Source organism: Porites lutea, chromosome 8 (genome assembly GCF_958299795.1).
Source record: "Porites lutea chromosome 8, jaPorLute2.1, whole genome shotgun sequence".
NCBI lineage: Eukaryota > Metazoa > Cnidaria > Anthozoa > Scleractinia > Poritidae > Porites > Porites lutea.
Window position 1 is genome coordinate 27,289,322 of NC_133208.1, and position 70,411 is coordinate 27,359,732.

The following is a 70,411-nucleotide window of genomic DNA, read 5'->3' on the forward strand; positions in this document are numbered from 1 at the left end:
TTGCTGAGAGGAGAAAACGACTCGAAGCAATCGGATGAAATTCAGGCTAATGATTGATTGTATATTAACCGGTTTTACGAAAAAAAAAAATGGAATTTAGGACGGTTTTTTTTTAATACAAAGTCTAACCAACTCCCACAGAGTTTGGGCTGCCTATAACACTGGATGACTGGATGACTGGATGCGGTCTCTGGAAAAACTAGTTACCAGTCTACCGGCATTCGAGCCCACACTCATACAGTTGGGGCCCGCGGATTCCCAACAAAACTAAACGTGGCCTTGTGGAAAACATGGCTGCAAAAGAAATCGCGGTTATTTTTGTTATTGTATCCACTATTTCTCCAAGCCTTAGCGACAATGTGATTTCACTCACAGATGTGGATTTCGACGACAGGGTGTTCAGCTCGTCCACGCATTTTGTAATGTTCTATGGACCTTGGTAAGTGGCATGGAAGGTGGAATATTGATACCTAGCTCTTGAAACATTAATCTGATGCGATCTACGACACACACCTGAAGTAGTTCTGTCCTGGGACAAATTCAACATTAAACTTGTGACACTTGTAAATTACAAGTGCAGCATTTTTTAGCCACGCTTTTAAAATTGCTCTCCTTAAAGTTTTTCAGGTGTATAAATAAGCCCCTGGCTTACTGATTTTTGAGAATTTAGCCTTCAAGTTTTTTTGCTATTAAAGTTCAATATCTTGAAAATCTTTAGTTTATCGGATTTGGATTTTGCTCTCGTATACCAGCACAGAAACCCTGGAATGAACAACACCTATTGGAACTCAAGTCACTGGCTGTGATGTTTTCATCTAGCTTGTCACCTTTTTCTTGGTGAAATAATGCCTGACAGAGCCCTAATAAGGTTCATTGCGGAAGGGGTGCTGCTGAAAAAATTAGGTCCTGCTGTTTTGCAGTATAGTTTTAAACTATTATCCAACCTCGTTTCCAGGGTTCTTTCCTACTCTCACCTCCTCTCACCCCCTCTCACCTCCTCTAAGGAGAAGGAGGGGGTGGGGGGGGGGGGGCTGTCCCTTCTGTCTGAATGTAAAATATGGTCGTTTCACATTTTGAGGAGTAGTCCATGTCCTTGTCAGTGTTTTACTTGTCTTAAGGTCACTTGTTGCCATTTCATCTAGTCTCTAGCCTGTGGGGAGCGGACACTTTTTTTGGCTCTTGTTTCACCTGCCAAAAAAATTGCAGAAAAAACATCTGCTCCCCGCAGGCTGTCTAGTCTTATGTTGCTGTTTCAAGGCCATGTTGCTTGTGGGTATTTTACCCTAACAGGGTTCTCATCCCTACTCATCCCTCCCTTGCTCTGTAGGGACAAGTAAGAGAGAACACTAGAAAGAGGTTGACTATTAGCTCATTTCAGCCAAAAAATGTGTTATATTTGCACACCCAATTTCAGACCAGTCTCTCACAAGTGATAGCTCCCTGTTCATAGCCATTGGCATCTGAGTCGCCTTCAGTTGACTATCTATTTGGATAAGAAAAATTCACTTGGGGGGACAGAAATCATCCCTAACACTCCCTCTGACTGCACTTCTCTTCTTAACAATAGGAGACTTAGGGCCTATCTGCATTAGCAAAAAAGCTGTTTAGTTAGACAAATTGTTTTGTCATCACCAATGCTTAACAAATGTGAATTGTTTGTCTCAATTTTACAAATTTTGTCTCAGACAGCAAATCTTCAAAGGCACCGTGGACAAAATTTATCCTGTTTAAAACTGAACAAAATTGAGTAAATAAACAAGAATTGTTTTTCTTGTCAATCATTTGTTGTAAAGCCGTTATTTTTTCCATTAACAAATAAAGTCCCATCAAATCAAATGGCCCGATAAGAGTAAATAGTTTCCTGTGCAGATAAATTTCTTCGAAACAAAAATTGGCACCATATACTTTTTCGGTTTAGATGTTCCAAAGACCATTCTGATTTTGTCTGCTAGTGTGGAAAGGCCCTTGGAGACAACTGGGGATGAGTCAGCCTTTGCATACAGAGCCCCCTGCCTGCTGGTGGGTCACGGTGTCCTGTCAGTAGGAAATAGTTTTGGTTATTAACTTATTGAGGCAAAACATTTTGATGATGACCTCATGGAGTTATTCTGTTTTTCCTTTGTTTTGTGCACAAAATGTAGGTGTGAGCACTGTAAAAATTTCATGCCAACATGGAATTCGTTAGCCGACCACTATGGGAAAATTCGACATAACGAGCTTGTAACAATAGCTAAGGTACAGTGTACTTGAAGTTAAATACAGAACCTTTTGGTGACTTCTGTAAAACTCGGAAAACTGTGAATACCACAAATGTTTCTGGAATGTTATTGTGTTGCAAGGAAAAAGTCAATCAAGGGTAAGAAAACCAAACGTCAAACAGCAACCTTAATTTAGTTTGTGGTTTTGTGGCTTGCATGCATGTTCTGATCTTTGTTGTGATTGGTCAAAACACAATCATTTCTGAAATATTTCAGCTGGTTTTCACAGCTTTTTGAGTGTAACAGAAATCGTTTAAAAGTCCTGGTAACAAGTTGCTCTAAGTATTTAAACAGAATAACCAGCTCCTAGTTGTATAATTTTGTGGTTCAATTTTATCCTTGGCTCAAATTCTAATTTAGTTAGTTTTTGGGTAGGGTAATGTGTTAATAGTTACTTTGAAAAAGAGTACAAAGTATTTATTTTATTTACAAGTAGACATTGAACCACAACATGTACGTCAGTTATTGTATTGAAATCCATTGGTACGTTTTTTCCTCAGGTGGATTGTACAAAAGAGACTCCTCTCTGTGCAAAACAAAATATTCGAGCATATCCAACGTAAGTTGTAAGCAATACTTAATATAACTCTACAGAAAGCTCTGCTAGACAAATATGTACAAAATGCAAGGCTGTGCTCTAAGGAAAATTGAAGGGAGCCCAGTGCTCTGAAACTGTAAAATCTAGGGTGCCCAGCATATGATTTGTTTGAAAAATCTGAGATTTTCTAGTCGCCCGAGGGCAAAAGTTAGGTGCCAGGGGCCACCAAGCTCTGCTAGAGCACAGCCCCGAAATGTTAAAGCCCTTTCAAGGAAAACCCTAGGCTGGCCCATATAATGTAAAGAGTCTTTGAGTATTATTGGCTGTTTTATTTCTTTTCAAAGGTTAAAGCTGTATTATGATCAAGGTGAAATCAAGAGATATAATGGCAAAAGACGTATGAATGATCTTAAAGCTTTTGTTGACAAATTTGCTGGGACATCTGAGGTACACTGTGCATATCCGTACTCATATAATTGCAGGGGCAGATCCAGGAGTTTTTGATGAGGTGAAATGATACCAATTGGACATCAAACTATACGATAATTTATTTTAAAACATGGTGATTTAGGAAGGACAAAGGCTGTCCAGGGACGAAGGTGACCCACGTATTTCTTTATTTGTTTGGGGCCCGACATATTTCCGTTTGCTTTTCCCTGTTCTAAAGGGGGCTTGCTAGCCACCCAATCCACCTCCCCTGGATCCGCTCCTGAATTGTATTGGTAGACATCCTCTTGCCCTGGAGAAACGGCTTGTTTTCCCTCAGAATAACATATCTCATCATGATCTTTTTTATCTACATCTGTACCAGAAGGAGACTGAGTCAGCAGACACAGCTGAAGCAGACAATGGCCTGTACACACTGACTTCAGAGAACTTTGACAAACATGTGGAAATTGGACTACATTTTATAAAGTTCTATGCACCTTGGTTTGTACAGTCAAGAATAAAGAATACTTTAGCTTTGCTTTCCTCTTTGCTTTGCTCTCTTTTTGCATCAATTCAGTGTTTTTTTTTTTCTTGACTGTCTTTTTTATCAGGTGTAGCCACTGTCGCAAGCTTGCACCCACATGGAAGGCATTGGCTGAATATCACAAAGACAATATGGACATCACAATTGCTAAGGTGCAGTAAAATACCGCAGTTATCTCTATTTATTTATTTTATTTATATGGTATAATTCACAAAGGTTTCCCATTACTATGAATGTGCAAAAACAAAAGTAAATAATAAAGTAAAATGATGTATAAAATCAATGAAGGAGATTAAAAAAATTAGTAACAGCAGATTTAAATGCGTCCACGGAAGGCTGATCTAATAAAAAGGAAGGTAAAGTGTTCTGTTACGAAACAGGGATAAGAAGGCGGGGAATTGCTCTGCTAGAAAGTTTTTTGGTGTTTTTTTTTTCCTATGAAAGTATCCTGGAATCAGGCATATAATACCGGAATATCTTTGGCCCCTGGCTCTCAGTGACCGGTCACCTCATGTTTTATTTTGGTATAAAACCCACTTTTGCCATCTGCTTTCTTGGTTTATTATTTTTGATTTCTTACTTCAACTTTTTACATAATCACCCATAATTATAGCCAGGTCGCTAGATATTCTACCAATTTCTTCTTTTTATCACCGTAAGAAATACAAAGGAGCAACCTTGAGGGAGAAGGCATAGTTTGGAGGGTAATTAATTACAGCTGTATATGATTGGTTAATCGTATTTTATTTTCCCTTTACTTCTAGGTAATTTGGTTTCCAGTCTTATCCAACAGAGTATCGTGACACGCACACGAAATAATTACTGTGGGCTGGCCAATACTAACGAGCGCAGACATTCAAATGAACTAGCCTGAATTTCATCCGATTATTTCGAGTCGTTATTGCTCCCTCAGTAACGTCGTTGTTGAGAGGAGAAAACGACTCGAAGCAATCGGATGAATTTCAGGCTACAAATGAACCAGTCAAATTCAAGATAGATAGCCCTCGCCAAGCGCGGGAAAACGCTTATCAGCAAGTTATGTTTTTTTTGGATAAATTCTTATTAACTGAGAAAGGGGCGTAGGAGTAGCAACGCAAACTGTGCGCACGTTTAACCGCTTTTTTTAAATTTATTTTTTTTGTGTATTCTTCTTTCTTACAGATTGATTGCACAACTGAAGGGAAAAAGTGCACAGAACATAAGATTCATGCGTTTCCTTCACTTAAACTGTTTAAAGATGGCAGAGAGGTTAGTAGTGGGGTGACAATTTTAACCTGACTAAGCGTGCTCTAGACTGTAGCTTTCTATCAAAAATAGCGAGAACGTACTTTCTTTCAACAGAAATATCCTTGCTTTGTATGTCACATGTTCACACCAATAGCATTGCACCACGTTGCGATGTAATAAACCACACATATTCCACTATCTTTTGATTCGCTCTGACGAAGGGCTAGTACTCGAACGTAAGCTTTTGTACATTATCCTATTGATTCACCTGAATACTCCATTTTTCTAACTAAAATGCTCGATCTCCCTTTAAAAAGTTTCTATAATGCTCGAATAATGCTCGTCATAAAAACGATGTAAGGTCTGTAAAGTACAAGCGCGATATTTTTATTTTAGGTGGACAGCTATGAAGGATCGCGTTCGCTTGACGACCTTAAGAACTACCTGACTTTGAAGATCTCTGAACACAGCTTGTTAAGCAGTGCAACGACGGAGAACAGCGAAACAGCTGAGGAGATACCTTCTGATGAACTAGACTTGCAGGTATACAGGCAGACGTGTCTAAGGCTATGTTCACACTGTAATAATATGCACGAAAAAATTACTCAATTCTGATTGGCTGAGAAATGAGTGCAGTTCTTCTGTAACACGAGTGCAAACTTGTAACACGAGTGCAAAACTTGTAACACGAGTACAAATTACAAATGGTTTCTGATTGGCTGAAAACACAAAAGAAACCACTAAGAACCAATCAGATTAGAGCTGTTTTAAAAACAAAATTCAAGAAAATGGCCATGGTTTTCAGCAGACGACGACGGGATTTATTTTTGCAGCAAAACAACAATAGAAAAGTTAAAAAAAAAAAAATCAAAAACCCGAACACAGTAAAAAGTACGTTTTTCTGGCTAAATGTATTGAAAATGCGTTGCTAAGAGAAAAATACTGTCAACAAAATCGAGGAAAATGAGCAAGAGAAACAAAAAAACAAGCTACTTATAACAGACTACGCTAAAGTAAAAAGATAAAGAACAAAAACGGTTGCGACCACACGCAAACCATGACAGCTACACTCTAAGACTATGTTCACACTGTAATCGATACTCTTGCGCCAGCACGAAAACTATACCGGATACTGTTTCTGTTCACACAAAAGAGCGATGATTTCGGCGCGATTTCTGTTACGGAACGAAGCTGCGCCGCGCCCCGTCGATCTCAAAAGTGGAGCGTCACATATTGGATAAGTTGTGTGCCACACTTAGGTGTCGTGTGAAAAGGTATTCGGACATAGCCGACCGGAAGTGATTAAGTGGGAGAGAGGACTGGAATCCACTGAGACGGAAGTAAATATTCAGGTTGAAGATTTGGATCTGGGACACCAAATCCTCACGGCCAACTGCTCCGGCTTAACCTTTTAAACCCTAAGAATGATCAGCATCAACTTTCTCCTTGTAATATCAATGCTTTGTAAAACAGAGTGGTCGTGAGAATTAAGGACACGACCACACAAGATGTATCTGATTGATATTTTATCAACTTCTCCCCACTACTTCTATGGTCAATGAACAGGGGCAACAAACGAGAATTTAATTTTGATCTTAGGGTTTAAAGGGTTAAATGCGATGTGTTTGAACGATCTATTCCAGTTCCGGGCTGTTGCTGTGTGTTAGTTGCGGTATGGTGTGGACATAGCCTAACTTAAAAACTTTTATAATTTCAATCATTAATAACCTTACCATTTAAGAAAGTCTTTGGCTCATCAAGCTCTGAGTTTATAGCGGAGAAAATGAATAATCTTAGCCGTCGGCGGGATTCGAATCCAGAACCTCCCATATTTCGGTCAGTCGCTCGAACCACTGAGCCCACTATAGGATCGTAGACTATGTAGTTTGTTCATATATGACGCACGTCCTGTCTAACTTCGTATGCTGTTAAGATCATCTGTGTCGAATGCGTCCTTCATGCTCCGCGAATATGCGAGACTTTTCATTAAGTTCATGTTTTATTTCAGATCAAACCATTTCAGCTCACCGACAGTAATTTTGATTCTATGATCAGTTTTGGCACAATATTTGTCAAGTTTTACGCACCTTGGTAAGTCTGCTTTACCAGTGTTAACCCTGTTTTGCTCGCTACTTCCTTTAAAGCACGTGTTCCCCATCTTTCAATCGAATTTAAAAAAAATTCACCGAATTTAGACCTTTTAGCGTAAATTAGTACCACGTTAATTGTAAATTGAGATGCTTACCAGATCGCCACACATTTTTGGTCTTGTTGTCATGGTTACAGGTGCCGTCACTGCCGAGAACTTGCACCTGTTTGGGACCAGCTTGCTAACAAATGCGCAGATAGTTCATCTGGACCAAGAATTGCAAAGGTTTGTAATTAATTGTTAGAACGGAACTTTGAGAAGAGTATAAAGGCTGCTAGCTACATGAATACAAAGGAATCTAAACTCGCGCTGAGGGCACAGGAAAACGGAGATTTTTTTCTCCGGTTAAGTATCCGGTGAAAATTGTCAACGAAAACGCATCCTTTTACAAATGCTATCTCCAGAGTGGAGATTTTTGAAAACGCTGTTTTCCTGTAGACTTAATAGGGAGCTTTGTCAACGACGACGGCGACGGCAGCGAAAACGTCACTGTTTAACAGACTTCGCTGTTGGTCGCGATTTTTTCGACTGGCGTAAGACAAGGCTCAGTCGAATGTAGGTGAATTTCCCTGGAATTTAATTGTTGGGGACCGCCACCAAGTTTAGCGGGAGAAAGGGAAATTAATTTGCAGTCTTGTGTTTACGTCCACCATAAAACGTCACTTGAGGGAATTTCACGTCGCAGTCGTACAGTGACGGCAAAGAAATGTGCAAAAAAGTGTGCTGCACGTGCAAAGTTGTTGTTTTGCTGATATAAACCTATTTTTTTGCCGTTCTCGTTCCCATCGCCATCGTCGTGCTAAAGCTCCCTCGTGAATGGATGAAAACGGAAGCGTTTGAGAAAAATAACGTCACGGACAGAGAGACTATTATATGGGCATGTACCCATAAGGTGATTGCTGTCAGTCACTATGGTGTTTTCGTGTGGGCGGGCAAAAGCGGATCAAAAACGCCGCGTGTACACGCGGATTTATTTTTTTGAAAACTGAGAAAAAATCTCTGTTTTCAAGCAAAAACGGACATGTCTGAGCAGGGCCTCAAATTCATTTTGAATCATAAATCATATGCTCACATTAGAAACGTCAAAAAGCCAGCTTTTGAATATCTCTTACCTGTGCCAGGCTCTTAGATAGTAGGGAGGTCGCCTAGCTGGCGGAATTTGCGGGAAAGTGCTGTTGTTTTTTGGTGGTGAAGCCGTGAGAAGTTTGGGGGAAAAGCCAAGAAAGTACCCCGTACATAACGATCCGGTCAGTTACGCAGGCTAAAGCCAAGCAAAAAAAGGACGCGCGTGATCCAGGGAAGGAGAGCGGTGTTGTGTCTTCCCTGTGCGTTTTGCGCTTTAGTTTTCACCATCTCTGTACATTACTGTCTTGGGGCCTGGAAGAGGCAAGATTCTCTCATGGTAGAAAACTTACTCTATCAGTTCAGTTGATAAAACCGTGTTTAGTAATTGTTCCTCAATCCCGATGTTCATGTGAAAAGGAGCGTAAAAACACTTAACTTCTTTACATTGAAAATGGCAAGCGACAGATGGGATGCTTAATTAACAGCGGGTTCTCAAACAACGATCGCATAGTCAGAAATGTTATCCTGGTCTTCGCTGCACTCAGCCGTCGGCAAGAGAGTCTCTCTCGCCTTGCCACCCGTTGGGGGTGGGGCGAAGTGACGGATGACATTTCAGACTAACGATCATACAACGTGGGAGGTAATAGAGCGTTTTCACAATGACGTCACGGCAGCCATATTGGTGTGCCAAAACAATGAAACGGCGGCCATGTTGGTGTTCCAAACAAATCCTGTGGGAGTTGAACTCTTTTCTTTTCTTTCATAGATGCTGGTCACGTGAGTGAAAACGCTCTATAAATGCCGTGGTCACACCATCATCTCTTCTGCTTGCCATAAACGTGATGCTTAAAACGTTAAAAACGTAAAATTTCGCAGAAATTAATACCCCCTTTTTCCAGGTTGATTGCACGACGGAGGAGGAGCTTTGTAGCAGTATGGGAGTACGTTACTTTCTTGTTTTTTGGTCGGCTAGGAATATACAGTATTTAGCGTAATACTTCGGCGCAAATCGGCTGATTTTTTTAATATGACGTCTCGTCTGTACCTTTTTTAAAATCGGGAAAAACGTTCACAATCCCCCCAGCCATTTTTGCAGACTCAAAAGAAGCGTTGCTCATCAATTTCCATTGTCGAGTAAGGCGTATTAAGTAAATTTTTGAGGAGACTTCAAGTGTTGTTAGCACACATAAGCTAATATTACTGCGCGCGCGCGTGCGAAACCCTGCGCGGGTTTTGCGTAACGTAATATTATGATGGGCTTCTCAACTAACTTTTATTCTACTTTTTTCTCTTTCAGATAAAAGGTTATCCTACACTGATTCTGTTTAGCAAAGGAGTTCAGAAGCAAGAATACAAGGGGCCCAGAGATTTAGACAGTTTGTATAACTTTGCTATGCAGCATCACGATGAATTGTAATTTTTATGCTTTGTAACCAATAAGCCTGCGGTTCCTTGGTATTAATAATTTATAACGCGAAAGTTTCTATGTAGATATAATCAAATGCGCGATTAACCTTTCATAAAACAGATCAAGCATTCATATTATATTAAAATCTTAGCAACCAATCATATTCGAGACCCATTGTAAGGACGTTTCGTTTGCGCGGATTTTCTTGCCTTTCTGTTCTGATAGGTTTTTGATGGGAAATGATCTTTAGCCAGTAGGAGTTATCGTAAGCGTGTGTCACATTTGTTTCGTCGGGTCCTGCCGTATTTTCTCGTTATTTTACTTTGATGAAGGCCCGAGTTCCAGCCCCTTACCATTTTAAGTACCATTGTAAACTCCTCCATACATCTTTTTTTTGTGTGTTATACAAGCAGTCAGAATACGCTGGGTACAGATCTGAATTGCCGTGCAAGAAAGCGCTGCGAATGAACGAACACATTGTCCAAAATTTTCCATAATCATATTTATTGTTCTTATAGTGAAGTTCTCTGATTATCCTAATCAGGTTTTGTCTATGAAGTTTAAAATGTATAAGAAAATGGTAAAATACAAAGAAAGATAAGTTATTTCAAATAACATGACCTATAGTTATCGTGGTCATCGTTACCCAAAGAAAGTTACAGCCTCAGTGGCTAAGAAACGTGGTGTTAAACAAAACTGCAGCATTTCTTTATGGTTTCAACTAAACTTCTGTTTTCACCATGAATTACGAAGAGTAGATTGAGCGATTTCTTTGTTAATTAGTTCTTAGGTGGAATTTGGTCCTCCTTTCTATAGATCGTTTTCATATGACGTCATGGCGGCCATTTTGGAAACGAGAAGGAAGCTGGGTCGAGTTAACTTTCGCAAAGACTTCTGGGACTGTTAATACTAACAGGGATAAAATTGGCCAATAGCTGACCGGCGTGTTCCCGGTAACCATCCCACAAACCATTGCAGGGCGCCTTTCGGCTCCGGTTGCATTTTCGTTTCTTAAGTGGCCAATTTGTGTGCAAAACTGAACTGTGAATCGGCGACCAAAAAAATTTCCTTTGTTGCATAGCCACCGATCACATGAATGAAAACGATCTTTTATTTTGCTCTGTAAGTTGGCAGCTTTATAGTTGAGAAGGCGCATGAAACGTACAAAGGAGTGTTCCAGGGTGTAGTTTATTTAAAAAAATATATAGTATTTAGTCAACAAAGTAAAACAAAAACTCTTTTCTTCAAAACCTTGTCTTTAGAGTCAGTCAGCTTACCTACAACCGTCCCTCGCAACAGATTCTCTCCAGGTCTTACTAATCGCAACCAACTGTCAACTGCTGTGAATAAAAAAAAAAAAAACGTAAGTTCCCCATATACCTTCACCCAATAAGTCCACCTAAAAACTAACAGCGAAGGAAACTTAATTGCAGAATCCTTTAGTTTTGCTCTTTGATTGAACCAATCAGGTAACAGCAAAACCCAAGTATACTCTCTACACAAGCGCTTGCCTTGTGATGTGATTGGTTAATTTAATTGCACGCAACGGGATTGGCCACAGCAATTGCTTTGGTTTGGTATTACGTCATTTCTGAAAAACGGCTCGAAAAGAAATGCGACGAAAAAGTATTTACAGACAAGCTGCTTTTGTGCTTTTTGTTCCGTTTAAGGAATTATCGTGTTGATTAATTCTCCTGCAAACATCACGGAGTTTTAGCAAACTAAACCAATTTTTTTATCTTTGAATTTAATTATTTTAAATTTTCCACGTAAAACTTTGCCATCGATATCACTCGAATGAAAACGATCAAATTTATGCTAGAACCTAAACAACTGACAACGGCCACGGTGTCTTCCTTTGACTTGTAAAGTAAAATCCCGCTTACCTTAACCCTCGGGACCTCCCGACGATGACTCGAACCACAATGTTCCTTTTCTCAGTTCAACATTACTTGGGCTATTACTTTTAAACATCTGCGCCCCGCGGTTGAGTATTTACCTTTTCTTCTTACCCCTGGGAAAATTCCATACTATTGCATCTACCCCTGACAAATTCCACCACTTTTATAACGTACCCCTGAGGAATTCCACCTGGTCTCAGCCCGGGCGTTGCGCATATTAAATGCAATAGCCCAATTTTACCCATAGAATTTCGAACCTCTCCAAAATTCCAGCCAATATCCCTTTTCCCAAGAGGTTAAAGGAGAATGGGATTCCCCTGTGCTGTTGCATCGATGTTCAAAAAACTGTAAAAGTTCGCACAGTACAGCACAGCACAGTGTTGGCTCTAAGATTTCTGGGATCGATTGAGCGACCAATAAAAGCTGTGACTGGTTAATAATATACAGTTGCCTGTGAAACCAATCGACCGGTCACCAGTAACTACTGTTAATTAAAGAATCTTCCTTAGGAGCTGAGATAAATTCTTCAAAACCATGTTTTCTGATGAAGAACTAGAACTGCGCAAACGATACGAATCTGAAATAGTGGGTTTCGAGGCTTCATCGGAACCTGACTAATAGGAATCCATTTCAGTCACAGCACTTCCTAAATTTTCCAAAGGGAAGGCAAAACCTTTACTAAGAGCGCCGCAAACCTCGGCCTGATCGCAGGCTAAAGTTTTACGCATTACGCAAAGCAAGGTGACAGGGCTATTTAATTTTGTCATTTGAGTAGAGACTCTGTAATTCAGCCGCAATTAGTGACGCAGCGTCCCCTGCCGATGTCAGATCGCGACGTCTCTTAATTTTGTCCTTTGGTCATCACTCATGGAATATAATATGAACTAGCTATAACTTTCAGTTTGAATAGTTAGTGCTGGCGTCAGAGCTGGAAGAAAATAGGAGAATACAGTTTGAAAATAGACAAGGTGATGAAGATAATAATGTCCCCTGGGAATTAGGGTAAGCCTTTTTGAAGGAAAAATATGTTATGTCCTTGTACAGTCGAACCCACGGCCCTGTATTAGGCAGCCAGTTTTCAAAGTCCCGATTTTTCGCTCATAGAAACGCTGTATTTGTTACCTGTATTAGGCGGCCACCTCTATCAAGCGGCCGCCGCCACCCTATAGCAGTCCTATGTTTGTCTTTCTTTGTTAGACTGCCCGCTGCATACCAATGTATTTCTAAGAAAACGAGGAAGTATAGATAAATGAAACAGTTTAAAGCAACATTTAATTTACACTAGGGGAAGTGAGCCTAGGGTGATGTGTGCGTTGCTTGCTGTACCCAATCCTTTCGAAATAGAGACAATGCAGAATAATGCCTAGTCCATTCTTAACTTACTTTACACTTTCAGTTTCATACCACGGAAGATTTGGCCCCAACTGAAGTATCTCGCAAATGTTATCGCTAGCGCTCCTATCCGGGTACCCGGTCGTGATGGTCACGTGGTTAATTCTGGCCCACCCATTTTAGCGAAAGACTTGTTTGCTGAAGTCGACTCTTTTAGCTTTGTTATTTCCTCACTGGATTTTAAGGCCTTCTGTCGCCTCCCATCCTTTCCAAAAATACATTTTCAGGTAAGTAATTTCCTGATATAAGAAGGGCTGTTTTCAATACCGTGTTAATGACGAGTTTCACGGCGTTGAAGCCTGACCATTCGCGATAACTTCTGTTTACTAGTGCAAGATGGAGAGTGAGTTTAAGTTTCAGTGTAAACAAAGTTAGAAGGCATTAGAGAATCACTAGTCAAGCAAACTGAATGTTATCCTTTATTGTCGACAGCAGGTAACAGTATCAGGAGAGTTGTGGAGTACATAACTGCCTAGAAATTCCGTACGGGTACATAATTGCGAACTCTTACTCAAACACAGATCTAAACTTAAGGGGAGTTATTTCCCACCGATCTTTCAAAAGTAGTACTCAAATCCCTTTCTCGACGTCTATGCATCGGCAATATTACTAGCTTTACCACTCTGTTCGAGCTAAAGAGCGTCTAATTGCAATTGTTAACTTTTCTAAATTACTTGTGGTGCACATAATTAGCTGAATGTGACATTTCGAATGATCCAGCTCTGTTACAAACACTATGTAACGCATTCATTTCTTTCTGATTTACGAATCGTCCTTTAAAAGAGGGTAAGATAAGGGACCATCTATGATAGCTGCCATGTATATCCTGTAGACAAAACCCATTCTCAGGTTAAACCAGAATTTCTTTAGTCTCCAGTGAGCAAATAGGGCTAGAAAACGAAGGAAATTCTGGATCAAATTTTAGTTTCAATACGGTTTACTCTAGAAACGGAGTTTACCTGTATGCCCTGACAACGGCCATTAATTGCTCTGAATAATATTCTGCTATCGATAATTTGTACATTGTCTTTGGGAAAGCATCTTGGTACGTCGGTCGGGATTGGGGAACGTCTGGTGTATCCCTCTAATATAATTGACAAGTTTTTAGGAAGAAGAACTAATCAAAACGAATTCAGGTTTCCGCACGACTTTTCTTCTCTGCACATCATTCGACAGGTTAAAGTCGATTAAACGAACTGGAACTCATGAAATTTTTCTACATAAACCCTAAAGATGCAAGGAAATTCATTTTCAAGCAGGTAGGTACAAATGAGGACCGGATCAACTAATTTACGTACTTACAAGACAATAATACCCACTGTATTCAGTATCTCTAAATGAGTTGATCCGATCCGAATTTTGTACCAGCCATTGTTATATAAACCGGCATCACGCGGAGGATTATTGGTCCCACTCTGTTTCTATTTCTCAGATTTGAAATGAAGCTGTCGTCACTGTTTGTCTTGTTGTCCGCCTTTGCTGTGCAGGGGGCATGGGCTGCCCGGAGGTGTCACGTGAATTACGGCCCCTCTGGAGTTACTGAGTGCGTCCAGTTATCAGGATATTACGGCTACCAATGGGCAACCTGCCTCACTAATACATACATCCAGCAAAAAAGTAATAAGAAGCATATTTGTCGAAATATCTATGCAACATATTGCTGGTACCAGTGCATGGTTGAGGTGTATAGCAAAAATTTTGGAACAGTGACAGATGACTGCTCATGTGAACCTAGCAATACGACTCCCAAACCATACACTGGTATTCCTACAACATCACTGCCTCCAGAGTGCTACAGCCCGCCCGGAGATTCTTGTGATTGGTACCGAAACTGCTTGGAAAAGAAGTACCCATGCGAAGATACCAGCAATGCGTACGCTATCAAATACGCTGAGAAGTTTTGTAGATTATACGATGACCGATATTCCATATTCAATTCGGAGGGACGGAAATGGGTGGATGCTGTTCGTAAGTGTCTTCAAGTGTCCTTAGTACCTATACTGCGTCCTTGGTATAAGCTGTCGTGTAAAGACATACGACAGAGGGCTTTTGCTTCACACACTCCATGCTACCTAAATCCAGATAAGGACGCACCATCCATCTGTGATCTGGGCTACAAAGATTTCCTTCAGATCTTCCTGACAATTAAAAGGTCTTTCATTCAGCTGGACACTTTGTGGGAATCATTGAAAGGAATGTGGAACGTAGGAACCGGATGTGCCGCTTCCTATGTCAAAGAGGCACTCACAAAGGCAGTGATCAAAATGAGCAAAATCGAGGTGAAGAACCTCCCAAATCGCGCCAAGCGATCGTTGTCCGATCCTCTTCCAGAAGCTGATGCTCGGAGTCGCTTCGCAGATCAAGTAGGTTCAGCTATCGCGAAAGCGTTGAGGTGGAATACTGATGTGATGGACTGGCTGGCCTACCCTGAGAATGTCACACATGCCGACGATCCAGATATTGCGAATATCATCATTGTGTTAGCCGACATAAAAGCCCTAGGCATCGTGAGCACTTCTATGCCAGGCATCGACTTTAACCAGACTATCGAAGAATTTGCGTCAGCTGTTGCAAAAGGAACTCTACCATTGCAGGTAGATGGGCACAACGTGTGGGTAAAATCCTTGGCTTCTTGTTCCGACAAATCCTGCAACAGCACCCGGGTACTGGCCGTTTCAGACCAACCTCCCAAATGGAACAAGAAATCTGCTCATTCCGCCTATAGTAACCTCGGGCCGTATGGATTCACAGCCACACTGGTAATCAGTTTTCTGAATAAACTGTTGTTTTAGGTTGATACTATACTACATTTAATAGTGATCACTAATCTGGTGTGTGAAATAGGAGGCTGTGTAAAACAGTTCCATTGTATGGGACACTTTGCAACGGCATTCAGACTAATGCAACATAAAGACTATTAAGGTTTCATTATGTTAGCTTTGATGTATTAAGCGATAATTTTGTTTTCTTATTTTAACTGTGCAGAAGCGCTTAACAGATCTATAACTAGTTGCAAGGAATTTCTCAGAAAAAGTAGAAATTATGGTAAAATTTCCCGATATCGAAACCTAATTATAGTGAAAGGTGCACTCTGATTTCGTGTTATTGGGATAAACTAAGCTAAACTTTCTTTTTACTGCTACTAATAGATTCACTATTTATGTATTTAGCTATTAATCGATGATGTGTAACCATTTCATTTATATGCACAAATAAAATGACCTGTAACGCATGACAGAATGTGTGTCCACCAGAGGCGAAATGAGGACGAAATTGAAGACGGCTCGTCCTCGGGATAAAAACCTGCGAACCTCAGCTCTAGTGACGTAAGACAATTACATGTGATGAAATGAAGCCAGTGAGCAGTCAAGAAAATAGAGCCAAGGAAAATAATAGTTAGAAAACAAAGAGAAACTTCACAGATTTTTAAACTGGGGATGACCCGAAAAGACGCTTTCGTAAGTTTTTGCAAAGTGTGGAAGGGGTGGGAAGAGGACGCGACGCCGGAGGCAAGGTTAGAGGATGTGTTCAAAACTGAGACAAACCTAGTAGCTCAAATACAAAAACAACAACAACAAAAATAACCGTTATTTGCATGACTATAATTACTTACAGTATTGCAAAAGGTACGTAAAATAAGACAACGAAAAGAGAAAGAAATAATCGCAATAATGATATTAAAAACAGATAATCAAGTGCTTGATCATGACATTATTCTTACATGACAGGACACTGTCACGAAAATTATTCATTAACGAGATATAATCAATCGTTAATTAAGAAAACTACTTCTGAGTTCATCGGTTTAATCACCAGGTCAGAGAAAGTTATGAATATAACTCTGTATTTGAGCGAAAAATTCATTTCTTAGTTTGAAATATTTTGGGCAATATCATCTTCGATTTCTTTGGAATGACAAACTGGACATGATCTTTTGTCATGAGGAGTTTGGTTATATCTTCCAGTCTCGATCACAAGTTTATGATTGCTTGCGCGTAATTTTACCAAAGGCATAGACTAAGCTAAATTGCGGAGCTGAGACGCTTCCTTAGATTTTAATAAAAAGTCTTGATTAGCCTGTAAATTAAACAGAAACACATTTGACTTCAAGGGACTTCTAGAAAGCTAAGGTATTTAGTCGTTCCGTATCGCATATAGGTATTCCTAAGCTCTTACTTTTTCACAAGGGTTCCTATTGATACGTTTTGAAGATGTAATTTTTCACCAGCCGATTCATATAGCTATCAAATTAGAACTTAAAGATCCTAAAATGCTTAGTTCTTAACCGCATTCTTTGGTCTAAAAGGTTTTGTATGTGAGACGACAACATACTCGTCAGTTGGAATGGCATCAGTTTCATTGTGTACGAAAAATCTGCAAAAGAAAAATCGCAAATGGTAAACATTACTATGATTGTTTATCCATGAAGAAGACATTTGCATAGCCACTGATCACGTGAGTGAAAACGATCTATAATTTTGCTTTGTTATTTGGCAGCTTTAAAGTTCAGAAGGCGTATCGAACATACAAAGTAGTGTTCAGGGAGTGGTTTATTTAAGAAAATATCACAGTATTTAGTCAACAAAACAAAACAAAAACACTTGTATTCAAAACCTTGTCTTTATTTTCTCAGTCAGATTACTTACAACCGTCCCTCGCAACATATTCTCTCCAGGTCTTACTAATCAGCAAACCAACTGTCAACTGCTGTGTATAGAAAAAAAACCTAAGTTCCCCATATACCTTCACCTGATAAGTCAACTTAAAAACTAACAACGAAGAATAATACAAATATACCTATTCCTCCTATCTCAACGTACAACAAAAAAACCTTAAGCCCACTAGCGATACCCTAGTAAAAGCTCAATGGTATAGGACTAACAAAAAAAGATGCCCCTTTCATACTGGTGAATAAATTTGTTTACAATAAGATTGCGGAAAAAGGCTAGTCTTATGCACTGAGACAACACGAATGACTCAGACCGGGTCTTGCCGGAAATCATAAAAATTGTTCCTAATGATAGTTAATATATTTCTGTAAGCATAAACTACTGGACCCAATGCTGCACCTTTATTGAAGGACAATATAAAATTTTGAATTGTCGATTGCTTTAGTTTTGCTCTGTGATTGGCTGAGGATTTTCGTGTCACCTTCTGGACCAATCGGGAAACAACAAAACCAAAGTGTACTTTCTTCACATGCGCTTGCCTCGGGATCTGATTGGGTAATTAAATAGCCCACGTTCGATATATTAAAATTCTAACATGACTCCGAGGCTTTCTGGTAAGTCTCTTCTGGGAATTGCGAGACAGTAGAGTCGTGAAAAATTTGCAATTTGGACCCTAAGACTTCGAATTCGTATAGGTAATAGCATGATTTGTAGTGAGATTTGGCATAAATACCACGAGTTATATTTCAAAATTGTTATACGTAATTTTGAAATATCACGAGTGGTATTTATGTCAAATACCACGTACAAATCCTGCTATTATTTGTTTATACTACTATCCGCAAAAGGTTTGTAATTTTCACGTGTAGGTATTTCAAATTAAGCTGAAATACCACTGCTCTAAGCCAATCAAATTGCAGAAATTTCTCCTGTAGTAGTATAAATGGTAGAATTTTGGATATATCGAACGTGGGCTATTGCATGCACCGTGATTGGCCACAGCAATTGCTTTGGTTTGGTGTTGCGTCACTCAACAAAAACGGCTCTAAAAACAAACGAAGAAGTATTTACAGACAAGTTGATTTAGTGCCATTTGTTCTGTTCAACTCTTTGAGCCCCCATACCAACTAACAAATTCTCCACACTTATCTCTATACTTACTTTGAGGAGTTAATTGAGAGAATTAGTTAGTGATCATTTTTAAATTCTCATAACCTTTTTTTAAATGACATATTGATATCGTCAGGAGAAAATTGCTGTTGGTCACTTTCAGGGCTTAAGGGGTTGAGGAATTACCCTACTAACTACTTCATAGTTAATTAACAATTATTCCTCGATTCCGAATGGGCTCTGGGTCAATAGCCCATGAAGGCCTCATGGGCTATTGACTTCGAGGCCATGAGGGCGTGGGGAATAACTGTTTTAGTGAAATCCAACTAGTTGGTCAAAAATATCGAGACAAAACAACTTAAGCTAGTTAAAGTTAGACTTTAATCCCTTTTTGCCGCCAAAAATCCGGCGCTTTTCGCTACTAGTGGGCTATAACATTTAGCCTAGTTGTAGTTCAACCAATCAGAATGCAGCATTGACAATAGACCACTAGTTGGATTTTACTAACGTTAGTACTCAATTTGCAATCCAAGACATAACTGGTACTCGACCAAATATCAAGTCTTTAAATTTAAATATTTCAAATATTCCATGTAAAACTATGCCATCGATATCATTCAGATATGAAAGCGATCAAATTTATACCAGAACCTTAAGATCTGACAACGGCAACGGTGACCTCCTTTGCCTTCCTTTCCCCAGTCTAACACTACAATAGGCTATTGAATTTAATAGCTGAGATCGTTATACGTTTCTGGGAAACTGCCCACCTACCCCGCCCCTAAGCCAACATTAATACTTACTTTTCACTTAGGCAAAAATGTTGACTTAGGGGAGGGGTAGGTGGGCAATTTCCCAGAGACGTTAAATTATGATCCAATAGCTGCACCCCCGGGATGAGTATTTACCTTTTTTTCTTACCCGTGGGAACTTCCATCATGTTGCATTTACCCCTGACGGGTCCCAAAACCTTTATAACTTACCCCTGCGGAATTCCACCTGGTCTCAACCCGGATGTTGTGCATACTAATTAAATGCGATAGCCTTATTTTCCCCCTAGTATTTCGAACCTTTAGATAATTCGAACAAATACCTCTTTTCCCAGGAGCGTTAAGAAAAGTGGGATTTCACTGTGCTGCTGTATCGGCTTAAAAAAATGGAAAAATTCCCACACTACCAAAGGAATTTGCCTTTCCGGAAGTAAATCGGGAGAGACTAAGCCACAAAGTTGGCACTAAGATTTCTGGGATCGATAGGGCGACAAATAACTGAAAAGATGTGGCCGGTTAATATACATGTGCCTATGGAAACCACTAACTAGTCAATTGAATCGCAGTCTTCCTGAAGAGCTGCGACTGACATAACGCTTGCAAATTATGTTTTCCGATGAAGACCTGGACCTGCGCAAAAGATATGTTGCATATATGAGTCTGAAATATTGGGTGGACAAGGTACGGGAGACTTAATTTTCAAAAATCCATTGAAAAAATTTCCTGATTTTTCTAATAGGAAGGGGAAACCTTTTACCAAGTGCGCCGCAAAACGTCGGTCAGATAAAGCAAGTTTAATTCTTGCGCAAAGCAGGGTGACAGGGCCATCTGTAATTGAGCTGCAAATTAGTAATACCGTCTCCCCTGCCGAGCTCAGATCGCGAGGTCTTTTGTTTCCTGGCCCTCTCATCACCCGCAGAATAAAATGGGAATAGTCAATTGATCATACTAGGAAAGATTTCTGTTAATGAGTTGTGATCTGGTAGAAAAATAAAATAAGACTTAGTACAAAGTACAGACACCCAAGAGGTCCTGTCAGGGGAGGTGTACCGAGTTCCCTCCGTCTTATGTGAATATTTCATCATCGTCGTCGTAAATGGAGAGAAATCGCAGGAAGATTGTTATGATTTCATTTAACGTGGTTTAGTTGCTCTTTGGTGCCATGTAGATTGTCGAATTTCGCCCTGGCAGGACCTTAATGAAATCTTGTACTGTTTGCACGGGTCTAATCTCAGACGTGGGTGTCTCGATGCGCCAGTTATTGATGAGGGGAATCGAGACACCCCCAGCTGAAGACTGAGCCTAGTCTAACCTGCGATTCAGTCAAATCTAGTAAATCATTGTTCAGAGCTAATTAGATCCCCACTATTCGTTCTGGTCGAAACTGACCGGCAGAGACCTTTTACTCAGACGAACTCACAGGCAGGACATTTTGCTAATTTGTTAAAGACTAAGAACAAAAACTTTAAAAGATATCCGGACATGATTTCCAATCCCTGTTCCAGTAGGTTCCAGTGAAAAGCCAGTCCATCTGACCGGTGTAAGGATTCATGTCCTCTTTAAACCATCTAGAATGAAACAAGTACACTGCTGAATGATGATAAAGCAGGTTTACATGCGCAGTACAAGCATTGCTGGTTGGCACATGAATTCAAGGAAGCTTTGCAGGAAGTCTGGAGCAACGAAGCTCTTGGAAACCCTTGTTTTGATAGGAGAATTGCATGTGCAAGAAGACTGCGTACGAATCCGTATGTTATGGGACAAAAAAAACAAGACCCACAGTGTCAGAAAGAGTACACCGAGCTCTTGTACCATTTGATTTTCTGCTAAGAATTACGGAATTTTCCGCCAGATGGCCCCACAATGCCCAAGCATCAAAGTACCGAGTTTAAAACAAATTTTACCACGTAAAAGAACTGCTGCCGAGGTTTCAGTTGAAAGGTAAGACCTTAAATCGACGCCGGCAACAGAAGAGTTTAAGAAAAAAAGGAACGAACTATTACCTTGGGATCCAGTGCTCATTTTTCTTTTGTCTTTCTCTTTTAGCCGCACGTTGCTTTTCTTCGACTCGAATTTTTTCTTGAGTAGCTTTATCTGTGGATATAAAATAACAATCAATATGGAAAACGCTTATCCAGGATTAGCAGCAACAATTTTTTTTCTTTTCAAGCTACTCTTCAACTACGTTACGAGCCCGCCATATCCACTTTCCGAAGTTCCCAAACGTTATTTTCTTTACAACTCCCCACTCCAGAAACTATATATGGGGGAATGGGTACAAGCTTCCGGCACAACGATTTCTGGGGCCGTTAGAGTGAATAAGCCTTACTTACTAGTAATAACCAAAGGTTAGGGAAGCGGGCGACAACGATCGAAGGTAAAAACGCCTTTGCCCTAACGCTGTGCTTTGCGTAAGTTTTACATGACAGATGGTCAAAAAGCGAGTGATCGGTTTACGAGGGTAGAAAGTCCAAACGCGTGTGATCAAATTGCGTTCTGTGCATTCCATTCATTCTTAGTTAAAGTCCAAACGAATGCTGGCTACATACATGCGACGCATGTGTAATAACAACCTGGAGATTAGCATTAAGGGCTCCTCTTGTCGCCCGCAATCAGTGATTGGTTAATAGTTGCCTGGGATACCATCGACCAATCATAACTAACGCTTGTCCACCCCAACGATCCTGGAAACCACTGCACTCAAAGCTTGTACTCATTCTCCCTAAAGTTTCTGACGAAGTTTACTAACCTGTGAGAAGAGGTTTCTTGAAGGAATGGCTATTAGCATGTGTGGTGTCGTTCGTGTCGCTGTTATTCGCGTAAATGGTTTGTTTTTTTGCGAATGGCATTGACGCGAACGACTTAAAACCACGCCGGAATGAAACCTCTGTTAGAAGGGTACAATTTTTATCCCTGCAACAACTTACCTAAGTCACCATTTTCTAGTGCTCGACAGTCGGGTCTGAGCCTTGAATCCGTGGGTGGTAACTATGAAAAAAGATTGAAACGAAAACGTTTAATAATAATAAAAGTAATAAGAAAAAATATGCATTCAGTCAAAGCACTCTTTACAAGTCATTTTATTTCATAAGCTCCTGTTCATTTCGATTAAAAAAAATTCATTTCCATTAAAAACAATTCATTTCGATTAAAAATGAAATAAAAATATTAAAAAGATCCTAAAATACTAATAGCATTTAAGCAGCAGTCATCAATGAAATCCCCTTGTGGAATTTTGTGGAAGGGTGACCTTGAACCTCTTACGCATGTGTGTACGGACCTTAAAAACTCAAAAGAAAGCAACGTTCTAATCCAAGTAATAGCAATGTGATAAGGTTCCTCATTCTTTTCTGATAATAATAATAATAATAGTAATAATAATAATAATAATCATCATCATCATCATCATAACGTTTAAAACACTATTCAGTAAATACTCCTTCAAGAGACCCTTCTTACCCAGCACCTTTGAAAAGGGAAAAATTAGGATATAATTCGATTCCTTTTCCTGTAGTTTTACTTGCATGATGCACAAGTACAACAGTACCCTGCGAGTCAGCTCTCAATGTGGAGGAATATCGCGAAAAGTCACAGACAAGCGGCACGCGAAAGAAGGCAAGAAAGTGCGAGGCGCCATTACGGCGACGCGCGTTTTCTTGCAGCTCTCCTTTCCATGTGATTTCGAACTTCAGAATAAAGCTAAGGAAAATGCATACGGGCGGAAATACCCTTTTGCTGATTGAAGTAAGTTGTCTGTCCGTTCTCATAGATTAACGTATGCCTTACCAAGGGCTGTTGGTCTTCATGAAGTTCATTCAGCTGCATGGCGTAGGTAGTGAAATTATACATCTAAACGAAATAAAATATGGCACGTGACCCTCAGACGTACAGGCAAAGGCATACTGGAGAGATTAAGATTCACGTTTACCATAAACGGTAAACGTCAGACTCAAACTGAGAATTTCTCAGAATAGAAAATAAGCAGATAAAAACAGTCCCGAACGATTCCTGTGGTTGAAACTGGCATAAAACTACTTATTTTTGCGTAGAAGCAATAAAGAGTAAGCGGAAAATATGGGGAAAACTTGGTCACGAGGTACAAATTCACGTCTGCCGTTTGGCGTAAACGTGAATCTTAATGTCTCAACGATCACTTCTCTAAACTGACGGAAAGTAAAATGGGCCCCTTATTAGGGGGACCTTCGTCTACTGACAAGTCTAACACGTACTACTACGCCATCTACACAACTCCGTCTATTGTTAGAAACAGTAGTCCCATTTACTACGAGGCACGACCTGAAATCTCCAATATCACTTAGGTGCACAAGGAGCCTAGTTCGAGTTCTATTCCCCCAGGCCTCCCCTCTGGTTTCTTTTCCACACCACTCCCACTGCCTCGTGTTTTCAGCTTGTCTCCCATGACACCTCCAGAGAGAGGTTACACGGTCCACGTTAAAACTGCTGCAACTCTTTTAACGGTCAAAACCACTCCCCACCCCTCTCTTCACAAAATGGTGTTTCTATCTACACACCCCCTCCTCCCCGCTAACCTGTTTACTATGGGGTGGCCTCTCTTGAAAGCTCCAGAGATCCGTGGGAGTGGAAGTATCCACAGTAACACTGCCGTCACTGCTTCCACTACTAAAACTATTAAGAGAAACTGCGGATGAGTTACTGCTCCCTTCACTCGTGTCTGATCGCCGCCGTTTGCTTTCTCTCTTGGAATCTTTCCTTGTGAATTTATCCACGGTGAAACATTGGATGTCCTTCGTCCAGTCTCCTCTCAAGATGAATCGCTTTCGCTTGCTGTGGTAAAGAGAGAAGAGTCAGAGTTTTTATGATACTGTAGGTAGGTGTTTCGCACAAGAGCGGCAGGAAGTCATACCCTCTCAAGCATGAGACGCAGTGTTTCATTAACGGTTTTAAAGACCGTTTAGGCTAAAATTTACCAGCCAGGTCCCCTCTATACAAGAACCTGTTAAACCTAAAATTGGAAACAGGTTCTTATATTAAAAACCTATAAAAAAAATTCTGTACACTTGGGTCAACATCCAGGAACGTCTTTGGAGACGTGGGTGCTTTATCACTCCAACTGAAATGTATTGGTTTGCAGATTTTATACAAGAAATAAGCTACAAGTACTCTTAGGTACTTCGTAAACTTTTCCTTCAGAAAATAAGAACCTATTTAAGAACCTAAATAGCCTAAAAGTGGGCAAATTACCATTAATATAAGAATCTGTTCAGGCTGATTTGGAAAAATGCAGGTTCTTACTCGCAGGTTGTTACAGTGTTTCAAAAAATTGATAAGAAAACAGATCCGTTCTCCAAGCTGACCCTTTTATGTCGCCTTTTGGCAACCTAAAATTATAGGGAGCTGGGGTGCATCTCAAAAATCTTAATACTTCACAGAGAGTATCATTTGACCGTCTTTTGCCCAAATATCATCAAGTTGAACAAGCATTTAAACTTACTCGGCAGAAAAGATGGAACCTTCTACTTTGTTGAGTTCTCTTCCAAACCAGCCACCCGGCTTGAAATGTAGCACGCTGTAATCTCCTGTTGTGTGATTTGTTATCTCTATTTGACCATACTGAAGTGGAAGAGAAGCAAGACACTTTAGAGAAAGGAACAGTTCCCCTGAAAGTTTGCTGGGAACAAATCGCTGAGGTTGTCTGAAACTCACTACGAGACAATCAACCTCTGTAAGGCGGATGTTTTTCAAATGGGTGTGCCAGAGGTCACGGGGGATACAGTGGAGTTCAAACCTCCCGCCTCCCGCCCTTATCCTTGGCTTCCTCTCTTTATCCCTTTTTTGACTGCCAAATATTAACTATTACTGTTGCGAAATTCCCCTCATTTCTCCCGCTTCCCGACCTTTTAGACTCTTATCTCCTGCTATTTTCCCCTTCCGACCCCTAACCCTCCCGTCCCCTATTATACGGGGCTCCCCCACCACCCCCCCCCCCGCACCAATATCACTTACTTGCTCGATCCAGAGTTGTCCAACAATTATGTTATGTACACAGCTATTCACATTGTTCCACGTGTAGACCTCATTGTGTCTAAGGGACAAAAGAATAAAAAAGTTGTCGCAGCCGTCTAAAATCTCTTCGTCACATGGCAATTTTCTGGATCAACTGCTGGAATAAGCGAGGACTTGAGGACTCACAACAGTTACTGTAATTGTTAGGACTGAATTGACAATAGTAGTATTGGATTACGTCCTTGAAATACGTACTGAAGTAAGTTAGTGTTTTTGCATTTAGTTGATAATGAAAGGTAATGAACTTGAACTCTGGATAGCTTCTTTAACAACATGCCCCAGGTGTCCGCTGAATAGGGGTTCGTTATAAAGGGGAATATCAGACGTTCGCTTCGGGGCCCAGCATAGTGTCCGCTTAACAGAGGGTGTCCGCTTAATTGGGGGTCCGCTTAATAGAGGTTTCACTGTAGTTGTAAAAATCAGTAAGCGACTAGGAAAGGGAAAAGTTGGTCACGTGGTACAAACTCACGTTTGCCGTTTGCCGTAGGCGCGACTCTAAATCTCTCAATTTTCTTTACTTCTTTTCGTTACCTAGAATTTTAAACAAGAAGTATTCTCTTCTTCTTTAAAAACACCTCAAAGCCAACATCCCTGCATACGTTTGTGGCTGTTCAATCAAACACTCATACTTACTTTGGAAACTTGAGCGTAATCATTCCCTTGGGTTGAATCTCGACTCCTTTTCCCCAGAATTTCAACTTAGGTTGAACAGTGACGTGAAACACAAATCCATCGGCCTCCACTTGTATGGCACTCACCGGAGGGTGATGACTGACCTAAAGTGAAAGAAACTACTGTAATGCTGCAACGTTTCCGTTGAAAAAACAGTTGTATAGGATTAATCATGCCCCCTCCGGACAAAGATACATGCATTTAAATTTACTTAAATTTATAACCTCCCTCTTGACGTAAAATGTTCCCAGTTTTTGGCCCAAAGGGTTGAAAAGGTCGATTTTATCATATTTTGATAGTTTTAAATTCCAGCACTATCGAACCTCTACAAACAGTTGGAATTAATTCTATGGGTGCTTCATTTATCTTAGGCAAACGAATTTTACAACAAGTTAAAGGTTCGTTCTGAATCAGAAAAAAAACCTAACTGAGCGAAAATTTATCTTATGGCAGAATAAAACACATGGACTTGAGAGTTATCTGATTGTTAAAAAGGATTTCACCAACCTGTTCTGCAATTAGCTTGAAACCCAAATCTTCCCTAAAAAAAGCAACAACAACAATATAATGATTCATGGGTCGACAGGTCAGAATTTTAGGAGAAATAGGAAAATAAAAGGCAAATTTCTCAATACTCACCGAACTAGTTCATAGGTCTCCCCAAGCAGTGGATTAAAAGGTTTTCCTACTCTATCTAGATTAGACGCAGTGGCTGATATAGCAAATGCACAGACGTACTAAAAAAATAATAAAAAAATAATGTGAGAAAATTCACTACTTTCCTTTGGTACTGTCTATTTAGCTTGCTCCCAATGTATCGGTCTTCACAGCTCACTTGGTTAGGGCACTGCAGCGCTAACGCAAAGGCCATGGGTTCGAACCCCGTTGAAGTCTGGAATTTTGGGGGGGGCGGGGGCGGGGGGGATTTGCTTTTGCTTAAATTGCAATTACCACTGCGACGATCATATCTTCACTTAAAATTCACTAAGTTTTTTTTTCTTAACAAAATTACGTGCTAACAAGTAAGAACCAATTACCTGCATGCGAAGAAGCTGATCATCTAGACTGGCTGCAGTATGGAGCAGGTAGACATACTCCATGTACTCTGCCACGCGCTGAAGAAACGTTAACGGCTCATTGAAAATAACTGAAAGTTAAAGAACGGTGGGCTTTAAGTACGCGGCCACATACATGTATGGTACAGCTCACATTTTTTTGCAAATTAAATTATAAATGGCATCCAAAAAAATTCATCCACTCAGGAAAGCCGAAATATTTGACACATCAGCTAGTGGTGAAACGATTAATAGAATTCTCGATTAATCGCGATTATGACCGTTCCGTTCAATTCACGATTCTTTGCTTCTACGTTTCGATTTTTGCACACCTTTTCCAGAGTGCCCTTGGTGAGTTATTATATTGTAAAATCGGAATCCAGAACGTTTTAAATTGTGAATTGAAGATGGACGAGCAAATACGATAGCATTTCGTGCGCCATTTTGTGTTGCCCGGTAAAAATGCTGTCCTTAAAACACCCCTTGAGAATTTCCAAATAAGACAAACTATGTGCGACACGCTCTTTGTCAGGTTCTCAAACATGGCGACGAACCAAGCGACTGTGAATCCTCCTGTCCCTGCTACTATTCTCAAATTGAGGGTTTAGGGTTGCATGTTGTTTACATTATGCGTTATGTTATAAGAATTAAGAAACATTTACAAAATCGAATCGAAATAATCGAAATCGAAAGGCAATAATCGAAATCGCAAGGAATATGAATCGTTACACCCCTAACATCAGCATGCCCGAAAGATATCATAAGTAACACAACGTACAGATAGGATCTCGGGTTTCTTTCAACTGAGGACTGGAGTGAAACAATGAAACCATGTATTTTTGTATCAGTTCACGAAGCGGCGGAATATTGTACTACCGACAGAACTGTTAATACTCACCTGGCATTGCAATTCTAGACAAATCCTGGAAAAAGGAAAAAAAACAAAGTGAACTATTAAAATAATGGCAAAGTACTTCTTACAGAGGTCAGGCGAGGAGGGTAAGATTCAAGGCTCTGTATATATCATCCACCCCCATCACCCCTCCCCCCTCCCCCAGGCGCGGCTCCGCGCACAGTAATTTTCAAGGAGTTATACTAACTCCTCTATAGTGGGGCTAATTTAACTCCTTACAGTGGAGTTATTTTTTGGGGAGTTATTTTAACTCCATAAAGGAGTTTAAATAACTCTTTTTCAGAAGTAAAAGTGACCCCAGATATTGAGGAAATAAAATAACCCCAAAAAAGGAGTTATCTTGTACCTAAAATTTTTACTTCACTTTCAGAGTTAAATTAACTCCACAAAGAGTAAAAACAACCCGTGTAACGCCATTTCGGAGTTACTTTAACTCCACACTGGGAGTAAAAAGAACTCTTTTTCAGGAGTAAAAATGACCACAAATTCGGAGTTAAATTAGGAGTTAAAGTAACCCCAAAAGGGGTTATCCTGTACCTAAAATTTTTACTTTATTTTTGGAGTTATAATAACTCCCTAAAAATTACGGTGCGTTTCTATGATTGAGACGTGCAAGTGAAGCCTTGACGCGACCATATCAATGACTGCCTCTCGGGTCTCGCTTTAAGTCTCCTGGAGCGACTGGGGATTGAGCTCTTCTTATAGAGATATTTCAAGAAACAGATCTAACTATTAACTGATCATTTCAAAATCGAAAGCGACCATAGCCTTTTGACGGTGTTCAACAGAACTAGGCAGGAAGAAAAGCGTTCTAAATTTAGGTGCTCTTTTTTTAAGGACAAAAAAGGTCATGTTTAAGATTATACTGCTTGAACGCTGCTGCGCATGGAATATAGCGCTAAAATACCTTTCCTATACATTGACGCAGGACTGTCCAGACACTAAACTCGTTTCTTGAAAGCATAGCCACAGGAAGAGCAGTTCTAGGAAGAAAAAGAAGAGGATCAACTCAAACCTACAATCATCGTCAACAGTATTGGGAAGGCTGCTACTTTTTACCTCTTTTTTTCTTGTTTCCCTCGCCCCTAGCTCAATGTTGAGTAAAACTTGAGTGTTTGTGCCGGTAATTTTCCTGTTATATCCCAACATTGAATAGCGGAGACAAGGGTAATTAGCAAAAGAGAAAACAGTCTGTTTTGAAAGTTAAAATGGACTACTATTAACAACCTTTCCAACAACTTTTATCCGAAATTGTAGCATAATATGAGAACTCCAACCTTTCCTTTAAAATCTCGGATTGGCAGGAAAAGGGGTGGAAAAAAAAAACATGGTAATGTTGTGGCTAAAAACTCCTACCTGTAGCGCACTATTCCCTGCGCTTGCTTCTCTGCTGCTTGTTTCCTATACTGCGCTGCAGTCTGTTCCATATCACTAGAAGCCGACTTGACTTTCAACAAACTACCGGTATCACAATCCAGTAAAGTTCTAACGTCCGATTTTGAAGCAATATCAGTATCCGACGTGCTACGCATTAAAGAAAGTCTGTTTAAGTTCCCTAATTGTCCACCAGATTTCGCTCTTTTCATACTAATACTAGGCTCCGCAACGGCTTCCAAATGATTCCTATGAGTTTCGTCATTGGCCACGATGGGTGCAGCCTCGCACGGCACGTAGTCGTCACCGTCATCGCTGTCATCGTCCGAGAGCAAGTCGACGTCTAGAGGAGCGCATCCGATGTCGGACCTGGCATCGAAGAACTCCTCGTTGCAGTCGCTTGTCAGTGTAATGCGACTTCCGTGGATATACTAGGGGGAAAAACATAATTATTAGTGCAATAGATAAGTTAAGGCGCAGTCAAGACCCTTAGGCCATCTGATTCATTAGCCTGGAACAACTACATGCAGCAGTGCAAATAAAGGTTATCAATAACCGACTCAAACTGGCGAGTAGGCAGTGAGCAGTGAATCTACGAACACAAGTCAATTGTTGAACCAACGAAATAATATTAGTACAGAGAATATATGGCAATACAATGTATTTGCGATTCCGTCGTGTACAATGCGCACTGCGTCATGGAATGAGTCCGACCACGTTTTTGTTTTGTCCAATCAATACGGCGACTTAAACCGTCGGCCCATGCCGTTTCAAGAAAGAGCTACAGTACCAATCCACCATGTCTACCGGCAATGTCTCGCTGGTGCAAATTTATACACCGGACTAGAGAGAAACAAAATCAAGCAAACTGTTTTTGACTCAATGATACCGTAAATTGAAAGACAACATTTTTCTTCAAACTGTTTAAATCTATCGCACTTTTTGCCGCCCTTTTCGCAGAATCAGAACCGCAGTGTCAAGACAGTCCTTACATAATTTTCAATAACAGAAAGGCGAGTAATTTTTCGAGGGATCGCGAAGGGGAGCCTGAATGTCGGGAGACAGTCGGTTAGATGATACTCAAGCGCGCAATAAAATAATTAAGGACTGTGTAATGTCGTTAGGGTTCGAACATTTGACTTTTAAGAAGGTGGGGGGGGGGGGGGTATGGATGATTTGGTCTGGGTAAGAACTCAGCAGCAAAAGGAATGAGTAAAATCGAGCACTTATGAAAATGCAAAAAGGGTCAATTAACAGTCATACCGTATCTCCCTTTATATGAATGTACCAAAAGGCTAATCTTCTCAAAACACTAATTATAATAGGCCACTTCCTAAGTGCACAACCTTTCTTGTGAAAATGAGTTTTATTTGCATGAGAATGAAAAATCATTTCCTTATCAAAGGCTGAGCACTTAACCTCGTTTTGATACAGAGGCCAGGGGGAACTCGGAAATGGCCGATTGTGAGATTCTTTGAGTTTTGGGGAATCTCTCTTTTACCTCGTGAGCTCCAATGGAACACTCTAAGGCGTGGTGCTCTGTGGCAAGCACATGTAGTGCATCTTCAAGAACTCGCCGCTTCTCCACCTCTTCTTCAAATCTAAGATCTCGCACCTGAAAACAAAAGCGGAACAGAATTTGCAAACTGAAACACTTTTTTGCAGAACCTGCGCATGGTTTACGTGAAGCATGCTTCTGTTTAACGTACAGGACGTCAGCTGAGATACTTATAGTAATACCAAAAGCAAGTATCACGAGGGTTACGTTTGCTTTCTCGCTCTGTTTCCCTTCGGAGCGTTTTGTTCTAAAGACAAATAACTTAGTAAAATGCTTCAGAATTTAGTGACAAAGGCAATAGAAACGGAAACAGAAGGGGTTACAAGAGAAGTTTTGGAGAAGGAAAAAAAGTAAAAAAAAAAAGAAAAAGAAATATAAAGGAAATCTCGTGCCTTACAAGATGGGTATTCAAAGGCCAATAAAAATAGAGGTTTCTGAGAGCTTCGCGGCTCAAAGAATCTATAATTCAAGAAATGAAGTTTTTTCAGATTCAACTTACCTCTTCCTGCTGCGAGAGAAGATCTAAGCAGTGAGTGAGCGCGTTACACATGTTCCTTGCAGTGGCTACTACCTCGTTCAGTTTTTCACTGATCTTCAGTAAACTCCCTGTAGCAAAACCACGCAATATGATGACTACGAAAATGATTAAGATGACTGAAGTGCATCTCCTGTATATTTTGGAAAGTAATTCATTTTCTTTGAATTAACATAGCTACAAGACGCCTGTCGTTGACTGTACATGTCACGCACTACTTATTCAAGAAGTCAAAAAAGCAAAAACCAGGTCAGCGAGTGGAAGCTGAGGCTGCCTTGTGTTCTTTGTAAAGTTCAGTGGACTCATTCCCTAGATCTGCCAATGATATCACGAGAATCAGCAGGGCGCGAAAAAAGTTTGAATTCCAGCTTGTCTAGCTTTATCCTATGGGCAAGTAGCCTGTTCGAAGCTCCGAGATAGTATCTGAGAGCCTGAACAACGTTGGAACAGGCTATTGGGAAAGCATCTCTCACATTTTGCCTCCACAGGGCCACTACCTACTAGCTTTAGTTAATGATTTTGTTACCAGATGATCTACCCGGACGCTCACCCGTTGGACAAATGAGGTGAAAAAGTTACTTGCCAAAAAAGAAAATCTCCTTGCCCTGAACGACCGGACAGCACTTCTTTCGAGGCCCGGACTGGGAGTGTATACTGGTTGAACGAGCACAAAAACATCTTACCCTTGGTGTTGGACTGCGTGGAAGATGAGCTTGAAAAATCAGCGATTACATGGGTAACTCCACTGACTTGCTGGTCTAAAAGCTGCTGATGGGCCCGAGCGCTCTGGAATGCAAGCAAATAGCAACATTACTTCTCACACAAAAAAGAGAAGAGGAGAAATAAGAGCAAAGAGGATCCTTGCAATGAAAGACACGACTAATACAGTTGCGAAAGAAAAGCCTGAAAAAATTCAACCATCTGCAGTTGCTTTTGAGAGAAGAGAGGTGACGACATCACAAAAATGTGTGCAATTGTGCAATTATGGGATTCGTTGGCATACCGTAAAATTCCAAAAATAAGCCCCTCCATGTATAAGCCCCTCCAAATATACGCCCCCCAAACCGGTAACGAAAAAACCCCCCGTTAAATCGCTCCTCCAAATATAAGCCTCTCCCGATCACAAAATCATAAAAACCTCTAACATTTGATAACTTGTTTCCGTCACTACAACGTTTTCGCTAAACTCGTAGTAGAATGACAATGGCTTTCACGTTTTCTTTCCAACTTCACGAGCGCGCGCTACTTAGTATTGAGAAAATGTCGTTCTAGTAGTCGTACGCGTCTTAGAATCTACAAGTCTTTACTATTACACACCACTGGCCACCCTTCATAATTTTACTATAATAAGGACTCACCTTGAGGGAGTCACGCATGTTTCCTAGTGGAATAACATCTTGTTCGTTATCATCAATCAACAGTGTTGGCTGAGTCGTGTAAAATGTACTGTAGGCACAGTGTTCATGAAGAGAGTTCAACCAACGCTGAAAAAAAAATGATTACACAAGTCACACACTTTCACGAATGCCTTTCCTTTGGCTTGTTAAACTACAGGCGTGAGAAATAAACTTGGGCTCTGCGAACTAAGTTTTCAACAATGAGACAAATGCCACGTGGAAGGCTTTCACGGCTGTAAGCAAACATTTTAACAACAAAAAAAAGTCAAAAGTGGATAAAAAGATTATTGGTAGCTTTCAGTAAAAGATAAACTTAAAATTAAAACACTGCGACAGAAAACAGTTACATGACGTGACATGCTTTGCATTGTTATCAAACAACCACATAGATTAAATTGAAAAATTCCAAACAATTTTTTCTTGAGTCACGCTTCATATAGCCTACAAATGTAGCCGCCTTTCCTTGCTCTTAACCCACCGCAGCGATGAAAGATAGATGTATTAGAAGGCTAAGCTACATGGATATAATGAACCTGCTACAGACCTGTCTCTGCACTTGTGGAGCCTTTTCACTGGTGGGGATACTCCAGATGTGAACAGTGTTGTCTGAATAATGGATTTTAATTTTGTGTCTTTCATCTCTAGGAACCTTAAACCAAAACACGATGTAATGTTAAGACAGGAACTTTTCTCAGCCTACAATGCAAGTATATCTCTCGAGCAGCAAAGAATGGTTATTTATGTTCACAATCACATTGCTGTGGTTGCCATCTACGAGGAGGACAAGGAAGAGTAGCAATAGAAACCCTTGGGGTAAAAATAAAGCACCTTATTTGAGTGTCAATGTATTTAGCACAAAAGTACTAATTGGGGACACTATTTCTTACGTCTCCTACTGGAGACGGGATCGTCATTTTACATGGTCATCCGAGCCACGTGAAGGTCTACCAGTTTGCAGGGCAAAGGCAGTACCTTCATTTCTCAGTTATTTTAAGACCCTGGGTATTGGTCTGGCCCCAGGAAACAAACCCGCAGCCTCCCGCTCTGCAGTCAAGCACTCTACTGACGCTGAGCTAATCGTGCCACAGGTAGCTTTAGGACCTTCCCCATTTGACTTGCTCCAACTCCTTAATATTTTTTGGGAATTCAACATGACGATTACACTAGCACACTCATCAATCCACCCAAACAAATGCCTGCAATGCACACGAGTAGAATATGTTTTTACCTTTGTGGGATTTGGCAGCACCCAACACCAGGGCTGTCGCTAAGATTTCAAGTTGCTGGGTATAAGAAATGAGCAGGTGGGGAATTGAACAGAGCTAGGAAGTTTTTTTTGGTTTTATTTTCCTTTTGTTTCCTATGAAAGTAGCCAGGGGTTATACTCATAACCAGGAGATCTTAGAGCACTTGACCTTTATGGTACATCACTGCCCTTTACTGCTAACAGTTTCAGTTATTTTTAAGGTTTGAAAATAGAAAATGGGAATTTGGTGGTGAGTGCACCGCAAAACAACAGCTTGAGTGTGCAACAGGTTCTTGGATCATTATTAGAGCATAGAGTTATGAATGTATAACAATGCAGTAAAACAATCACAAAGATGGGTGAACTCACTAAGAATTTACAGCGGTCAAGGTATTTATACCCCTGCCTCTTGATACTAGCAGCAGCATCAGCTCTGAAAAACAAATGAAAAAAATAAGGTACAAAAATAGCATATAATATGACATAGAGAAACAGGAACAAGACAGCATATTCATTATAAATACCTTTTGTTAAAATAGCTAAGAACACCTCTTTCTAACACCACCCAAAATTTCTTCCAACCAAAAAACCGTGAGCGCTAAATAGAAAATAAAAAGAAATGGTCAGTACTACATTGTATGTCTATTAAAGAGCAGGTTTTTTTTGTTAAGGTTAAGAGCACTAGTTTGCCTTGTTAACTACTTGATGAAGAGTAACCCCCAAAAACCAATAAGCATCCCTGAATAACTGACACACACAAGACAAATAAATAATTAAAGGTAAATTATTATAACTTGCACTTGATTCACTTTTTGTCTCGCAATGATCCTCCCCTAGAAACTGCTGTAGCATGCTTAAACAATACATTATATGCCGTAATGGTAGTCTCCACTTTCTTTCTGGATTGCAGTTCCCTTTGCTGAGATAATTATAAACTTGTTCTGTCAAGTCATAACCTATGCAAAAATATATTCATCATTGTTTTAAAACCCAAGTTTCTCAGGAAAATATTACCTTGAGTAGAAGGCCCTCATGCCTGGTTACAACTTTGTGAAGTTTCTTTGAGAAAAACCAAAGAGAAAGAAAACCATGAGACATTTTTAGCAAAGTTTATACCAATACTGAGACATGGACCAAGTATACATGATTGTATTCATGTTCTTTTCATTGATGCTCTTTGCTTGAATTATGAATAAAAAGGGAAAACAAAAAACAGAGTAACCTGTAGTGGTTGAACATCCAAAAGTTGTTTCATTTTCTTGTTGGCAGATAGGTCCAATGCTGTTTGTCCTAACAGTGCAAAACAATGCAATCTATTACTAACCGTAATTAAAAACTACAATAGGTGTACATATCATAAACTAAACAAGAAAAGAATGTGCATGAAATAAATTTTAGTTGGAAAGAAAAATACAACAACAACAAAAGATTTATCATTGTGTACAGCTAGGTCAGCTCATTAAAGATAATTAAGTGCCAAGCAATGCAAGTGCAAAATGCAAGGATAACATTTGCATATGAATTCACTACTGTTTTTTAGCATATGGAGTGAAGTAAGAGAAATACATTGGCTGTTCTACAGTGTATCAGCACAATTTTATACAGCCTTTATATATCATTAATACCACTGCCATTATCACCATGCCATTTACTACTTCACCTTTATCATTGTCACTATCTTTAGAAAATTCTTGAAGGAATTTAATAATGTCAAGTGTTATTGTTTTGAAAAAATTTAATAATCAAAATGTTGAGCTTACCACTACTGTTTTTGATAGTTGTATCTGCTCCATGTTGTAAAAGAGTAACTGCAATTACTTTGTGTCCCCTAAATTAAAGAGAAAAAAAAAAACAGAAATAAAGTACTGCACTGAGAGCTGTTATTAAAGGCTGGCCATTTTAGGGTGGCTACAAAGTACATGACCTCCAGCTACTTTCTTAGGAAAATACTGTAGAAGAAAAATGAAACCAAAGAAATCCCTAGCTGTTTGATTCACCACCTACTTGTTGTATTTACTCAGCATAACTTGAAATCATAGTGACAACTTTGAGTACTGAGGGATCTGGCACAGTTTGTTCGCTATAACAAGGTTTTGTGATATTATTTCACCATTACTGAGGCGAAAAAAATCATTTATTACACCAAGGAGTTTGTTATCTGGAGGTATGTCATATTGAGGCTCTACTGTATTTTGCTACTATATGCATACATGTATGACATAATCTGAACCCTAAGAAGAGGGCCTACCCATAATCACATCTCATTTCTTACTAGAATGAAGCCTAGAGGATATTAAATAATGTCTTCTATCCTCATACACAGTCTGTAATCTTATGTTTTCATGGGGCTGCTTACCGATAGGCTGCACAGTGGAGTGGAGTGTTTCCTACCATGTCTTGACAGTTGATGTTAGGAGGGTGAACACTATCTACCTGCAAGGACAAAAGTAAGGCAAGGCAAATTGGCCATTTGTGTACATGTATGTGCATACCCTGTGCCACCATGATGACATTAACAGTATTTTTACAAAATGAAATTTAAACTTGTACAAAATACATAATTATTGTCATTGAATGAAACAGGAGGAAAATAGCTAATATAAAAAACTGACCAGTTTTTTAAGCTCGCTGTTGTCACCTTCCCTGGCAGCTGTGAGCAAACGTTCTTCTAACCTGAGCTGAAGGCTTCTTTCAGCAGCTGACAAAACAAAAGCACCATTAAAGACACTGGACTGTGAAATCTCCATGATAATTTCTTACAAATAACATATCACAGGCAAAAATAACAGATTCCCATTTTTGGATATTTTAGGGTATTTAAAGAATACCCCACAAAAATCCCAAATTTGGAAGAGTGAGACAAGTCCCAACCAGGGAACTTGGTTGGAATTCCCTCGTTGGGTCTTGTCTCACTTTGGTTAATTTGGGATTTTTGTGGGTATTCCTTAAATAACCTAAAATATCCAATACTGGGAATCTGTTATTTTTTCCTGTGTATACACATTGATTTAGCATGCTGTCGTGATATAAATTTAACAGAATTAAGATAAATCACTATCCAGGGGATAAGTATTAGGGAAACCAATAATTTGTACTATCCAGCATCATGATGATAGTCATAGAGATTTATCCGGTGGATAGCGCAATCCACCTTTTCAACAACTAGGGCCAGGTTTCTAGTCCAGATTCTCTACCACTGAGGTATAGGAGACTTGTGGGATCTAAGGCCACTAAACTAGGATTCTTCTGAGCTGGCTGTGTCACTTACAGGTAAAAAAAACATCATTATCATGCACAGTATTATCTGAGCACCAAACAGGTTTACATTTATCAAATAACAAAAACCTACCTTTGATGAGTTGTTTAACCTCTGTACTATTTGTAACTTGACTTGGCTTCCTCCCTTCCCCATTTATGATTGTCACATCAGCATTGTATTGAATAAGCAGCGTGACAACATCCTAAAAAAGTTGAGTTGGTAAAGACTCATTTCCTACTTAATAAGAGGCTATATATGCCATGCCAAATTCCATATTTTGCATTGCATCTGCATTGAGATTTTTAAGTTCTGAGTCATTTTTTTCTCATACTGTGAACTCATTGAAGGTTGATATCAAATGATTCTATCAAAGGGAAAGCAAGGCATAGTTTTTGGTCATTTTTCGGCAACACAGGAATAGAGAATTTGTAACAACAATTACAACAACAAAAATAACAAAAACAAATCACAGAACGTCTATACAGTCATGAATGATTGCAAAATGTGAAGTAAGTGTACCTTATTTGGAGAATAGTTTTATTTAAATTTTTTGTTCTACAATGTGCTATAGTCCAAAAAAATGGGGAAACTACATAATTCATAGCATACATTACATTATAATTTAAAGAATTCTTTATCAAAAACTTTAGATTTCAGAATAGAATGTTACATAGATTATTTCTCAATTCATCTCTTTTTTTCACCTAGTTCCCTCCACACAGTAATAAAACTTATCATCATCATCATTATCATCATCAAACACTTACAGCTCTTCCAGTGAAAGCGGCACGGTGTAATGGAGTATCTCCCATTCCATTCCTGGAATTCACATCCGCTCCATTCTAAAAATAGCATAATTAAAAAAGAGTATAAAATAAAGCTTTCAATTGAGGCTTCTTGTCAATGGCTGATGTTCTGGAAAACCAGGATATTCATATATACAGATAACCAAACTCTGTAACACTGTCTCGAGCTACCAGTTATTTGTAAGGAGCAAACAGAAAATTGAAATTGAATTGAATTGAATTGAAACAGATAACAAATAAATTAGTATGAAAAAAAAATGAATGAAGTCTTCCCCTGAATTTCATTCTCACTATTCGCTTCTCTCATCGTGACAAAGTGGAAGCTGTCTGAAACAGGCTGATAATAATAATAAAAAATATTTTGGAGGTACCATTAAGTCCAGGGAGACAGCTGGATTGTTTATTAACTCAATTAATGAGCTTCCTTGGCTTGTTCCTAGCTTCAATCATCCCATAAGTGAATCAACTCAGTTAGCTTAACCTGTTTACTGACTACATGGTATGATAATTATGTGTACTTATAATTTATGCACACTGACAATGAGCACCTTAGACAATACACAGAAAGCTTAGCTCTAAAGGCACAAAAGGGGAAAAGCTACTTTTCTTGTCTTTTTTATCTTTTTTTGGAAATCTTCTGGATTGGTTCAGAAAATGACAAATTTTTTACATACTTAAGGTAATGCTCTAGCAGCAACCGGTAGTCTCTGGCGCTTAACCCAATATCAACATACAAATTCTCCAAACTGATCTCCATACATTTCCTTAACGAATCAGTTGAGAAAATTTAATTACAGATCAAGGTATTTTCTCTTTGGTGATCATTTGTTTATTCTCATAACTGTATCTCTTGACAATTAATGGACATTGTTAGGAGAAAATTGATGTTAGTCACTATCGGGACTTAAAGGGTTAATGTTTGCTCCCGGGTGATTAGGAAAACTTAGTTTTTTCTTAGAAAGCATATGCTGAGCACCCTGGATTTCACAGGTTCAGAGCACTTCTGGGGCTCCTTTCAGTTTCTCTTAGAGCACAGCCTTGATATTGTCTAGTAAATGACACACCTCCAATAAGACCTGTACAACATTCTTGTGACCAAAATAAGCTGCCAGATGAAGAGGAGTCCATCCTTGGTTGGATTTGGATTTCCCTAGAGACAAAACAGAGAATCTCACTGTTTCACCTTTCCAACTTTCCCTCAACCTTCACATACAATGAACTTGATTCTTTCTCCAATGATTGGCTAATTTTTCCTTCAATCCATTTTTCTAGCACGCTGAGCATAAGAAGTTACTTTGCACAACAAAAAAAATCAGCTTGTTCTGGACAACCAGATGGGCCTTTTTTTCAGTCCCATTTCTCTCCTTTTCCTTTGTTCCTGCTAAATTTTATTCCCTATATCTTCTAGTTTAAACTATGCAATTTGAAATTCTTTAATTTTCTATCATTAATAGTTGATTCAGTGTTCCGTATTCCCTTTCTTTTCCAGTGATTCTGTTTCCAGATTCCAGATTTGGTGTTATCGTGCTGCCGTTCTCTCCAGGTTTCACCACTTTCTTTGTCAGTTGCAACATTCTATTTAAAGGTTTCCATTAATTTTTCTCCTCTTTTCTGATCTTTTCACTTGTGGATCACAACCTTTTAACAGACATTCATCTTTTTCCTAGTTTCTTAACACCCCTAGTTCCTGCCTGGTACACACCCCTGCAGCTATATTTCAGACTTTGGTTTCTTGGTTTTAAAAATTTTCTGCCTTAGAATACTCCCCTCACCCTTTTTCGGTACTCTCTCTAAGTACACACCCCTTTGCTTCTGGTACACATGTTTTTCTCTCCTTGGAGACACCTCCCTCCCCTCTTCTTCCCCTATTCATGTCTCTTTCATTCCATTTGCCACCTTCCTTCCTCATGTGGTTCCTACCTTTTCTACCTCATAAACAAGTGATAAAATCAATACCTTTGCAGTTTACATCAATTCTTTTGGAATTACTCTTGGATGTCTTAGTTTGTAACAGGTTCTAGAAAACAGAAAGAAGGTAAAAAAAAGGCATTCATTTGACGCTGCTGTCAGTTGAAGGTGGCATGGAAGATGGCACAAGCCTTTGCCTGTAAACTCAGTGACACATGCCTTTAAAACTTGGCCATTATAAACACTGACTTTTTTTTTATAATTTTATTCCAACTGGGATTTTTTGGCAATTTCAAGCTTTTCTGATCCACAATGAGAATTAGAGGTTAAGTAGTGAGACCATGAGATGATAACCTGAGCTGTGAGATGGTGAGAGTTTGCAGAATGCTGAATGCCGAATGCAGAATGCAGAATGATGCTGAAGTTTAGTGATTAGGGTTAGGAAACTGAGTGAATCAAGTTTCAGGTCCATTTTCCTAGTATAATGTCACCTTAAATGGAACCTGATTTACTCAATTTAATGTTTAACCCTAATCACCGAACTTTAGAGACATTCGCCATTTGGCGGCCACTCTGCATTCTGCAAAATACCCCTGCCGGATCTCACCATCTGTCAATGTGTTTGATGAACCAAAAACTGAATTTAGATGCACATATACTAAAATAAAACAATACACAAGAGAATTCTACTTAATTATATATAACTTCTACTCAAAAACTCGCTTTCACATCCAAAAGAGTTTATAAAATAATTATAAAGATAACTACGTTTGTATTATTTTTTTATGTCATCATTGTAGTCCAAAACTTCTTTAACAAAGCTTTTTTTTTAATAAGAGCATGCAATAAATCGACAACAGCACAATACTATTATGCTAATTTGTGCCAAAGACCTATATAAATACCGACTTACGGAGGATCAGTCCTCAGTTGTAAGTTGATTTGTAAAAGAATCGGGCTCATTATTTACAAGATATAAATTCAATGAGCTTGTAAGGAAGTGACTGATGTTATAAGTTTTAACGCTATTGTTTTTTTCTCTCTACAAGCTGATCGAAAGCAACGAAAAATTCGGGCAAGCATGAGGGAAATCTTCAAGTCAGAACAGTGATTAACTCGTGATCTTCTCGTTCTCTCTTACCATAGGAACAACGTTTTTTTTTTTGCTTTTAAAATGAATGGTTTTATTTGGGAAACAATCCACAAAGAGAATGATAGAAAGGCATTCATAGTTTCCGGTAAAACAAAGGTACATGTACGTGTGCTTATATTTTGCAGACATTTCACTGACGCTGAAGAAAAACATTAAGACAGTTGTAATTGTTATTAGCGTAGAAAATATGAGGCGTTGTAAATGGCATTGTTGTGATAAATCTTTAAAATAACTACGCGTTTTCAAATCCCTGGGAGGTCTGGCCTGTGATTTCTTAGCAAAAACAAAAACATAGTATTGTTTGCTACTTACAACCACTGTGTCGATGTCTCCCCTTCGAGAAGACTGCAAAAGTTTCTCTTCATATTCCTCCCTCTTGTTCGAGCTAGACATACCTCTTTTCACTCACAGAATAATTCTTTTATCGTCATCTTTCCATAACTGTTGTTTTAAGCGAAAATTTGCTTTTAAAGGCCGCAAATGTACACAATTTTTCTCTCATTCTCCGCTTCAAAACTGCCCCGTAAGCTTGCAGAGGGTTCTAGTGCCCAAGCCCTTTCTGTGCTATAGCCCAGTCCTTGACGGACGAACACAAAACGTGATCCAATATGGCGTCGTTGCGATTATCTGTGGTTTCAAGACGGCTGATTTCGTCTCCCTTTTTGCAGCTAAGGACGATGACAGTTGGAGAAAAAGGAAGCGGAGTCGGAAAGGTGAGAATCTTATTTTCTTTTGGTGTATTTTTTGTGTGTGTTTAATTTGGATGTTACATAAACTAGTACTTAAAATGTCTATGTATCTCAACGCAAACTTGTTGTCAGTACACGTCTTTCCAGGAGGAACGTTTTTTTTCTTCAAAAACTTCTTTATTGACTTAAAAGTAACTTTATTTAGTCACTTGCGGACATTTTCTTTTGTTCGAACGGAAACTGGCGGTGGATTAGGCTCAATATTGTACAAAAATCACCTTTCGTCTACGAAATATTGAAATACAGGTTTCTATCTATCTGCATGTTTCAAAGAATTGCTTTAATACCCTTTAACATTTCCCTTTGGTCTAAAAGGTACTGTGATATACGTGTGTTTTTTGCCGTAATTACATAATGAAAATGATAATGAACAAAGGAGGTAATTGTAGTAGTAACGTTGTGTTGCGTGAAAGAGCCTGTCATGTGTGGGCGGCGGTATTGCAATGGTCATTCCGACCACCTAATATCCGCACCCCCCACTGATGACAAACTGTGAGTCATGATAAGAAAATAAAGATCAAAGTGGCACAATCCCCATCTGAGTTTAGGCAAAAGAAAAGATGATGTCTTGAAGTCATAGAGAGTACCAACATAGCTATACCATTGGAAATTGACTGGTGAAGATCTCTCCCACCCCTCAGGATTGCCCCAACCTTCAGTTGCTAGGAGAGGAGGTGTATTTTATAGGTATTGAATGGAATGGTCCAATCTCAAAGATATAAGGTTAATGTTGTATTAACATGGGGTTTACGGTCAAGTTGCCGGAAAGTAATCTCGTGCGAAGTTAGAAACGATGAGTTACAGTAATTTGCCTAAAATTTTATCATGCTCAACAGCATCCCAGTGTCTTTATTGCTCTTGTTTTGTGTCATCAAATCGTAAAGAACAGGATAATAATATTATTTATTTATTGCTCTTGTTTCGTTTCATCATTGCCAATATATAATTTATTCAGACGAATCGGTCACCATTAATGGTACCTAACCCTGACCCCAAACAATACTGAAACAATTGAAAGAATGACATGTCTTTGTTTTCTGCGACCAATCAAAAGAGACCTAACGAGCAGCTCCTACAGAACTGGACGAATCAGACGTGGATACATCATGTTAAAAGAACTTATTCCCAGAAATGCGTGATTTTAGTGCTTATCCACTTGCTTTACGTTTCTAATTAAATAAAAAGTACATAAAAGACCTTTTTTAAATGCTAGCAGTTCTAAGCGCGACAAAACTAACAGGGGATGTGTAAAATAATAGACAATTTGCTGAAGTATGGAGAGTTGACTGTATGCTTGACGCTTTTTTATTTGCATGCGTCCCTGTTTAGTTGAGAGAAAGTCTAGGAATATAACAATGTAAATTATTTTCACTGCTAAGCATGGTAGACCATCAAACATCACAAAAATGAATCGAGTCTGATGTCTAAATCAAGTATTGATTTATCCTATATTAACTTGGTCAACCTAAATAGATATAGAGTTCAGTACATGTAGAGTTTGACATTAAGAGTCGGCCTCATTTATATTCACCAGGCTCAAAATTCGCCATGTGTAGTGTTTAGTGGTTTTTTACTTTTTTCAGGGTGGTGGTGGAGGAGGAGATATCAGGTAGGTAAACTAAACTCCTTAAACGTTAGTTATGATCAACAGGCTACACTCCAATTCATTATACTTACTGGTGTACTATATACAGGGCATAGAGGTTTGAGAGGAAAAAGTCCTTTTTTTTTTATTTTGCTAATAATATTATTATTGTTAGTTATTATTCAGTATAAAACTTTACAGTAGCATAAAATAACCAGAACTAGCTTACAGCTTATGGCATAAAGATATGTTTCCAAACATAGACAAAGTTGCAAATAACTTGATGAACTTTCAAAAACTGAAAGACTGAACAGTTTTTAGTCACCCCAGTTAGGAACTTTTCTTTAGTTGTGTTTGTCTGGGCCTTTTTATGTTTTTGCTGGGTTATTTAAGTGTTTCTCCTCTGTTTTAATCCATTCTCTCGTGGGAAGAAGTTTGCCAACTATTGCATTTTGGAGCAAGTAGAGCTGTTTTCTGTCCTCTGTTGTGTATTTGCCCCGGGGTGGGGGGGGGGGGGGGGGGGGGCGGTACTCTTAATTTTCAAATGGTGGGAATGATTGAAAGGTTAAAAAAATCAAAACCCCAAAAAATCCCTGGACCAAAAATAAACCGCCCAAAAATTTGAAGTCAAATTTTCAAGCCTTCGAAATTTCCAGATAGCATTAAAAAATGATGCAACACAAAAAATAAGTTAGAATTTGAATGTTTGTGTTTGCAGGCCCGATTTGCCGGCACTACCAACAATCTTCACATTGGTTTGAATACCCAATAATTTCCCTACTTAAGCCAAGCCACCAAAAAAATACTTACCAAATTTTCCTACCCAAAAAAAATTCTGGAGTAAAGAAACATAGTACATGATATATTAAAACAATCTTAAAGAATGCTCAAAACTTCTGAGATTTCTCGCCCCAATGATCAACTCAGGTAAATAGTTCCATTCTTTAACAATGATTCATATTAATTATTCTTACAAAAATGAGTATTCATAACAGTTATAGTTACATTGTACATGTAGCTCCTTGTTCTTTTAAAAGCTAACCATGTTTTAAACATTTTGTGACAATAGTATTAAAATAAATTATTATTATTATCATCAGGAGTGCTGGAGGAGCATTTGGGAAAATGGAGCATGCCCATGAGGAACAGTACTTCAGAAAATTGGTAGGACTGATCATTAAAATAATATTTAACCTTAAAGTTTTCTTTTTTTTTCATAACATCGTATTAAAGAGAGGATTAGTTTGTTAGCATGGGCTTGTTGTCAGTTATTCATAATTTACAGGTGTGCATGTGTACCTTGTCACCTGAGATGGAAACAGAATACTTGGCACATACATGTATGTCTTATTCTGGGAAACCAGACAATTTTAGGTTGGTCTGTAAACACCATCTGGATGTCTGGATACAAGAAAATGCTGCATCTTGTGTTTAAAATTATTACTCAAAAGAAGCATATATATTATTCCAAAATGGTGGCAATAAAAAAATAATGACTTTTCTTTTATTCCTTTATATTAATTAGTTCCCTTTGCCTAAATAGTATCTTCAGAATTCAAAAGAGCATGTACAGTTAACTTCCGCTTATACATAATTTGTAAGAACCTCTTATGGGCCCATCTGCCGGTAAATAAAAAAAATACATCAGGTTATAACTCCCCCGTCCTTCCCCTCTCCAGTTTATATTATTGAAGTGAATTCGGTTTTTTATGACGGTTTGAATTTGAAAAAAAGCAAGTAAAATTTAAAAAATTTTTTGATCAGCACTACTATTTAGCTTGTTTTGCCCCCCAACCTCCCCTCCCCCTTTATACACCATCCTAAAACCCCTTACAAAGCTGTTTTAGCCAAGGACTTACAATCGGAAGATTAAAGTCTCATAAAACGAGGTGTAAGGGGTAATCAGTTTCTTGTGGACCAAGGCTGTGCTCTAAGAAAAAGTCGAAGGGAGCCCAGTGCTTTGAACCTGCGAATTCCAGGGTGCCCAGCTTACTGGATTTCGATGCAAAACTAAGATTTCCTAGTCGCCCAAGAGCAAAAGTAAGGCATCAGGGGTCAATGGGCACTGCTAGAGTACAGCCCTGTGGACAAATGAGTAACTAAATACACTGGAAATTATGAGGTGTATGGCTTGGTAGAATCTATTTCTTAAAATACACAAGCACGAGGAATTAATTGAGGTAAAAACGGTCAAGAAAATGACAGGTATAAGTTAATTCTCACACATCACTGGTAACCATGCCAAGCTGATGCCACAGCCTGACCTTTAACCCAAATTCAGAAAAATGTACACATACACTGTAACATACCCCTAGAAAGGTGGAACACTAACAAGATTATGTTAGGGTGGGTGGGTCAGTAATGGCGGACGAAACAAAAGCAACTGTCTGCCTTTTGGTCACATGACCCATACCCAGTCTCCTAGTGGTGTGTGACAAAAACATTTTCCAGTTATTTCGTTACACTTAGCCAGTGGAAAATTCCCCTGTTATTCACAGGAACAAGAGAAGCTGAAGGAGATGAAAGAGCATCTGGAGGAGTCCATGTCTTACCACGAAAAGGAGATCAAACACCATGAAGATGCCATCCGTCGCCACCGTAAGGCAATGGACAAGCATCAGAAGGGAATAGAAAAACTGAGTGATGCGGAATCATCCGATGATGAGAAAAAATAATTTGAAGAGTTTTTGTGTGTTTTGCGTTGCATTGGGTCACCTTTCTTCGTGGGGATGCTCGTAAAATTCAACTGTATGATCGTGAATGCAAGTGCAAATTTTTTTTTTTCACTGCTGCTTTCTACTGGTTGTTATCATGTCTTAGGATTTTGATGAAAATAAAATGTTATCATCTGACCTGTTTTGTAGACACTTTCCTGTTAAAGCTTCGTTATAACGCTCCAGTACCACCCCGCTGGGTCAAAAATACGTATATAATATTTTCATTGCAAAATCAGCCCAAGTACCACCACAAAGGTCAAAGCAAACCAGCCCAAGTAGCGGCCTGATGGGTCAAAAATACGTATTTAATGTCGTAGTTCCTTTAGCTAGGCTTCACAATAAAGTGTAATAAAATAAGACAACAAACATATGGCGTAAAGGGGGGAAAACCTCTCCGCGATCGGTGTGGTGAACGACTTCCACAGCGTGACCATAAAGCCTTACTTATCTCCCCGGCGCTAATTTACGCGCGCCGGATCGGAAAAGTTCAGGTAGGTCCGAAAGAAACAAACTTGATACTGCCTTACACTCCACGGCACTACGAGCTGAAACCTCCGGCCAGCATCGTGCAAGTTAATGGAACGGTGTAGGCAAATATTTTGTTCTAGGAACTTTCATAATATTTTCATTGCACAACCAGCCAAAGTACCACCCTACAGGTCAAAGCAAACCAGCCCAAGTAGCAGCCTGATGGGTCAAAAATAAGCATATTTTCATTGCCAAACCAACCCAGTTACCACCTCGACGGACAAAAATACACTTATTTTCATTTCCAAACCAGGACAAGTACGCCCACCCCCCGGCCGGGCGGGTAAAAAATAACCAATTTTTCTATTGACAAACAACCACGAAATGGCCATTGTCCTCTAATCACTCTGTAGTGAAACGAGAACAAATTATTTTCATTCTAATGTACAACAACGCAGACAAGATCAGGAATACGCATCTCGTTTAAAAACTATAAACCAGTTAGGCGGAGGGCAGCTTAACAAAGAGAATAATTAAATGACTTAAAATTACAAATAAGTCACCTTACACAAATACAAATAAGTCACTCATTATTCATATTAGAAAACGGACTAAATATAATGAATTACAACTGCAAAACTGTACACTGAAAAGAGATAGGTGAAAAAATTAGACGTGAATTATGAAAAAGAAAAATGCCATCGAGATAATATATTAACAAAAATAAGTACAAACTAAAGAATATCAAGAGAAAAAAAGCGGAAGCGAACAAAAAGCTGCCAAAGAAAAATAGAGCGAAACGTACAAGTGCAAAAAGATATGCCGTCGAGTGACCTTGCGCTAAAACGTACTCCTTATATACGATAACACAAATGACAGCATGCAAAAGCATGCTATGATGTAACATGCAACCACCTCGTGAATTCCCAAACGCGGGAAAATACATTTTCCAAGTTCCAAACCTTTACTATCAGCCGGACGTCACACTCGGCCTCATTTTGAAAAAGAGGCGAGACAAAATGGGAATGGCTTTTTATGTGGGGTTGTACTAGCCTCCTCTGCCGCAGGCGACTCCTGTTACACTAACCGTGAGGAGTCTGAGGACGAGAAGAGGAGAAAAAACATGCGGTGGAGGCGGTGGAGTTGTCGAGGAGTTGCCATCTGTGTAGCTCCCCGTTCTCTCCCCATTCTCCCACTCGTTCTCTAAAACAGGACAATGATGCCTGCGGAGGAGGCTAGGATTGTAGAGTTGCTACGCTAAAAATCTGTTTGTGCTCGGTTTGGTGGGGGGGGGGGGGGTGGGGGATGATGTCTGGGCAAGCAAAAATAAAACTGAAACAGCGGTAATAAAAATGTGAACTTGGGCATTTTTATATTAACTTGACGTTTCGTGTGCTAGTCCACGTACATTTTCAAAAGCGCGACCATTACAGAAAGTGATAAGGGGTCTGGGAATGAGTAGTCTAAAATCAGTTATCCGTCATCAATCTTGCCGCAAGTGATTAATGCTTACTGCCACGGTCCTAGAGATCTGAACGGCAACTCTAGACACAGGCATTGGTTTACAAGGGCGAAATATCCAACTTTTATACCGGGATGTGCCGCTGGGACGCTGTAACCCTTAACCTATACAAGAGCTAGTTCAGCAGAATTTTTGCAACCGTATACTAGAGTAAACTCCCTATCCTAGAGTAGCTGTTTTCCAGAAACTACTGAGGTCACTAGCACAGTCTAGCCTAGGGCTGTCCATAAGTTGCTCGGCAACTTTTGGGCAACTTTTCAGATTTGGAGCAACTTTTAGTCCTTCGAGCAACTTTTCGGATTTCGTGCAACTTTTTTCTTTTTTGAATAACTTTCTTGCTTTTTTAAGGCAATTTGTAACTAAAAACCGCCCATTCAAGTTCTAATTTAAAGCATCAGTTGCTTTTATGCATGATTTTGCGTAAAATGACCTTTTGTAAACAAAAAACACTATTCCACTGGTGGTCTGCCTGTGGTAGCAGCCGAAGGTGGTCAGCGGATATGCTGAAAAATTCAAAATGGCGGAGCCGAGTGATTATTCATGCTCGAACTCGAGTGAGGATGATGAATATTATGATCAGATCCTTTAGAAGTAGCAGCTAGTGCACTCGTGTATGTCAGAGAAACTTTATATATTTAATAAGCATATTAGCAAAGTTTGTTTTGTTCGAATACAATCACGTGGTTATCGTAATAGAAAGCCAATACTGAGAATCAGATTTTTATGATTTAGGTTGAGAGAGACTCAGTCTTACAATATTGATCAGTCAGTATGATATAATTATGTATATAATATCTATGCAAAGTTAAATCTATTCATTAAATCTTTATTTAAGTTGTTAATCAATCTCTTACCCTAAAAAATTGAAAGCAACTTTTGGATTTTGGGGCAACTTTTGAGCAACTTTTAGAGTTTTGGAGCAACTTTTGAGCAACTTTTTGAGAAAACTGGAGCAACTTGTGGACAGCCCTAGTCTAGCCAAAACAAATCGTTATAACCAAGAGTCTCTTGTTATAACACATTCCCTAGACTAGATAAAATCTTCAACCAACTGATCAGTTTCCTGAAAAATGATACCCTATTCTAGACCCAAACGCTCTGATTTATATACCTTATCCTAGAGTAAACTGCTTGAAAACCATACCCTTCACAGCGGCACATACCTATATACCCCATATATGGCAGTACCCCCCGGGCATTAAAGGGGTCTCCAAAATGATAAAATGACTCAATGATTTTTAGTCTCGCTTGCTTGAGAAAAGCGAGGATCTTAAAATGCACTCGTTTTTTTTTTGTCGGACCTAGTTTGTAGGCCCCGCGTTCCTAGCGAAGACCGTGGAAACTGGGGATAAGAATCGTGACGACTTTCATTGTATGGAAATGAGTCTCGTGATGAGAATGCAGTTTATTTCGGCGATGACTGAAATGACGCATGTAAGTTTGGCAATGACGTAATTTTCCTCGAATGGAGGCCCTTGATTTTCGTGTAATTATACACGACATGCAGGCACATCCCCAAGCAGGATGAGAAAATATTATAGCGGGGAAATCCTCAGGTTTTTGTGGCTTTTTAAGGCGTTACGTTTCTCAGAATATTGTCGCAGTTACAGGAAATGTAGGGTTAAATAGATTCACTTTGTTTTATGTATTTAATTGATAGGTTTTCGCAGTTGTTATGATGTAAAGTCGTCTTGCACGGCACAAATACTTGAGATACGAAGTATTCACTGTCACGTAATTTTTACGTGCGCACGTGCGTAAAATTTGCGTTCGCAAATAAAATAAAGGCAATGTATGAAAGGCTGCACGTACAATTATGTTAGCGTAAAAGTAGAAACTCGCTCAATTTGACGTTTAATCTCAATACTTTATGTCTTACCTCTATTTGATTTACGTGATTAAAATTTACGTGCATTAACGTGCGGAGCCAAAAACGCATCAGTGGAAATCCACCCTAACGTGTCACGGGTGTGTTTATAAAGGTAGCTTTGAACTTGACTAACCGCACACTCTACTTGCAGCACTTCATGTCCATAGTTAATAGAAATCCAATATCGAGCTTTTCCGGAACGGGTTGGTCCAAGAATTCTATGGCTTGAAAGCGTTGATTATTTTGGAACAACTGATCACTTTAGTGGTCGAAAAAAAAGAATAATCTTAATGAGCAAAACTTCAAGGTTTACTGGAAAATCAGGATCGAGGATCGAGGATCGAGAAATCAGGGATCAAGGATCGGTTAAAAAGAACTTGAAAATAAAATAAATAAATAAATCGTGGATCAGTGATGATGTGGGCCGCAGACTGAAGATAAACTTCACAGAACATAACCCCGTTCGCTGTACTGAACGCTAAATTCAAGTAAACTAATCCGAGTCTGTCTGAGTCAGTGATTGTTTTGACGAGAAAGTGAAATTTTCCGGGAAAATGAAACGCTTTATCCTGGTGATACTGTAATACAACAAAAAACTTTTAACAGTTTTTAATTTTTAAGTGTACATTTGCTTTCAGTCCTCCTTATTTTTCTTGTAATTGTTGTATGCCAGACCACCAGCAATGCTGATCTTTTTATCGTGCGATAAACTAAGGTTCTTACCTACCTACCTACCTACCTACCTACCTACCTACCTACCTACCTACCTATCAATCTATCTATCGTTCCAAAAACAGAATATTATAAGGGGTCTTTCTCATACAGAGGAGGAATGCTGTGGAATTCATTACCAAATGACATAAAAGCGTCCGAATCTAAAGCTATCTTTAAAAGAAAACTGGCTAGTAGGCAGGCAAACTGTTGACTACATTTTACTATATTTTATTATTTGTACATATTTTTAGTGTAGTTGTACAGTGTTTACTTCTGTTTCTATACGGCTTTCATGTAAAGAAGTTATGTAACTTATGAAATTACGGTATCCAAATAAAAGTGAATCAATCAATCAATCAATCAATCAATCTATCTAAAATGCATGCTGTGTACAACTCTAAACATTGTACTCTGAGACTGTACGGAGATATTAAAAGTAGATATTAAGCAGCTATGGAAAATGTCATTACTTTCATGCGATATTGATATCTTATAAAACGGACAACAAATTCAGCAGGAATACGCGCGAACTGAATTAACTGTGTGTTGTATAAGGTTCTGTTCAACTTACACTTTTTTACTGTGCTGAACATATACTGTACCGAGCCGTATCTTGGTCCGGTACAAAGAAGCTATGTATATTTATACTGACAGAGTCATGGGCCCCTGATACCGATAAAAATCATCGTGTAGAATCCCTGAAAGAGTACTCCTCAATGGAGCAATATCAATATGTAGAAGGTTTTCAAAGGTTTCACACCGGTTTGAGGGTAAGATGTGCAGCCTGTCTCTCCTTGCAATTTTTACTTTTTGAGTATATACATTATGACATACAACACTTGTTTTGTATTCCAAACGAAAAAGTAGTATAACGGCACCGGAGCCTTTGACATTAAAACTCATCTCCAAGCAAGCGAGACTCAACGCTACTGAGAGCGTTCTTGTTACGTTTAGATCCAAAGGATGGCTTTTTAGTTATTTTGAGTGTCCCACTACTGTATGCACTGTTTATTTAATATTTATTTATACTGTTATATTCTTGTAAATTCCTTTAGTTGTCTACAGTAGTACAAATAAACTGTTGTTGTTGTTTGTTATTTTACCGATCTAGGTCTACAACTGGGAGATCCGGCACCACTCAACGGTTTGTCGCTATGGACTTAATTGCTGATATTTTGTATTTTCGGGATCCGGGATTTGGCCAAGCATACGGTGCGGGATTCGGGAAAACGCAAATTATATTGACCGGAAACGTAATCTGACTGCTACCCGGGAAGCGGTATTCACCGAAATTCGGGCAAGGGGTAGCGAGATTTTTTTTGTCTGTCTATCGGACGGAATTCGGCGGGAAGTCGTTCGTTCTAGCGGCAAATGCGAACAATCAAACAGGTGAGCGTTCAGTGGTGTCTCCTAGTATCTCGTTTGCCTCTTCGTTTATTCCGCTTTTCCCCTCTGCTTCGTCATACTGAGGCATTAAAAGATATTGCAATGGCCTTAAAACAGACGTAAATTCAAAATATCTATCGAAAGGGTCAATCTACATTTTACTTTTTTAGCTTTTGCAGCAATTGGTCTTTTCAACTTATGTATTTTGGAAACAAAAAACGGGTTTCGGGAAAGTGATGAAAAATAGTGCAGGATGCGGGATTTTCGGGAAAAAGGAGTAAAATCGGGATCAGGCCCCTCCCCTCTCTTTCCAGACCCTGGTACTTGTGACCCGCACACAAAGCTGAGTTCTACTCGGGTCCCACAGCTGGAGAAGAAAGTCGAAAAACAAACCTTCTCATTTCTTTTTGACGCCAGCAGTAAATAAGTGGATTAATAACAGAGTTAAACATAATAAACGTGCGGACCCAAACACACGGCAGGCAGTCAGCAATCAAACCTTGGTGAAAACTGTTCATCTTTTTCAACACAAAAACCGTCACCGTTGCAGCAGCCATGGGCAAAAAACTTACAAACACCGCACTGACTACTAGAACGGTAGTTTTGAGAGCTTTTTTCTCTTTGTTGAATCTGTGCACTTCTTCTTGAGGTAACTGGTGAGCTTTGATCATCTTAACATGACGGCGTGTCTCGCGAAACAAAATTACATAAGCAAATGCCATGAAAATAACGCACGAAAAAACGATTAAAGCTGCTAATAAATTTAACAGCGATGCCTTCCTTGTGTTTCGTGGCTCCCCAAGTGCGGCGTAGGAGATAGAAACGACCCAGGAAGCGATAACAGCTGCTCTAATGTTTCTTCTTGTAACTATGCTAGCGTAACGCTCGGTGAATCGGATCGCTATGAGCCTCTCGCTAGTAACTAACACGAGATGAAGAGACGAACAAAGAGACAAAGCGCGGAGAAAGATGGTGTATAAAAATCCGATCGTTTCGTGGGTTTTCATTTCTAGTAACTGTAATATTTTCCACAAGCTATACAGTGGCTGCGTTGTGAGACCAGTCAGTGCGTCGGTAACAGCTAGACAGGCCAGTAAAATGTTGGCATAGCTCTGAAGTCTCGGTCTTCGCTTCACGGCTATGATCACCATCATGTTGAGCAGGACGGTAAAAGGACAGACAACCATGTTAAAAATGATGGTGAGGATGATATTGAGTACTGTAGCATCTACGGCAAAGTTTAGTTTTGTCTCGCTTTCAGTAGTGATATTTGAAAACTTTTTGGTGGAATCGAGAATATTTTGTATAGAAAGGTTGGCCATGATCGGATCGATGAGCAGGAGACGTCAGCCGGTAGTTCCCAAGCCGAGATCGAGATGACGAGGTGCGTCTTTTCTTGGTTAAAAACTCCCACTTTTCGGGTTCGTCTATTTGTATTAAAGGAACAACGTGCGTACCGAACTCAAATATACTATAATCTTGCGTCAATCTGAAACCGTGGTCGTGAAAATAGATAGATAGATAGACGCCTTGAAAATACCAAACGACACTGGTGATAGTCGAGTGATTTATGATTTAGCTTGGTAAACATCAGTCTAATAAGCCGCCCAGAATAAAAACTTAATCAGCAATACTGAGTTCCTTTTTAATTAAAAACCTCTTAACCAATACTCTATAGACTGATATATAAGGATAGATGAATATTAAATACTGCTTCACAGATGATAAAAAAATCGTGTTGAAATTAGAGGCTGCAAAAGTTTGCAACAGTTACGATTTCGTTATCTTTACTGCATGCTCATGAATCAATTGCAAACTGAAGAACTTTGTCCATCAGTCGTCTTTGATTCTTTTCAGTAAATAAATAATTCTGTTTCTGTGGATGAATTGCAGTTAAAATAAGCCAGTGACCTACTGTATGCCGATTTGCTATGAAACTAACAGCCGCTTTTCATCTGTCAATTTCACAAAACCTTATTACCGTCGCGTCGTATCAATTATTGCTTAAAGGATTAAATTAAGCGCTTTCACTTGCTACCTTTTAATCAAAAACAAGGAAAAACATATTATCTTGACTAACGCTTCCCTGAAAACAGTTTTACACAAGCGTTTTTAATACATGTTTTCCCGACCTTTAAGACAGGCGCGTTTTTCCTCCTTGTACATTACATTTTGTTCGTGAAGAAATTGATGGATCACGTTAAAAACGAATTAAACGTCATCGGGTTAGTTTTGTTCATTCCTTTTTTATTTTTTGCGCAATAACTTGGGGATTATAACTATTATTAATTTTAAAGTAACATTTTTGCAGCTTCTAATACCCAAATCACAAAACACAATATATTTTATGTATATAAAAAATATTGCCGATTGTCACGTTTTATTAAGATGTTAAGAATCAGTGTCGATATTATTTTTTAAGAGTTTCTTCCAGGTCTGTTTATAGTCCATGAACTATTAAACATTTTCACTCCCAGAAAAAAACCAAACCAGCCCAAGTACTCCACCCCCGGCCGGATGGGTAAAAATTAACCAAGCTTTTATCGACAAACAGCGATAAAAACGAAATGGTCATTTCCGAGCTCCAAAACCTTACTTTCAAAGTGGTGTGGTGAGTGCAAAATGAGCTTTATTAGTGTGAGAATAAAATAACTATTTCCATATCAGAGACGTCGCACTCGGCCTCGTTTTTAAAAAGAGGCAAGACAAAACGGATATGGCTTTTTTATGTGGGGTTGTAGTAGCCTCCTCCACCACAGGCAACTCCTGTTACACTGACCGTGAGGAGTCTGAGGATGAGAAAAGGAGAAAAAAACCTGGTGTACTTGCCATCACTGTAGCTCGCTGTTCTCTCCCCATTCTCCCACTCGTTCTCTAAAAAAAACAGTGATGCCTGCGGAGGAGGCTAGGGTTGTAGAGTTCCTACGCTCAAAATCTGTTTTTGCTCGGTTTGGGAGAGGGGATAATGCCAGTTTATCTTTGTCTAGCAAGATTGTAACCTTGAGGAAGCAAAAATAAAACTGAAACAGCGGTAATAAACATCGTGAACGTACGCATTTTTATATTAACTTGACTTTTGATGTGCTAGTCAACGTACATTTTCAAAAGTGACCATTACAGGGATCTGGGACTGAGTTTTGCGATGGGCAATATGGACCGGTAGATGCACCGCACCTCATATCAATTTTTGCCTTCAGTGATTAATAATGCTTACACACGGTCCCGCAGAGATCTGAATGGCAAACTAAAAAGCCAGAAGATGGTAAATAACAAAGCTCGATTACCAACCGCTGTTCGGGAAACGAGCCCGCGCTAGTAATACGCTTTCGATCGCACGCTTTCGTTAATATATAACCTGCGAACTTCTCTGAACGGCTTCGTAAACCTTACCCGATCTTGTCATCTTTCATTCCCTATCCTCAAAATATGCTCTGCCGTTCAGGTGTTAAATTTACATTTGCCAACCCTCCGCTGGCTGCCGTTGCTCACTTTCATCTGGGAAATGCGAGAAAAATTGAGAAAGTATAAACTGGCTAGAAAATTGCCCTATTGCTATGGTGGCGTAAAAACTCAATGAATATTCTCAGTTTTCCCTTGTCCCTTTGGTAGCCCAGATACCACATTTCGAAGACGCGACATCCACGTCTTCTGTGTAAGCCTCAGGTTGCCTCAGGTACCGTCAATGCTCGGCCCAGTCTTCGAATCCGCTTGGTTCTCCTTTCTAAATAAAAGGTATACAGCGCGTTCGTGAAAAATGAACCATTAGAGGACATTACACTATCGGATATAAAGGACGCGGCTGGAATAACAATACTATATATAGTTGTTCATCAGATTGGTGGTGAATAGTACAGAAAATGACCTCCCAGATTTAACCCATGCCGCTTTCACGGTCGGGCTTTGATAACGTGTGCTCGAAAAAGTTGCTTAAAATGTTTGTAGCAGTGATCATATGTTTCTTAATTTATGCCAATAATTGTGCTACTTTTTGTAAATACAGAAATGATGCTTTTACTTTTTACTTTAAACCTGGTAAAAACACCTCAATAACTATGCAACAAACAAGTAAATCTGGCGAACACTTTTACCATATTTACATCTAGAAACTTTAAGAGCGCATAAGTCATTGTCTGACAACAATAAAAACTCAAACAAATTACAACCAAACATCGGCGACCGACGCCATCTTGGGTAACGAAACTAGTTATGCTCATGCGTTGAGTTCTCGATCACTTTCCGTGGGACCCATTCTCGTCCCCAGAGCCCGTCGTTTCTTTGTCACGTTGGAGGGAAACGAAGGGAAACCACTGGTCGGTTACAAATTAAGCCGAGTGGCTCTGGGGACGAGAATGCGTGGGACCCAGGTCCCATGAATGTGACAGGTTAGTTAGTTTGGTCAAGCGCTAGCTTGGACAACATGGATTCTCCCTCGCCAGTCACTTTGGTATAGCATTGACGTTCTGAGGTGTCCGATAGTGGAGAACCCGGTGTCCTCAAGCAAAGTGTTTATGTACGCCCCCTAGGTTTTCCTCTCTTAGTTTGTCTGTGTTGTGGCTGCCACAGCACAAGCTTCGATGCCTCCTCCTTTTTGTGTCTAACACAATGCCCAGCTACTCTCATTCTTCTTTTCCTGATCTTGACAGAAACTTTTGGTAGGTGACCGTACAGATCTTCACTTGTAATGTAACAAAAAAGTAAACAAAAAAAATGATTTTGTTGCTTAAATTTGCCAGCTGATGTTGGGCTTAAAAAATTGCTTACGGGATCAGTAAATAAATATTTTGTGCTACAAGACTAGCCAAAAGTGCAAATCACACTACTAGCAGTGCTTTTTTCGGAAAATAGATGAAAATTATGCTAGTAATGACGAATTATGCCAAAAATTATGCCAGCATAATCTAACAAAGCCTATTTTCCGGACCTCATGTGGGCAGCTCTCAAGTTCCTACCACCCCGCCACTCTCCCTCCACGGATGTTCACACGCATTTCTGACTATGAGTTTGGAGCTAGTTGGGCAGGTGTTTTTTCTCTTTTTTGATGCTGTAATTAAGCTATGTTTATAACAGTAACACATAAAATAAGCAGTCTTTCATGATAGAAATCTTTTGAAATACTAACGACGTCAACGATGTAGTACAGTTAAAAAATTATTAAATAAATTTCCTAATATTTTCCAGTGTTACCAATATTGGGTTTTAAGATCTATTACTAAATGAAAAGTCAGTGGAAAAGCGCTGGGGAAGACTGAGTGAAGGGCTAACACAGAATAATCCGGATTAAGCCCTGCTGATAGTCTGATTAAAAGAAACAATGACAACGGCGACTGGATAAAAATTTAAAACACTGAATATTTTTAGCCAAACCCAATAACTTTGAGTGGAGCAGGTGCTAAGCGAAATCCTGGTCTTCCGGCGAAAAGAACTCAGCCATGATTTCTACTTTAATTTTTGTCTTCTCATTGTTCGGTTTGCTGTCTCAAGCACAAGAAACACTAGGCGAAACCATGGTACAAGGTTAGTTTTTTGTTGTTGTTTCTGTGATGTGATAGTTTTAGATGTGACAATAATCTTCAAGCATCTGCAGGAGAAACTGTTTCAGACTAACAAAGTTCCCAATTCACAGTTTAAGTGGTTTAATACAACATTCTTCTGTTTGTTTCGGGTTATTAACAAGAAATGCTTCGTTGACAGTCGGGTAATAGGGACCTTAAGCAACGTCGACGAAGACGGCGGTGAAAACATTGCTAGAAAAATGAATTTGTGTTCTTTCAAACTCACTCGCGTCTATTTGGACCCGCTCAATATGTCAAATGTAGGCGACTTTTTCTGGAGTTGAATTCTTAAGGATTTTATTCAAGTTCAAAAAGAGGAAGGAAAGTTCGTCGTCGTATGTCCACGTCCTCCATAAAACGTCAAATTAGGAGGTTTCACTTCGTAGTCGTGCAGTGGACGTCAAAGAAATGTGCTAAAAGGGTTAACGTGATACACGTGCAGAGCTGTTGTTTTGATCATTAAATCTATTGTTTCTTGAAGTTGTCGTCGTCGTAGTTACTTAAGCTCCCTATATCCGGGTGCGATCGCCTGTATTTTATAGCAAAGAAAGACTTTCGAAAAAGTCATTCGTTATACACCTTTTTTACCATTAATTCAGTGATTTAATTTTAAATCAATAAAAATAAGAAACCTTTTCAACCAAATTTAATACCAATACTCTTTGTACTTTGAGCAATGTGATGATGAGCCGCGGGAATAAGAAAAGTTTTCACTTTAGTACTGAACGTTAAATTGCATCTAAAATTTTCGTGAATATAATACTGAAGTCCTTGTAATTTCGAAACGACTCAAGTTCAGTTTGCTGTCAAGTTCCCCTAAGGATGACCGAACTGAATCAAAATTTATAGCCTCACTAGAATGTATTTCTACAGCTCTAAATCTACTCTGGATAATCTAAAAAGTACTTTCAATGTATTTAGGAGGAAATCGTCGTTGGGAACCCCTGAAAAATTTATGTTTTGATTTTATTGATTGTCTTAATAGATCAGAGATGCCGTGAACTGGTCTTCAACCCTGAACAGTCATTCAACGGAAAACGACTACTCAATCACGTGGTAAATATTGTTGATGTCGCTGATGAGGATTCGTGTGGGTATTTGTGTTTCATGGAACCCAATTGTGCAAGTTATAACTTTGAAATACCGACTAGTCAAGCTGGAGTCCACAAATGCGAGCTGAGCAACTCTACTCACGAAATCCACGGAGATGATTTAGTGAATGATCAAAATTTCCTTTATCGCGGCAGTAGGGTAAGTTTATATTTAAAGTTCGACTACACACATTACATTAGTATTCTTAAGTTAGCCGACAGATTATTTCTAGCATTAATGCATTTGCTTTACAGTTATCATAACTGTAACAAAATTCTTAAATCTGATTGGCTATCAACTGTTCTGATTTCAGCACTAATAGACCATTACCCCAAGAGATTTTAAAAAAGCTTTGCATTTGCACCAATAGCCTCGGAGTGAAAACGAGGCTAGCCGTGCAAATACAAAGTTTTTTAATCTCTTGGGACAAAATGGCCGTCGCGTGACAAAGGGCGCAGCGTCCAATCTTTGCTTGTCATGAAAGGCGGAAATAACGAGTAGAAGCTGCAAAATTTAAGAAATGATAAACGTTCAGCGTGCATCGAGTTATGGATGCACGCGGGAGGTTGCTAGGCACGAAAGAAGCGTATGGAATTCTAGGGATAGTTGGGCTGTAGAGAAATAGAGTAAATGGTGTAACTGAGATGTAGTCCATCGCCATTAGTCGAAGCAAATTGGACCCCATTCCCCTCGCTGTAAAAAGGAAGAACTGAAATGGAATCTTGTAGTGATGACAGATTGTTTAGGGTGGGAAGCCCCCACCCCTCAAGAAAAGTTGAATAGGTCACGTGTTTACTGTATTTCACATTCCTGAATATTGTCCAACGGAAATTCGCGGTTTGCAACCACGTGACGGGGCAGCCATAGAGGTAAGATGGTATATAAAAGGGTGAGAGGTTAGACCGTGGAGCCTCCCCGGGTAAAATTTTGTTCAGTACAGTATCCCCCGGGGATAAAATGGGAGAGCCTAAAAGTCATTTAGAAACATAGCCTGTTGACTCCGCTGGGGACGTGAACACGAATTATTTTTATTCTATCTCCTTCTTGTATTTGTAGAGTGCCTGTGTCAACAGTCCCTGCAGGAACAACTCAACATGTCAAACCGGTTTCACAAACAAAAAATACCGTTGTTCGTGTACAGCAGGTTTTACTGGCGAGCACTGTGAAAACGGTAGGAGACCTGAAAAACTCGTTGCAAAAGTCACGAGAGACCACACTGACCTTGTTTCCAAGGTCTTTGAATAGATAATAAGAAAGGACCCTGGGAACAAGGCAACCTCGTCCCCAGGGCTTCTCCCGAAAAAGCCTTGAGGAGGAGGTTGGAAATAAGGTCGCACTCAGCCGCTCGTCAATGAAATGAGGGCTTTGCATTTATTTACGGGACAATGAACGGCTGCATGAAAGAGTAGCCATGAACTGACACCAAGAGAGGATAGAGCTTTATCCTCTCTTGCTGACACTGACTAGACATTGTTGTCAGGGCAACTAAGGTACGATAGGCTCTAGATATATTTGTGAGAAGTTGTCGAAGGAATTCTATGGTATTTAAATGCTTTTTTAAAAAAAGAATAATTGTATACTAGCTTGAGAAAACAGCCCACATTTCGCGACGCCACCACCAGTCTCTTCGCAGAATGACCTCTATGAAACGAAGGCAGTGACGCGTCACTATCCGAAAAATCTGGGAAGTTCCTTTGTTTGGATAAAGCAAATTTTCAACCAATCTGTCATTGCCCAGATATGGATAACGACGCGCCATCATTAGGGACTTTCTGCGCTTGTTCTTCAGACTTCTTCGCGGGAAAACTAGTTTTAGCGTCACGAAAGCGTTTTCGGCCGTTTTCTCAGGCTAATGGGATACTGGCCTTTCCACAGACGTTTTTTTTTTTCTCCAGCAATTTGGCGAGCGTGCAAGAGCGAACGGCGGTAAGCGTAACGAGTACCTCTCCCTAACGCTAGCGGTCAATAATACCAGCACCCCTCTTAATTGTATTGCTGGTTTTCACGTGACGTCACGGCGGCCATATTGGTAATAAAGAGGAAAAGCGCCTCTAAAGAGAACATAAAAGGTCTCTGAACAGGCTAGGTGGGATACATTCTCTGAGAACCAAAGGCAACTATTTGAAACATTTAGACGTGTCTCTCTTATATTTCAGTGATTACAGTACTGGATAAAAAGGACATAGTTTTCTCCACAGGCATTTACATAGGTTATCCTCGAAGAAAGACGCAATAAGAGCTATATAATGCGTGATTGCAGAACTTTTCTACCCCATTTTCTGTCCTTCTCAAAATCAACTTAACCATTCTCATGCTAATTGGCCGAAAAACGGTTCAAAAAGGAGGATTTAGTCCAAAATGCGGTTTTTTCCCTAAAAATTGGCCGACGGCTAAGGTTTAATGTTAAGAAGTGTTTTTCTGGCCTTCTAATTAAGTTCCGGCAAATGAAACAATTCTCTAACACTCACTAAATGGGTCAATGTTTTGTACTAGCCTCCTCCACAGGCAACCTCCTCCAACCGTTAAGGTAACACTGACCGTGAGGAGTCTGAGAACGAGAAAAAAAGAAAAAACGAGGAGGAGTCACTGTCACTCGCCGTTCTCTCCCTATTCTCCCACTCGTTCTCAAAAAGAGGACAATGAAGCCTACGGAGGGGGCTAGTTTTGTTCAACCCCCGCTAACAAACAAAATACGTCATTGTCGAGAGTGTTAGAACCGTTTCTACTTTCCTTAGATATCGATGAGTGCGCCGCTGGAACGCATGACTGCAGTCCAGATGCTCTATGCGTCAATTTGATAGGATCCTACAACTGCACTTGTAAACAGGGATTTCTTGGAAATGGAAAGGACTGTCAAGGTAGAATGCAATCATCATTACAGAGATTTAGAGCCACATGTAAAGGAAAAGGCAAATCTCAAGTTTCAAGATAGAAATGAATAGTTAAAAAAGTCCAAATTTATTCAACGTGAGATTACCTTTTTTAAAAGAAGTAATGAACAGTAAAAGCATAGGGAGAACTTGGTCACTTGATACAAATTTTCGCTCGCAGGAGGCCATAATCCGGAGTGAAAATTCCCATACTAGGCCTATGTCACGGCGTTTTTAAGGACCAGTTTATTTTTAGAAAGATTTTGGGTTAGGGGTTAGGGTTAGGGTTAGGGTTACACTTTTTCCCTCGAAAATAGAATCTCCACCATATCTATGAGCGCAATCGAAGTATAAGATATCAAAGACGAAAACTAAACGTTATTTAAACGGGTAAAAAAATATCATTTTTAGGTTTGTTGGTTTTGCTGACTGGTTTGTGGAATTTAATAGATATTCAAAATTCACGCCAACACCGTTCTAAAAATAAATTGGTCCGTGAAAATGCCGTGACAAGAGCTTATGGAAGTTGCTCGCTCAGGGTTATTTCCGAAGGGGTGGGGAGAGGGGAGGGGAGGGTTTAAGCAAGGTGTATTATCAGGTCAAGTGAAAATGGTGAGTCGAAAGGTTTCTCTCAGAATGGATCCATAACACTACATCGATCCAGTCTCAGACGCAGAAAACCTGCCTCGCGTAGAGGGGTTACCCTCCCAGCCGAGTTAACTTAAGCGAGCGTAAAATGTATAGATAAAGAGTCCTTATTTTACGTTGGTAGCTCGAAATAGTCAAATGCCTTACAAACCGTAGGCTGATGATGCGTTCGTTTCACCCCCTTCTTTCATCAGTAATATTATATACGGGAATTTAATGCAATTTGTATAGGTATAGCATGATTTGTACGTGATATTTGGCATAAATACCACGAGTGATATTTATGCCAAATATTACCTACAAATCATGCTATTAATTGTTTATACTACTACTCGTAGAAGGTTTGTAATTTTAGCATGTAGGTATTTCAAATTAAGCTAAAATACCACTGCTCTAAGCCAATCAAATTACAGAAATTTCTCATGTAGTAGTATAACTACGTTAATTACTTACCGTTCGCATTTCAAAATCTCGGACCTAGCGATTAAACTGAATTCCTTGAAAGTTAATTGGTGACTGATGAACTTTTGTCTCATTATTAATCAATTTACTTGATAGCTTACTATAATGCAAATATTAAAAGGTTTGCTGTTGCTGACTCTGATATTTCTTTCTTCATAGATATTGATGAATGTGCTACTGGGACGCACAAATGTACTGTACATGACGTATGCAATAATACTCACGGTTCTCACAATTGTACACGTAAGTCAGTTATTTTTCTGTGTACAGATCCCTCCTTCCACTCAGTAAAACTCGGAGAAGGTTTGAGGGGAGGGTGGTCTCTGTACACAGGTTTGTCAATTATAAGCTACACAAATCTTAAATTGAGAAAATTGTGGCTCATGGATTTCGAATGGATTGCACAATTGTAAGTGCGATTTAGTTAGCGAAAAGGATTTTATCGTCTCTTTGACCAAATAACCGTAAACCCAGAACTGAGTGAATCATGTTTCAGTTTAGTTTTCCCAGTATATATAATGACCCTAAATGAAACCTTATTCTCTCAGTTTCCTGCTAACCCTAATCACTAAACTCTAGAGTCATAATCGGCGTTCGGTGGCCATTTGACGTTCTGTAGAATACCCCTACTAACCATCCAACAAGGGTGACTGGGCGAGGTGGATCACCATTCCAGCCAAGCCAACGTTGTGTCAGGCTGATGTAAACAGTCTTTAATGAAAATTACCTGGTTTAAAAATGTATAGTTTTTAATTTTTGAAGACTTAATTCAGTGACCGATCCAGACCTTCAGATAAGGGGGGGGGGGGGGGGAAGGGGCGGTCATCCAGATCCTGAAGATAAGCTGGGGGGCGGTCTCCAAAAATTTTTTTTTCGGCCATTCGGGCCTCAGTTTGGTCTGAAAATAACGGGGGGGGGGACGGGCTCCCCATGCCCCTCCCCTAGATCCGCCACTATATTTTACATCTTACGAGAAATAGAAAATCCAAAATAGCGATGCAGCACCATCAACTTCGTGATGACAGTTATGAAATCGTAAACCTGCAGAGTGCAACCATGGAGTTATGGACTGATGCGGGAGGTTGCTAACGGGCTGGAAAGATCCTGACCAATGGAAAATTTAGATATTTTTTGGAAAAGAAATGACCTTTCTTCTTTAGATGCCTATAAACTGTAATAAATGAAGAAAAATTAACTTTTTAGCCGTAGACAAGCCAAAATATCTACCGATCAGTCTGTAAATGCCACTGCACGCGCTATTGAGAGCGCCATTTTCATATATTTACTTATATCTTCGTCACAGGGATGATAGGCTGATAAGGCAATAGGCAGAGAAATTAGCCCTTCTTAAAAAACTCACTTCTCATAGAGTTTCTTCAATTATAACTAAAATAGAGGTAAAACTGTCTTTGTAAATTGAAAACTCGCTAAGGTACGTAGTTAATTGTGAAGAATCGACTATTGGGATTTTAGCACAATGCAATTTGTAGGCGATCAAGACTACTCTTTGGTTGATGTCTTGTAATAATGCTCAACTAAGTATCACATCTTGAAGATATTTCGCATATTCAGTAGTTTCCTATATATACGTGTAGCATCTTAACACTTCTTTCCCTATTGTTTTGTCTTTAATTACGCAGCAATTTCGTGTGAAGAACTATACCATCGCGCTATGTAAGTACCATAAGAAAAACTCAGGCAGTGGCCTGTTCCAGGCTCTCAGATAGTAGAAAGGACACCGATCAGCATCAAGTTTCTCCTCGTAATATCAGCGCTTTGTAACACAGAGTGGTCTTGAGAATTACGGACATCATCACACAAGATGAATTTGCGTGACATTTTATCAACTTCCCCCCACTACCTCTGTAGGAAATGAAAGGGCCAACATGAGAATTCATATTTTGATCTCAGGGTTTAAAGGGTTAATAGGACCCTACGTTTCAAGGAAATAGTAGCTAGTAAAACATTTTGCTGACATCTTTAATTGATCGAATTTCTTGTAGAAACTATTACTGATGTAAGTATAACAAATATAATTGATAAACATGTTTGAAGCAGAAATCCGTAGCTAGAAAGTCATTCAGAACTCCGTTGTGAGTAGAACGGTAGAAACTTTCAGATGCCAGGACCCTTGCAATTAGAGTTAAGCTGATTGTTTATTTCATTTTAGATCCAGAGAAATGATATCGTATGAGCGGATTGCAGTATCTGGAAAAATCGTCGTCTACTGCAAAATAAATGAAACTATTCTTGGACCATGTAGCGGCGGTATTTGGACGCTGGTCATGAAGATTGATGGCTCAAAGGTACATACCGTTTAACAAATCCGACAGCTTCAATGTACATGAGCAAAACTTATTCGGGGCGTGGACTCCGCATATGAAAGGGGTGGGGATGCTCGTCGGAAATTTTGAATTAAACCCCTAAAGGAGACCGATCTGGGCGTGGCCCAAGCTTTTTTTGACCCCTAAAAGAGACCAAAAAAATATACATATCAAATATATATTTTTATAGTTTTTCGCGTGCAACCCTAAACGAGACCTTCACGGCTAAATATGAAGGCGTTTTGCCCAAAACACCCTAAGCGAGACCAAAATCCGAAATTTACACCCCTAAGCGAGACGACGAGCATCCCCACGCCTTCCATATGCGGAGTCCCCCCACCGGCAAACCTTAATCTCAGGGTTTTCCTCCTTTTACGTCCCTAGAGCCTCTCGTGTCTTATTTGTCTGGGCCGGGTTGTTCAAAGCAGGGTTAAGACAACCGAGGATGGGGGAGTATGAAATTTGTGATTCAGATAGAAAAAATTAAAAAGCAAATTCCATTTAATTCTTATTGTCTACAATTTGATGATTGTCTACTCTAAAAAGAAAGAAGGAAATCTGTCCGGCGAGAAAATGCTTTTGATGAAAAAGAAAAGTCGTATATTATTAGAACATTTTTTTTTTGTCTCGTGTCCGCGCATAGATGAAATGCAACCGACGGTATAAGACTACAGTCGACATCTCTCTAAGACGGACAATTCACGGTGCTGCTCCAAAAGGTGTCCATTATAGAGAGAAATTGACAGTTTAAGGGAGTTTTTAAACAATTTTCGTCTCCTCGAACTACAACAAACGGCTCAAAAATAATGAGATTCATGGCGGACACACCACTCACTTTGACAACCTATTCAACAGGGAAACTTCGAGTACGATTCTGTTCTTTGGAGCAACAAGGAAACATTTAACGCCGTAGCTGGTGGTCAAACTGGGTTCGATCTACAGCAGACTAAGCTGCCAACTTACTGGAACTCGTCCTTCTCCAAAATCTGCCTAGGAATGAGGATCCTTGAACAAGACGAAAAACATTTTATCCTCATACACAGGACCGCTGACTCTTTGTTCTCACTGATCGCTGACGGACAATACCGCAACACGACACTGGGTCGCGAGACGTGGAAATCACTCCTCGGTTCAGAAGGATCCTTGCAGCTTAACTGCAACATGGAAGGGTTCAACGTTTTTGATGTCAGCTGCGGTGCCAAAGCAAGAATTGGCATTATTGCTAACAACGAAATCGGTTGTGGTTATTGCCCCGACTCTACAATCGGGTTTGGTATTGGCGGAGATCTAGCTGTCTCGAATAGCACATGTGGTAACGCCGCAGCATACGGACAAGAAGCAGATAATGGCGGCCGGGATCTGAAGGCTATGGGATATATCCTTGTGCAGTGACCCTGAGGGGGTGGAGGGGGGGGGGGGGGGGCACTCAAAACATTTTCATACGTGGAGGCTTTGCCCCAAGGTCCAACCCTTACCGTTTTATGCACCATTTTTCACAAAAAAAGGTACCCATTTCGTATACCTTCTATTGACAAATGGTACCCCTTTCACATACATTTTTTAAAACTTTGCATCTCTTTTAACTGCTGTAAATGCACTGTCATTTAACTGGGAATCAATCACAAAAATAAAACGTTTTCTCGACTTTATAAAGCCATAAAATTCATCTGTTAGCCCTTCGGGCGCTTTCACAGACCCAAATGACAAATTTCACTCCCCTTTTGTATACTTCAATGAGTAAAATCCCTACCCTTTCATATACCTGAAGCCTGAAAAAGGCACCCCATTTGGGCGGAGCCTCCCCGTATAGGCAGTCATAGGGGGGGGCAGTGATATAAACTGTTCGTCTCAGTTACCAGGAGTCAACCAAGGACGATACTTTACTTGGATAACTTCTTACGGCTTTAATAACATGTCAAGTTTACAAGGCTATGTTGTGCGGCTGCCCCCAGTCCTTTAGGAATATGCTGCCTATTTTATGAGCCCTCATAACCCATTGGGCCCTATTTTTCCCTATTTTTATCTTGTAACATATTTCAGATTAAGAGGGCCACAAGTTTGTTAGTTGTCTATTAAACTTTTAGGTGTTACCCTCTATGAATAAAGTTTGATTGATTGATTGATTGAGCTGCCCAAATTTTCGGGAAAAGCGTTGTATATAAGACTAAAAGCACTCAATAACAGAAATTTGGGCTTCATGGCAAATTAAAAAAGAAAAGGGCCTAACTTCCTATTCGCGTTAAGTAAGTCTTGTTTTAAGCTCACCACCGAACTCAACTAACCGTAACCACAATAACAATTTGCATTTTTACTGTCCATCGAAAACAAAGGGTGTTATCACGTTCAATGTTTTGTTTTTATGAAAATTTAAAACAAACTCGCAAAAAAACGTAAACACTTATTTGGTTTGGCGACAACCAATACCTTTTGTCTTTGTGTACACCAAAAGAAAACAAAACAACTATCAACATCAGTACAGTTTTGGTCGGCTGTTTACTCTGCGCGCTAGCGATACAGCAAACTAAAAATGAACCGGTACGCTAAGACAGTCGTTCATTTTTCTTTCTTATATTAATGATCTGATGTCACAGTTTATCGGATCATCCGATTAGTTTTTTAAAAGAATTAACGCAGTTTACTTGCCTCGTCAAAACAAGGAAGAATTAGTAAGAGAATTAATATAAACTTCGCTGATTAATGAATCTGGGAATGCCAGCATCGATAATCAGAATGCCGTTTCTTTCAGCTTACTTCAATAAGTTTCAATTAAAAGATTGGGTCAGCAAAAGTTATATTCAAATTAAGGTTCCTCCCGTCGAAATCACAACAACGAACAAACCAGTTATAGAATCAGTATTATCCAATCAGTTTTATAAGTTACAGTGACGTCAGTATTTTCAGATTGGCTGACATCTCCTCTATTGTTCTGTTCCCTATATATTTGCGATACCACCCGGATGGTTTGGGCGGATCAGTAAAACCAGCGCACAACAAACATCTCTTGCCGACACAACAAGATAGCAAAATATAATCTCGCGCAATCTGACGCACCATCCAATATGCAAATCATGTTAAATCTTTGTGCATATCCGCTACATAGCTTGCATCTGATTATTAGCCAGGTCACATTGGGGTCTCTGTTAGGGAAGTTGAGTAGGTACATAATTAAAGCACTGTCTCCATTGATTCAACAGAATATTATATTTTCAATAAATGGACGCTGAGCAGGTCACAAGTGGAACAGGAAAGGAACAATACAAAAGAAACATATTGATTACGAGACTGTTAGCCGATAATTCATACAGGTTAAGACAAGAATGAAGGAAATAAATGAAAAGATATCCATTGCATACTCTGAAAAGGGTACTACTCAGTCTAGGGTTTATGCACTTTGCAGTTGATCGCATTCTATTGATGGATAGCTGCGAGGACTTACATATGTAGTTGCTACAACTCCTCGCAGTCTTTGTAACAGTTTTAAACCGGTGAGTTGTTTGCGGACGCTAAGGTTAGGCAAGTAGTTTTGAAATGCTAAAATTGTGCTATATGCTCATCAAATATATTTACCGCTAACTTGTAGTGTTTTGAGTTGAAAATAATTAGTGTCAATAAAGGAGTTTAAAAAATGAAGGCCAATTTTTGTTGATTTATGGAAACATTTTCCAACATTTCAAACAGTGAGAAACTAACAGCGAGTTTAAATATCGTCCGTTTATCAACTAGACAGTCTAAAATGATCTAGAGCCTGCTTTTACTCACAAAATCCGTTAAAATTTATGAATATACATATAAACTAAACCAGAATTTACTAAAACCAAAAATATGCCTGACTTAGGGTTTACTGACAAACCGTAAAAAGTTTCGTTTCCAAAAATAATTTGTCATGCTTTCTACTTTCATCTTTTCCTCTTTATTCAGTTTAATTTGCTGTCTCTCATAGCAGGCGGAACCATATCGCAAGGTTAGTTTCAGACTGTTTTAATTTCTTTGTGTTATTATCGTGCGTGTATTCTTTGGATATACGATGTTCCAACAGGAAAATTTTACGAGTGATCTTCAATAATTGACGTACGTTCATCTTTGACGCTCCGCCACTGCGGAGTAGTTATGTTAAACAAAGTGTCTTTCTCCAGGTATTTACTGCTTAGATTGTCGATTTTACATGGACAAGCAAAGTTGCGCTAATATTGATTAAATAGTGCTCAATTTACTCGGTTTAAAACAATTTTTTTTTTCAGGTTATTGTATTGTATTCTTCGAAGTCAGCCGTTTAAACTTCAGCCCCTGTCTATATGCCCTGATAAATGAGCGAATTCAGTGATTTTCGTGCGAGTGGAAATGGACGATGTAAGTGTCTTCTATTAGTAGAAGGGTATTACTCTCGGCTAGCTACTTTGACACGTTAATAAAGTTTTTGATTTTGACTGAATGATGTAAAAAAGTAGATGCTTTCAAAAATTAAATATCCGGATTTGCGTGGACGGGCCTCAGATCGGAGTCAAAAAGGTGTACCCCAGCGTATATGCAGTCACGTCTTTATTGAACATAAGCCGTGCCATTTGTCATGGTTATTTCTCCATTAAGTAAATCGGTACTGAAAAGATAAATATACAAAATAATAGTACTTCTTAATTGTACTTCGTGTCGTGCTATTTGGTCTTGTCATACGCGTGATTTCAAAATCGGACGAGTGCCCAGAGCTAGTTCGATTAAGAATCACAAGTATGTGACCGTAGGTCAGATCAAAATTGCACGAAACGAAGTACAAATATGTCTTTATCACTGTAACAGCCGTTTTGAAATCGCAGAATTCATTCGGTACCAATTAATATTCATTTGATCTAGTAGCTGGTTTGAAAAGCAAAAACAAAAAAGGTTTTTACATCTCATTTTGTTCACGAAATAGAAATGTTGCAATATAGAGCGAAAATGGTGCGATTTAGAGTAGAAATGACACGATCTAGAACATGAATATCTTGACGTGATGTAAAGCCCCCAAAAAAGTTTGATTTGTGAATATATCACACTCCTGACAGTCAATCAGATTGCAAGGATCACAAGTGATTTCAA

The 70,411-nt window shown here is 39.4% G+C and overlaps 6 protein-coding genes across 7 annotated transcripts; 4 read left to right on the top strand and 2 right to left on the bottom strand.

Annotated features, from left to right (window-relative positions):
• The first annotated feature begins 250 nt into the window (after positions 1 to 250).
• On the top strand, positions 251 to 10,868 carry LOC140946131 (thioredoxin domain-containing protein 5-like). 2 transcript variants are annotated; one of them, XM_073395211.1, is made up of 12 exons: positions 251 to 439; positions 2,142 to 2,235; positions 2,759 to 2,817; positions 3,141 to 3,243; positions 3,608 to 3,726; positions 3,837 to 3,921; positions 4,931 to 5,017; positions 5,393 to 5,539; positions 7,005 to 7,087; positions 7,283 to 7,370; positions 9,110 to 9,151; positions 9,508 to 10,868. In XM_073395211.1, exons 1-12 carry the CDS (start codon positions 291 to 293, stop codon positions 9,625 to 9,627), a joined length of 1,176 nt encoding a protein of 391 aa, XP_073251312.1. In that variant the 5' UTR covers positions 251 to 290; the 3' UTR covers positions 9,628 to 10,868. The 2 variants fall into 2 exon arrangements, with proteins under 2 accessions (XP_073251312.1, XP_073251313.1); XM_073395212.1 differs by having other exon boundaries at positions 3,611 to 3,726.
• A 2,156-nt stretch (positions 10,869 to 13,024) lies between these two features.
• On the top strand, positions 13,025 to 15,714 carry LOC140946128 (uncharacterized). Its single transcript, XM_073395208.1, has 2 exons — positions 13,025 to 13,138; positions 14,344 to 15,714. Exon 2 carries the CDS (start codon positions 14,351 to 14,353, stop codon positions 15,701 to 15,703), a length of 1,353 nt encoding a protein of 450 aa, XP_073251309.1. The 5' UTR covers positions 13,025 to 13,138; positions 14,344 to 14,350; the 3' UTR covers positions 15,704 to 15,714.
• A 4,254-nt stretch (positions 15,715 to 19,968) lies between these two features.
• On the bottom strand, positions 19,969 to 41,937 carry LOC140946151 (oxysterol-binding protein-related protein 1-like). The gene is made up of 31 exons (XM_073395233.1): positions 41,695 to 41,937; positions 40,278 to 40,338; positions 39,386 to 39,471; positions 38,283 to 38,357; positions 37,606 to 37,717; positions 36,869 to 36,954; positions 36,613 to 36,689; positions 36,017 to 36,084; positions 35,479 to 35,546; positions 35,271 to 35,315; positions 34,781 to 34,854; positions 34,626 to 34,689; positions 33,555 to 33,659; positions 32,972 to 33,097; positions 32,297 to 32,399; positions 31,578 to 31,684; positions 31,022 to 31,135; positions 29,503 to 29,951; positions 29,054 to 29,129; positions 28,132 to 28,156; positions 27,216 to 27,325; positions 26,818 to 26,915; positions 26,686 to 26,719; positions 26,140 to 26,282; positions 25,447 to 25,525; positions 24,935 to 25,053; positions 24,012 to 24,267; positions 23,248 to 23,310; positions 22,389 to 22,449; positions 21,465 to 21,555; positions 19,969 to 21,029 (listed from the first exon to the last, which is right to left on the bottom strand). The coding sequence occupies exons 1-31, from the start codon at positions 41,773 to 41,775 to the stop codon at positions 20,927 to 20,929; spliced, it is 3,159 nt and encodes a 1,052-aa protein (XP_073251334.1). The 5' UTR covers positions 41,776 to 41,937; the 3' UTR covers positions 19,969 to 20,926.
• Positions 41,938 to 41,953: 16 nt separating this feature from the next.
• LOC140946149 (uncharacterized) lies at positions 41,954 to 46,568 on the top strand. Its single transcript, XM_073395231.1, has 4 exons — positions 41,954 to 42,095; positions 43,715 to 43,740; positions 44,817 to 44,880; positions 46,215 to 46,568. The coding sequence occupies exons 1-4, from the start codon at positions 41,991 to 41,993 to the stop codon at positions 46,389 to 46,391; spliced, it is 372 nt and encodes a 123-aa protein (XP_073251332.1). The 5' UTR covers positions 41,954 to 41,990; the 3' UTR covers positions 46,392 to 46,568.
• Positions 46,569 to 52,743: 6,175 nt separating this feature from the next.
• Positions 52,744 to 53,715, bottom strand: LOC140945457 (melanocyte-stimulating hormone receptor-like). The gene has a single exon (XM_073394479.1). The coding sequence runs from the start codon at positions 53,713 to 53,715 to the stop codon at positions 52,744 to 52,746; it is 972 nt and encodes a 323-aa protein (XP_073250580.1).
• Positions 53,716 to 57,897: 4,182 nt separating this feature from the next.
• LOC140945459 (uncharacterized skeletal organic matrix protein 5-like) lies at positions 57,898 to 66,733 on the top strand. Its single transcript, XM_073394480.1, has 6 exons — positions 57,898 to 57,907; positions 58,931 to 59,196; positions 60,094 to 60,208; positions 61,773 to 61,895; positions 65,223 to 65,323; positions 66,197 to 66,733. The coding sequence occupies exons 1-6, from the start codon at positions 57,898 to 57,900 to the stop codon at positions 66,731 to 66,733; spliced, it is 1,152 nt and encodes a 383-aa protein (XP_073250581.1).
• Positions 66,734 to 70,411: the final 3,678 nt, after the last annotated feature.

Excerpts from the sequence above, each read along its gene's own strand:
- LOC140946131 (XM_073395211.1), top strand. The coding sequence starts at position 291 with ATGGCTGCAAAAGAAATCGCGGTTATTTTTGTTATTGTATCCACTATT. Across the intron at positions 5,018-5,392 it reads TGTTTAAAGATGGCAGAGAG|GTGGACAGCTATGAAGGATC; the intron begins GTTAGTAGTGGG and ends TTTTTATTTTAG. Across the intron at positions 7,371-9,109 it reads CTGGACCAAGAATTGCAAAG|GTTGATTGCACGACGGAGGA; the intron begins GTTTGTAATTAA and ends CCCTTTTTCCAG.
- LOC140946128 (XM_073395208.1), top strand. The coding sequence starts at position 14,351 with ATGAAGCTGTCGTCACTGTTTGTCTTGTTGTCCGCCTTTGCTGTGCAG.
- LOC140946151 (XM_073395233.1), bottom strand. The coding sequence starts at position 41,775 with ATGTCTAGCTCGAACAAGAGGGAGGAATATGAAGAGAAACTTTTGCAG. Across the intron at positions 36,955-37,605 it reads GGTTAAACAACTCATCAAAG|CTGCTGAAAGAAGCCTTCAG; the intron begins GTAGGTTTTTGT and ends TTGTTTTGTCAG. Across the intron at positions 26,720-26,817 it reads GAGACCTATGAACTAGTTCG|GGAAGATTTGGGTTTCAAGC; the intron begins GTGAGTATTGAG and ends TGCTTTTTTTAG.
- LOC140946149 (XM_073395231.1), top strand. The coding sequence starts at position 41,991 with ATGGCGTCGTTGCGATTATCTGTGGTTTCAAGACGGCTGATTTCGTCT. Across the intron at positions 42,096-43,714 it reads AAGGAAGCGGAGTCGGAAAG|GGTGGTGGTGGAGGAGGAGA; the intron begins GTGAGAATCTTA and ends TACTTTTTTCAG. Across the intron at positions 43,741-44,816 it reads GGTGGAGGAGGAGATATCAG|GAGTGCTGGAGGAGCATTTG; the intron begins GTAGGTAAACTA and ends TATTATCATCAG.
- LOC140945457 (XM_073394479.1), bottom strand. The coding sequence starts at position 53,715 with ATGGCCAACCTTTCTATACAAAATATTCTCGATTCCACCAAAAAGTTT.
- LOC140945459 (XM_073394480.1), top strand. Across the intron at positions 59,197-60,093 it reads TCCTTTATCGCGGCAGTAGG|AGTGCCTGTGTCAACAGTCC; the intron begins GTAAGTTTATAT and ends TTGTATTTGTAG. Across the intron at positions 60,209-61,772 it reads TGGCGAGCACTGTGAAAACG|ATATCGATGAGTGCGCCGCT; the intron begins GTAGGAGACCTG and ends TACTTTCCTTAG.